We start from the raw sequence: 72089 nt of genomic DNA on the forward strand, positions 1-72089 counted from the left end.
GCCATTAAAGCAAGTAACAGTGAGTACAGCAGTGGTAATGTGTGTGAATAGAGTATTAGCAATGTTAGCGCAGTTAGCTGCAACCACGCCGCTGATGCTAACGGGCTAAAAGCTAATAGCGGACCCGGGAGATCAAAATAAAACTAGTGATAGCGAGGCGCTCTGATTGTTTTTGTTGTAGAATACAATAGAGGATATATTCACACGTTATATAAACGGAAACGATGATGTATACAATTGTTTTTTGAGTTAAAAATAGTCAATGAAAAGAATATAGTGACGGAGCTCAAACGCAGTACAGCCGCCAACAACAAACAAATCACCAATAACTGTTCTGCAAAGTCCTCCGCTGTGGATGCACCCAGGGTCCGTGGTGTCCCGGCGTCGCAGTGAAGGACATCTGGGAAGATCGCGTCCAGTTCAGCTTAACTGTCCAAGTGACTGTCTACTTAAATGCATATGGAAAAGTAGGGCCAGCTCTTCTAATAAGGGTGACAGATCACAGAAATGAGGTACGAGCCTGTGCAATCTGTTCTCCAACTGCTTCCTTCTGTCCCTCTCAAATACATGCCCAGTATTGATCCTAGCTGATGGACACACAGTACAGTTGTCTGTCAGGTGACATCTGTTCCAGACTCAATATCTCTGAGTGCACCATATGCAATCAGTCATTCTCTGTCTACTAAATGAAAAGCCTGCTTTTGTGTGTGTGTTTATTGTGTTTGTATGACATACATCAAACACAGTGTCACTTTAGATATTTCCAATACATATATGGGTCAATGACATCACAGTCATCTTTTTGTCCAGATTGAAAAATACATTTTTAAATATGCAGTCGAACCAAAATTTATTCAGACACCTTCAACATTATATTAGCAATTAAAAATTAAAGGGAAAAAAAAACGCTTAATCAAAACATGGTCAGGTCAAAGTGTCTATAATTTATAGAATATAAATAATTATTAATAAGAATATAATATATTAATAATTAATACATTATATTAATATAATAATGTTATAGAATATACAGTAACATTAGATAATTATTTATAAATAAATAAAACATACATTTTTGGTCCCGACTTTATACATTTTGCTGGTAGTCCACAATTTTTTGGTATATGTCACAGTTTACTTTATTTTGCTATCCTCACTTACATAAATGAACTATAGTATCCTGCACCCACTTTAAAATCTGGTGTCTGAATTATTTTTAGTTTGACTGCATTTAAATAAACTAAAAAGTATACTCTGTATATATATATATATAGTATACTTTATAATTATATACTATATATACAGGTGCATCTCAATAAATTAGAACATTAGAATGTTGTGGAAAAGTTCATTTATTTCAGTAATTCAACTCAAATTGTGAAACTCCTGTATTAAATAAATTAAATGCACACAGACTGAAGTAGTTTAAGTCTTTGGTTCTTTTGATGATTTTGCCTCACATTTAACAAAAACCCACCAATTCACTATCTCAACAAATAAGAATACTTTATAAGACCAAAAAAAAAAAAAAGGTAGGTTAATTTACTGTACATGTACTCAATACTTGGTAGGGGCTCCTTTTGCTTTAATTACTGCCTCAATTCGTTGTGGCGTTGAATTGATCACTTTGTGGGACGGCTGAGCAAGGCTCAGCAAACCTTTGCAGGTGTTTTGAGTTGATTAGCTGATTGGCATGTCACCATGTTCTAATTTGTTAAGATAGTGAATTGGTGGGTTTTTGTTAATTGTGAGCCAAAATAATTACAATTAAAAGAATCAAAAGCCCTATTCGGACGGGATTAGTTTAACATAGGGACGTGGGGTAAAGCAATTTTTATCAGAGCTTCTCTGTGATTTTAGTCCCGTCCGAATGCTCCATGTCAGTAATCATTACGGACAATGTCAGTAAAGATTACGGCGACTTTTACCTTCTGTAAAAAGGTCCGGAGAAATTACCTCAGGTAATAGCCTACTAGTCCCGTGCGAATAGACCATCTGAAAAAATACACGGTAGTATTTCATCATTGCCTGTAATTTTGCGTGTTTTTTTAAATATGGAAGCGCTTGAAGAAGCATTCACTTGCTTTCCAGGCGGTGGAACAAATCAATGGCAAACCTCAAGTTTATCCTGCATACAACGACACAGACCGTTAAAGAAAAGGTCACAAGCAGTTCTCAGAAGCACGGAACTTCTGTTTGTATTAAGTTAATTTCCAATTACCAACATAATCCAATCATCAGAATGTAATGAATTGCATTAATAAATCGTTTAACTGGACCCAAATCTTGGTTTATATATCTTTATTAATATTATATAATATATATATATATTATTATTATTATATAATGTATAAGGTACGTGTGTGTGTTTTTTATATATATATATATATATATATATATATATATATATATATATATATATATATATATATATATATATATATATATATATAGTCAAACTTAAAAAAATCAGACACCACCATCAGGGGCGTCACTAGGCACGTGCAAGTTTAAATTGTAACAATTTACTGTAATTTTTTGTGTATTCATTTACATTGATTGAATGTGTATGCATTGCAGCGTACTATTAACATTAGAAAAACTTTTGCTGAGAACACAAAACTGACGGAGAAATCAATGTCGCACGCGACTGTGTGTTGCCAGGTCCGCGGCCTTCTGGCGGAGTTAATAATTGGGCTACTTTAAAACGACTTTTTGTGACTTGATTTTTTCAGTGGATTAAAGATGGAAGGATTTCGCTCATTATTTGTTGGTATTTGGGCTATGGGTGGCCATTGGGATGGTTTTGGGCTAGTTTTTAATGACCATTGGGCTGGTTTGGTTACGCGGATCTGGCAACCAAAGCAGCGCACACAAGTGTAGGTGCGTGTTTGAGACGAAGGAGGTGACTGCGCTGCGTAATCGTGTTACCCCTCCCACTTCTGACTGTTTTACTGAGACCTTCTAATCCAGTCCGAATAGGACATCAATATTACAGACGTCCTGTGGTAAAGTTATATTAGTAGCCTACTCCATCTACCCCCGTAAAACTAATCCCGTCCGAATAGGGCTAAAGACTTAAACTACTTCAGTCTGTGTGCATTGAAATTATTTAATACACAAGTTTCACAATTTGAGTTGAATTACTGAAATGAACTTTTCCACGACATTCTAATTTATTGAGATGCATCTGTATACCTTTCAATATTTTCAAAAATACAATTCTAATAATTTTCTACTTCTTTCCAGTACACCACTGAATCATACTTTCCACCTTCATGTATACAAACAAAGAAGAATAAATAAAGAAATTAAGAAACTGCCAGAGAATCCAGTGGTGTGACAAATGCGTCTTTCTACCTTTCAACATTACTCAGGGACATGTGGCATTTGTCACCCACTAATCATTAATCAAGGAGGAAAAACAAAAAGCAGCCGTGAGTAATCTTATTACCATTCATTTGTCAAACAGGCCTGGTCTGAACGTCAGGCTGCACTCTGTGCTTAAAAGCTACAGCTTCCATCACTCACCAAGCTCTCAATAATTGATGTCACTTATGGCATCTGACCAGAGCAGCAGTCCAATATAAAGCTAATGCTATGCGCGGTGGAAAGGTGCAACAGAAAGATGTTTTCCATCCTTCAGTCAGTCCGTCCAAAGGAGGATGTGAGGGTGGGGGGTATTGGTTCTACCCCCTGAGGCCAAATGAAAGCAGATCAGACTGAACAGCCCCAGCTGGCACAATGGATGGATGCCACTGGAAGTCAATTAGCTCACATGTCACCGAGACACACCTCCTTCCCCCGTTCTTCACTCTTTCCATTCTTGACAGTGTGGTGCCATGGGTGCCATCACCACTGAGCATGAAGAAATGAAGAGTAACTAATCACCTCACTGAAGGGAAGGGGGTCTAAAATAAATACATATGCTATTAATAATTCATTTAAGGTCCTCAAAGTCAGAGATGCAGAATTAATCTTTCAAATATGCATTTCATTACCTCTGCTGTCTTCTGTTGTTTTCTAAGTCAGCAGATAATTGGGTTAATTTACCGGTATTCTACCTGTTTCACATAAAATTCTTTTAATTATTATCAGCAAATTATTTTTATAGATGGTAACAAAATGTACAAATTGGGTAATCATTCACTTGAACAATTTTAAAAGAGCAATGATGCACGCCCGGTGGGACAAGTTTTATATATATATATATATATATATATATATATATATATATATATATATATATATATATATACACACACACACAGAGGATAAAATAAGTATTAAACACGTCACCATTTTTCTCAGTAAATATATTTCTAAAGGTGCTGTTGACTTAAGTTTTAATAAGAAATATTAACCAGATGTCAGTAACAACCCAAGTAATTAATACATACAAAGAAAACAAAACAAATTCAGAAATTGAGCTATGTGTAATGAAATGGAGTGACACAGGGAAAAAGTATTGGACGCATGAGTTGCAAAAAGGCATGGAAATCCTAGACACCAGCTGAAATCTATTAATAATTACAAAACAATCCTGCCCCTTGTCAGTGGAAATAATATTAGATGGTTCAGTCCCAACTAATGGCCTATAAAAAAGGTTTCTCATTACCAATGTGTCACACAAGAAACATCTCATGATGGGTACAAGCAAAGAGCCCTCTTAAAAGCTTCGCAACCTTATTGTTACAAAACATACTGATGGCATTGGTTACAGAAGGATTTCTAAACATCTGAATGTTCCAGTGAGCACTGTTGTGACCATAATCTGGAATTGGAAACTACATAATTTCACCATAAACGAACCATGACCAGATGCTCGTCGCAAGATTTCTGACAAAGGATTAAAAATATTTAATCAAAGGACCACTTGTGGAGTTCTTCAGAAAAACCTGGAATTAACATGTACAAGTAATGCACTCATCTGCTGTGGCATGTATGCACGCTCTTACCACACAAGACTCCTTTGCTGAAGAAAAAACATGTTGAAGCTCATTTAAAGTTTACTGCACAACATTTAGACAAGCCTGTGAAATAAAGCCTGGGAGAACATAGTCTAGTCAGATGAGACCAAAATTGAACTATTTGGATGCCATTATACACACCATGTTTGGAGGTCAAATGGCATTGCACATTGCCTCAAAAACACCATACCAACAGAAAAGTTTGGAGGTGGGAACATCATGGCATGGGGATGTTTTCCAGCATATGGCACTGGAAAACTTTTATATAATTGACATTCTTGATAAAAATCTGTTTCCATTTACCAGGATGATGAAGAAGACGTGTTCAATACTTATTTTACACGCCGTAATATTCAGACCCCAGATATAATTTTTTATATCTTTTTTATAGTGGGTGCAGGACACAATAGTTAATTTATGTAAGTGAGGATAGTAAAATAAAGTAAACCGTGACTGTTACGTTCTAGCTCCCCAAAGGGAGGGGAGCCTGACAACCCACTGCTCGGGTCCACCGATGCCAACAAAGGAGGTATGGAGTTGCGGTGTGAGAAAAGGACACAAACACCAAATACCGTATAAAAACAAAGCTTTTATTTAACCACGGTAATATTGTAAATAAACCATATATTGTAAATAAACAATATTCTGGGAAAAGGGGAGGACTGGACGGACCAAAGCAAAGAAATAAACAAAAAGGACCCCACCCCTAACCTATACTAGAGCACACATAAATACAATCCCTATCTGGCACACGATCAAGGCACCCTAACCAAACTTACAGCTGGTGGTCCACCCAGGTCTAGCTGGTGTTTCTAGAAAGAAATATACCTACGGGTGATACATGTATACCCCGGGGTTGCTCTAAATCTACTCCCCAACTCCCTATAAACAAAGAAAAGAAAAACAAGTTAATACAAATTATAAGAATCCACAAACACAAGTGCTCTGTCCTGCTACTACAAGTTCCAAAAAAGGAACACAAGTTAGGTTTACTAACTGGACTCACAGAGAGTCCAGGACAGAAATGGGGGAAAGCCCTCCGTCCCATATCTAGCAGCATCCGTAGATGCGGCAATATGACATCACACAGCCGAGGCAAACCCTGACCAATGTGGCAATGCGGGTCTTACGCAATACTGCCCATATAACAGTCGGCAGCGCATAGCGCTCATGAACTCAGAATTCCCCTCAGGGCCCTTATTCAACTATACCGACAGCAGCCTTGCTTGCAAGGCGGGAACCTCCAGGTTATAGAACCTGATAAATGTAGACGGCGAGGCCCAACCTGCCGCCATACATATATCCTGCCAGGAGATCGCAGTAGACCACGCCCACGACGAGGCGACGCCTCTTGTGGAGTGTGCTCTGACGCCCAACGGGCACTGAAGGCCCCTGGAAGCGTAAGCTAACGCTATGGCGTCAACTATCCATCTGGATAGAGTCTGTCTCTAAACAGCCATTCCCTTGGAACGTCCACCGAACGAGACAAACAGCTGCTCCGTCTGCCGAAAGGCAGCAGAGCGAGACACATAAGCTCTTAAAACCCTGACAGGGCAAAGAAGACTCGAGTCTCTATCCTCTCCTGACACCGGCAGGGCAGACAGGGCAATAACCTGAGCCCAAAACGGCGTGTTGAGGGATTTCGGCACATAACCGTGCCTAGGTTTGAGTATGACCCTTGAGTCATTAGGCCCAAACTCCACGCACGACTGGCTCACCGAGGGCGTGTGCAAATCACACACACGCTTCACCGAAGCGAGAGCCAACAAGAATACTGTCTTGAACGACAGATGCTGAAGGCTAACCGATTGGATAGGCTCAAAAGGGGGACCCTTCATGGCCTCCAAAACCGCCGCGAGGTCCCACATAGGGACTGACGGAGGTCTGGGAGGATTCAGCCTCCTAGCTCCTCTGAGGAACCGGATGACCAAATCATTCCTTCCTATTGACTGACCGAGCGCTGTTTCAGAAAATGCTGCGATGGCCGCCACGTAAACTTTGAGCGGGGATGGGGCTCTGCCCTTATCCAACAGCTCCTGTAGGAAGGAGAGAACCTCCGTCACCTCACAACTAAGGGGTGAATATCCTCGAGCTGTGCACCAGCTGGAGAACACCGACCACTTCGAGGCATACAGACATCGTGTCGACGGAGCTCTAGTCTGAGTGATGGTATTCAGCACTCCCACTGCGAGATCAGCGGGTAACCGTTGAGCGCCCACACATGGAGGGACCACAACTCCGGTTGAGGGTGCCAAATCGGGCCCCTGGCCTGCGAGAGGAGGTCCCTCCTCAACGGTACTGGCCACGGGGCGACATCTGCTAACTGCATCAAATCTGGGAACCATGGTTGGTTCTTCCAAAGAGGTGCTACAAGCAGTATTGAACATCTCGTTTCTCAACCGTTCTATCACCTGCGGAAGGAGGGAGCGCGCTTTCGTTCTTGGAAAAGAACGCAGGGCAGTAAGCGTTTTTGTGGGACGCAAAGAGGTCCCCCTCCGCCCTGCCAAATCTCTCCCACAACAGCCGGACTGTTTGCGGGTGTAGAGACCATTCGCCTGTAGGAACATTGCCTCTGGACAGCCTGTCTGGACCCAGATTCTGTAGCCCAGGCACATGCACTGCCCTCAGCGAAGGCACGTTGTGCTGAGCCCAAACCAGGAGGCGTTCCGCTAGCCTGTACAGGTTTCAGGACCCGAGACCATCCTGGCGATTTATGTAGGACACCACAGACATGTTGTCCGAACGGACTAAGACGTGGTGATCCTTGATTTGGGGACAAAAGCGCATCAGCGCGTTCTCCACTGCCAGCATTTCTAGACAGTTGATATGATGGAGCTTTTCCCGTTCTGACCATAGGCCAAAGGACGGTCTGCCCTCGAGCAGCGCTCCCCATCCCGAAGTGGAGGCGTCCGTCGACACCATCTTCACATTCGGGGAAGTCCCCAGGCTTACACCTGATCGGTACCAGCCGTTCGCTGTCCAAGGTGCCAGAGCTGTAACACAGCTCTGATTGACCTTGAGATGCAGCCGGCCAGACGCCCACGCTCTGCGAGGCACCCGCGTCTTCAGCCAGAACTGCAGGGGGCGCATGCGGAGCAGGCCCAGCTGCAGAGCCAGAGATGCTGAGGCCATGAGGCCCAGCATCTTCTGACAGTTTTTGAGCGACACGGTCGCGCCTTAGCGGAAAGAACTCACTGCGCGCTGAATGCCCATCACGCACTGTGGTGACAGCCGCGCCGTCATGGAACACGAGTTCAGAACTATACCCAGAAACAGAATCGTCTGACTGGGGTTCAGCGAACTCTTCGCCCAATTGACACTGAGGCCGAGCTTCTCGAGGTGATCGAGTAAAACGGCCCTGTGGTCCACGAGCTCCCCTCGTGATCGGGCCAGAACCAGCCAGTCGTCCAAATAATTCAGCACTCGCATGCCTCTGAGTCTGAGAGGAGCGAGCGCTGCATCCATGCACCTCGTAAACATACGAGGAGCCACGGACAAGCCGAACGGCAGGACTGTAAACTAGTATGCCTGGCCCTCGAAGGCGAATCTCAAATATCGCCTGTGGTTTGACGCTATCTGTATTTGAAAATACGCGTCCTTCAGATCTATTGACATGAACCAGTCCCCTCTGCGAATCTGCGCGAGGAGCTTCCTGGTCGTAAGCATTTTGAAACTGCGTTTCATCAATGCCTTGTTCAGCTGTCTTAGATCCAGTATGGGCCTGAGACCCCCGTCTCTCTTGGGCACCAGAAAGTATCTGCTGTACAGCCCCCCCTCGCTTTGAGCTTGAGACACAGGCTCTACAGCCCCTTTGCTCAACAGTTTTGATAATTCGGCCCAAAGTATGTGTGCTACTTCTGTTTTGACCGTAGTTTCGACGCGCGCTGAAAAGCGTGGAGGGCGTCGAAAAAAAACTGTAGCGAGTAGCCTCTCTTTATAATGCCTAGCACCCAATCCGAAACCCCTGGAAGCGCTGACCATGCATCTGCATGAATGGCTAAGGGCTGGATGCGAAGCGCGCTCCGTTGACTGGGCAACGGCGGCGCTCGGGTGTGCTGCGCCTTTGAGGCGGGGAGCGCGCTGATCACAGCAGGCAGATCGCTCCTCCTCGACCCCGTCCCGGCGCTTAACCGACTGGGGGAAGGCTGAGCAGGTCCCGTGGGACTCGATATGTCTGCGAGTAACTGTGGGCTGCATATGTGCACATTTACCACTTTCAACTCGCTGTCTGCCTGTGCAGAGCGTACGTGCACGGGCCTCGTTTTTACAGAAGCCACGCGCTGTATGTGACATAGTGTATGTGGGCACTGGGGAGTGGGCACGTTTACTATGCGGCGCGCTCGACCGATCTGTGTCGATCTTATGTGCGCGAGCCCTGTGTGCAGGGCTGTGCTTACATGTGGAGATGGGCACTGAGGAGTGGGCATCGTCACTGCATTTATAGCACCATCGGCCGTGGCCGGACGAGCGTGCACGGGTTTCGTTTTTACAGAAACCACATGACGCGTGTGACATAGTAATTGTGGGCACTGAGGGGTGGGCATGCTTACTATGCAGTGTGTGCGATCGACTTGAGCCGCTTTTATGGGCGCAGGCCCTGTGTGCAGGACTGTGCTTACATGTGGAGATGGGCACTGAGGAGTGGGCATCGTCACTGCATTTATAGCACCATCGGCCGTGGCCAGACGAACGTGCACGGGTTTCGTTTTTACAGAAACCACATGACGCGTGTGACATAGTGATTGTGGGCACTGAGGAGTGGGCACGTTTACTATGTAGTGCGCATGATCGACTTGAGTCGCTTTTATGGGCGCGGGCCCTGCGTGCAGGGTTGTGCTTACATGTGGAGATGGGCACTGAGGAGTGGGCATCGTCACTACATTTATAGCACCATCGGCCGTGGCCGGACGAACGTGCACGGGTTTCGTTTTTACAGAAACCACATGACGCATGTGACATAGTGATTGTGGGCACTGAGGAGTGGGCACGTTTACTATGTAGTGCGCATGATCGACTTGAGTCGCTTTCATGGGCGCGAGCCCTGTGTGAAGGGCTGTGCTTATATGTGGAGATGGGCACTGGGCAGTGGGCATCGTCACTACATTTATAGCACCATCGGCCGTGGCCGGGACACCAGAAATTACACCTTTTTCGGGAAATATCTGGGTAGCCGTGATAACGGTTTTTGTGTGCAGGCAAGCGGGCAACCGTACAGGCTTGCGCATTGCAAAAGACGCTGAAACAGTCACAATCTCTGGAACTGAAACAGCGGCGCGCTTAGGTGAGAGCCCGGCCACAGCGGAACTCGTACACCGGCGCTTCGATGAAGCAGCCATCGTGTGTAGTGCAGACGCAGCGTCATGCAGCATGCATAAATGGCTTTCCTAGGATGGCTTCGGGGCTCCCGGCCTCACCGTAATCCTCTGCCGCGGTCCCCGCGGCGCGGGGCGACAGCTGGTAGAGCGAGAACGGGGGTCTCGAGCTGCGTTGCTGAAGCTGTTGTGATAACGGCTTTTGTGTGCAGGCAAGCGGGCAACTGTGCAGGCTTGCGCGTTGCAGAAAACGTTGAGACAGTCACAATTCCTGGAACTGAAACAGCGGCGCGCATGGGTGAGAGCTCGGCCACAGCGGAACTCGTACACCTGCGCTTCGATGAAGCAGCCATCGCGAGTAGTGCAGCCGCAGCGTCACACAGCAGGCTTTAGATTGCAACACCACTTTTGCCGCCGTCCAGCAGAGGGCGGACAAAGGTGCGTCGCTATCGCCTGTTCCACCGGCGGAAGTGACTGGTAGTTCCTGTTTTTAGCATCATCCAGTGTGGAGAATGCTAGTGAGACAGACGAACAAGTTCGCGCTGAATATGGAGCGTTCCAAGCCTTCGCCACCTCTTCGTGAAGCTCAGGAAGAAATGAGGCGGGCTTTGAGAAGTACGCTCATCCGAAAGGAACATACCATCCAGCCGGGAACGAGTGGGGGGGGCGCTGGTGCAGACCACTCGCGGCCGAGACTCGTCGCGGCCAAAACGAGCACTCGCCCCGGCTCCTTCTCGATGTCAGCTCGTCTGCTGGGCTTCTGAGCAGAAGGCGCGAGATCCTCAGAGCTCGCCCAGCCCTCACTCCTCGAAGCTAACAGAGAGCGCGTGTCCTCTTCCCCCGACGCGGCCCTGAGATCGACTTCCTCGGACGACGCGCCGGCAAACATCGGGCGCTGCCCACCGGGAAGCGATGCAGGGGGGGGCGGTGAAGCAGGGCGAACCGGCGAGCTCGGTTGAGCTGAAGGCGGTTCCGGAATCCGTTGGAATCGACGCTTTTACGGCGCCTCAGCGCAGCGGAGAATGCAGGCTCAGAGAAAAAGGCCAGGCGAGTCCTCAGAGTCACCATGGCAACAGCAGAACAAGCCAATGAGCGAACGAGCCATCTCGCCTATGGCTGTGTACTGCTGCAAATGCGCTTTACAAAAATACAAAATTAAGGATAATTTTTTGCTTCAGTATTTCGTGAAAAGAGACTTTTCCCGTAGCGTCTTAGCTAAGACGCAGTACGAGAGAGCTCTCGTAAGAGAACCAAACACACAAGTGCTCTGTCCTGCTACTACAAGTTCCAGAAAATGGAACACAAGTTAGGTTTACTTGCACACAGAAATAGTTCAAAACTATTCTCTAATATTTCAATCAAAAATCAAGTCAGAAAACCAAAACACACACAGAGTACAAACCAAACCAAAAACAGGAACAAAGAGACCAAATTGATCCAAGACTGAGCTTTTTAAAGAGCCCAGCCAGCTGCAGCCACTGATGAGTAGGCGGAGTTCCAAGTCCCAATCAGCCGTTGAACCACCAATCAGCTGCCGGAACAATCACAGAAGCCATCTTACCTGGTAGAGAAAAACAAAAACAAATACACAAACCACAAAATACCAGAACTCTGGGGACGTAACAGTGACATATTATACCCAGATAATTTGATAATTCTTCATACAGTGGACTACCAGTAAAATTGACAATTTGGAACCAAAAATTATTCAGACACCTTGACCTGACCATGTTTTCCTTAAGTGTTTTTCTTTAATTGCTAAAGCGACCTTTTCACACCACGGACTGAACAATATTAAGCATTGCTTGGTAATTAGTTGACCTAAATTGGTATGATCTAATTGTGTACTTAAATTTAACAGCTGACAGCTACTCAACCTAATTCATTACACACCTTTCTATCAAAGTTATCTGACATTATCAAGATGAATTCGTTCTGACACACAGTTTAACTCTGAGTTCTTGTCGTATTTTATTACCATTTTCGAAACTATAGCAAATAAACTGTGATAATGTGAGAAATGGTATATTATATTAAATATATGAATTTATGCTGATACTCCAGTCTTCGGTGTCAAATGATCCTTCAGAAATAGTTCTTATACGCTGATCTGGTGCTAAAGTAATATTTATCATGATCAATTTTGGTGATTCTTGTCAGGATTCTTTGATAAACACAAAGTTGGAAAGAACAGCATTTACTTGAAATAGAAATCTTTTGTAACGTTATGCATGTCTTTACTGACACTTTTGATCAATTTAATGCATTCTTGCTGAATACAGTATAATTTTTTTTTTCAAAGAATCTTACCTTTTATTACCATACCAAAGTACAATAATAAAATACAAAAATCACAGGCTAACACGTTCTCCATTTTTACTCTTTCTAATGTATAGCTGTCAAGAAAAGTGAATTTAAAGTAATGAGCCTGGAAAGCAAGTGCCTTCTGCGGTTCTGTCAATCTCGCTAATCGTCACGCAGAGGGACTCTTTTATCTCGGCATCTGAGCCACGTCTCTCCGGATACACAGTTCATAGAGCTTGCACATCACTTTCATCTGGAGAGCTTCTTGCATGGCATAATGCTGAAAGGAAGTTCATCTCATTCTACAATTAAAAGTCTTCTCTTTAGTGGTTAAGATAAAAAAAAGGCCGTCTGGCCCGGTTAAGGTCGATGTTCATTTGGGAAATGGTTGATGCGCCGAGGTTTTGGCCAAGCCTGACGTCAGATGGACACAAAGCACTGTCTTATGACAAAGCGGTGTCACCTCCAGACTTCTGAGGACCTCCAAAAATGTCAGCCTCCCCAGGAAGATCAGCCAGCAGACAGGAGATGATAGCCATCTCCCACCCCCCTCCTTTGACAGATCAATTGTCCTGCTCTCTCAAATTCTGTCTATCTAGATAATGGGGTTTAATGGGTCGTGTCCCATGGGATTCATCCACTGTGATAAGAGCCGAGGGGTGTGGTCTGTTTAGGGTCCAGGTGGCTCATCTGTTGTGGGTCCGCTCCTCTTGTGGCCATCATTGAACTGTCGTCCTTTTCATTTCAGAATTTTATTACATTTTCAATACGCACAACAGGACTGAAGAATTAATCGGACTCAAATTACATATGCATCCATCTACACATGCTGCTTCAAAAGGAAAAGATTAATTCTCTTTGCATGGCTAATTTTGTAATCAATTTAGAGCTCAGTATGAACACACATTTCTCTACAATAGATTTGATTATAGCCCATTGTGCTTCCTGGAGACAGTGTTAAAATTGAGAAAGTTAAGTGTTGTCAAGTGACGTGTTTCGACGTGACGTGAAGCAGAGTCGAATATATTCATTTATATATAGCCTAATGGTTCACATTGTGTGTGTGTGTGTGTATATATATTTATATATCTATATCTATTAGATATATATATATATCTTTATCTATTAGTATTAGCGGAAAATCCCCAGCCAATAAAACGAATAAGCAATTATTTTATATCTAACTCTGGTTTCTTAAAACAGTTTATTTGATTTAAATTCAATTTTTGTGATTTTTTTTAATTTCTCAGAAGAAAAAAAAGTTCCACTCCGGGAATATTCAGGAATATTCATCCAAAAACTTTTTAAACCATCTTTACTGTTTTACTGAGAAAAAAAAAAAGTCACCTACAACTTCCATGGTCTGAAGAAATTTTCATTTTTGGGTGAACTATCACTTTAAATGCCCTAAACTTAAAATCCTATTTGTCTTCTTGCAAGACACTCTCTCAAACAATAAGCACTTGTCAATATTAGTGCATTAGAGTAGCAAATGTGCATCTGTTGTGCTAACGCACTCTGATGTGGAGACCAAAAACCCAAACTCCTTCATTATTGTATTGTCTTAATTTTGCTGTATGTCCCAGCTGTTTTAACGCAGGTGTGTGCTGAGTCCGCATCACATCACGTGCTCCACACTGGCAGCGCCCCGGTGAGCCGTCACAATATGCCCCGCAGGCAGATGGCATTACGACTGCCGCCGCACATCCTCAATTCCCTGTCCAGGGATTTGCTGCTCTATAGCAGGCAGCCTGGCCTGACACTTTCTAAAGATAAAGATGCTGAAACTGCTCTGAGCTTTATGTTTTTCGTTTTCCTGTTGTCCCAGGGTGGCAGGGATAAACAGCTCTTCGTTGGCAAGCTTTACCACTCCCCTCGGATGTGTCCTGTGACTGTGAGAATGATGTTGTGTTGAAGAAATAGAGCGTGGCATACAACTCAAGAGCAAGAGTTACAAAAACCAACTGGTGATCACTGGTGGATTCATGTCAGACATATTTATGTTTAATTCTTAAGCCTAAATATCTCAACAGCACAGTTAAACAGTTGTGCCACTTTTGCGTGCCATATTTCAATACAGAAACCTATGCTATAAATCTTTAAAGACAGACTTACAATGACCTCCTAAGTTATTATTAATCGATTGTGTATGGTTCTTCTGTTTAAGCCATCAGTCATCATAATTTAAAATAAAATAAAACATATTTAATAGTCAAATTCCAGGAGAGCACCTATAAACAAGAATTCTGCAGTCAAAGATCCATCAATCAGTGGATCTAAATGCATATGACGTCGTGTCGATCTTTATATTTTTACTAAATCATTATTAGCCAAAATAAAATAATATATATATATGTATACCTATATCCAGTGACCAGAGCGCAAAATTAAGAATTTTATATTGTACTATTGTAGGTTTATATTGTACATTTATTTTTCTTTTTTTATTATTATTATCATTGCATTTTTGCAGACATATAAAAAGGTATCACACCTATTAGAAAATGAGACAAGGTGTTTAATCAGAAGAAAATCAAGAAACAAAACTTAACAAAACAAAGAACCCCTCCACCCACAACCCACCCCAAGGGCCACCAAAATATTGTACATTTATTAACGTATAATGAACTAATGAACCTTTTTTGTGTGTGTGTAAATGTCTAGTTGCTCTGGGAATGTGTTTACAGACTGTTGCAGGCTGACAGGCAGAGCCCAGCAGGACCTCTGATCAACTCAGTCTGTCTCTGCTCAAGTCACGCACACACGCACACACACACACACACACACACATACACACACACACATACATGTACATACAGTATACAGCTGGGAGCCGTGAAGCCCATTTAAAAGATGTGACAGACAGCCCCTAGAGGATGTGTCCAGGTGCCATCCTTCAGGTAAGAGTGGCAGTGCTGCTTTAGGCTTTTGCCTCTGATTCTGTGTCTCCAGGGTATGAAGAGTTTTCGAGAAAGGACCATCCAATGTCTGGGTTATATGAGAGTACTTCCTATCTAAATGCTAATTGTCCCTTTTGCCCAGAGATAAGGAAAGGGAAACAAAATGAAAAGGGCTCCATCGATTTGACATAGGAATAACAGAGGATGGAACACTTTGTTATCAAGTTTTTTGTTGTTTTTTTACATGCATGCATGCATCTGTGTATGTCTGGCAATACATGCTTAGTATAGGCAATGGGATGTGATCTCCTTTATTTGTTTCAATATTTATTGTATTCATGAATTTGAATTGACAAAGGAAAAGGCAGATCTGGTAATTTCCATTTTGTGTGTTGAATTATGGTTTTTCCTGGCTATAGATCTGAGCCATTCAAACATTCAGACTCTCAGACAATGCCATATGCAGAATATTTTCTCTGCAACTTGTACAAATTGAACATGCAATGAAATGTGAGGATTATTTTATATTTACATTTTTATTTTCAATATATTTGAATTTTGTATATATTTTAAATTGTCAATTTGTAACACTTGGGGAAATTATATATACATTTTTTTTTTACAATATTGTGATACTGAAATAATGTAACAAATATGCATTTAATAACTTATTAAGACATACAACACATGATATGGATGTGAATATGTACTATAGGAATTACTCTACTCTAATCTCCCATATTAGCAATACACAATCTGAACTGAGCATTTAATCAGTCTGGGTGACCTCAGCATGGGCACAAGGGTTGTTCTTCAGTGGCGGTTGAAGGCAAGCAGTGGGGCCTTGGGCAGAATGCTCAAGTTACCCAGAGCTTTTAGGCATCATTAGAAATCACAACTATTGATCCTTCTGAAAGCAACAGATGGAGCTCAGCTCGTCTATCGAGGGTTTGGAGCCAGCTGATACAGTAAGTCTGGAATGACCAGACAGAAACACTATCAGCATCGAGTTTTTTGTTGTTTTGTTATTTTTTTTACATGCATGCATGCATCTGTGTATGTCTGGCAATACATGCTTAGTATAAGAAATGGGATGTGATCTCCTTTATTTGTTTCAATATTTATTGTATTCATGAATTTGAATTGACAAAGGAAAAGGCAGATCTGGTAATTTCCATTTTGTGTGTTGAATTATGGTTTTTCCTGTCTCTCTGTCTCTGTCTCTGTCTCTCTCTCTCTCTCTCTCTCTCTCTCTCTCTCTCTCTATATATATATATATATATATATAATTTTTGTGATTTAAATTAAATTAAATAAAAAAAATTATTTAGCAGACGCTTTTATCCAAAGCGACTTACAGTGAATTCAGGATATTAATTTTTACCTATCATGTGTTCCCGGGGAATCGAATCCCTAACCTTGCTCTACCAATTAAGCTACAGGAACACTTAATTTTATTTAATAATAGAATAATAGATTTAATAATTGAATGCAGTTATATCCATATTGGTCAAAAGTAAACATATTTATTTATTTATTGTTCATCTTTAAGACCAAATTTAGTCTTTGTGTTTTGCATGTAAGTTTTACTTTGGCAAAGGGCCATAAAGATTTCTGCATTTTCTGTTCTTTCACCAACACGTAAACATACATTGAGTGACAGGTTTTCTTCTGACATCAATAGCTATTCATTACATGGCCTGAACAAAGAGAATCAGAGTATGTATCACATCAGGCAGGCGGACGCACACACAGGGTGAGTGCCTGAATCACATGCGCGCCTCCACAGTCCGTGACAGCATTGATGAGATTTGTAGAGGCTCCAGCAGTCGAAATGAAAATTAATACGACAGCAGGGACTGGCGCACACAGTCAATCAGGGTCCAGGCTCTTAGTATCGGCCTGGTGAGGTCCAGCTTAGATGGGCAGGGTGAGTCTCTGGGGACAAGGGCACTGAAAAATGATCACATCCTCTAGTCTGTGTACAAGAGAGCCAGGGGAGAATGAGGAGACTGGAACTTCCTGGAATCTTGTAGAATAAATTCATTTAAAACCATCGTGTTCCAGCATCATTTACCATGGCCTGACAGATATTTAATCTCTCCTTTCATGACTTCATGCTGAGACAACACAATCAATTAACAAATCTCTTTGTCTTCATCTGTGCCAAGCATCTCGCATTGCATTTTGTGTTTTCCCTCTCCTTCGCATGGGCATACAAACTTCAATTTCAAGATTAGTTTATTACTGGATTAGGCCCTTGAGCAACTTTTGACTGAAACTAGTTTTGTTAATCATATTATGTCTGTATATTTGTGTTCCAGTGTCCAATTTGTCAAAACCAATTATTAAAAAGGCAGAAACTGGATGGCATATCTTTATGCTGTGTTTCATCTTTCACTATTCTAAAGAAATCATCCTTGAGCATTTAATAAAATGAATTATAGTCGAAGTTTGGCTTTTCAGTCTTTTTTTTTAAAGCTGTTTTATTAGCCAAAACAGTGTTCTTCAAAACATGTTGTTAACATTTCCCACCTATGTATATTTTCCTAAATAGAACTCACTTACAAGTATTACTAATAAAAAGGTTAAGAAAAATCCAAGGGAAATTTGTATTGCTTGCTCTTTTATTGCTCATGATGCTTAATTGAGTTGTGTTTCAACAAAGTATCCAATTCATTTCAAATATTTCTCCTTTAATTCCTAGATCAGTGGTTCTCAGCTTTTTATAATGAGTGCACCTCACTCAGAAAACATTTGGCTCTCCCAAGTACCACCATAATGACCTATATTAAAATACAGTAGCATGGTAGGCCTACCTATACAGCTGCAGGTCTGTACAGTTCAAAAGCAAGACAGTTTTATTCCTAATAGGAATATTTATTGTTGTCAGCCAGTTTAACATTGTAAATACACAACTTGAACATAAACACTGCACAGTGCTTACAAACAGGTAAATAAAAAAACAAAACAAACAAAAAATGTAATTAAAATGCGTTGTACCTAAAAGTTAAATAAAAAACTGTCATGCATAATTGTACAGGCTTCCGAACTAGGGCTGCGCCAGTCTATCATCGATAGCTGATAGACTTCACTACTTTGAGTCGGCATTGTGATCCTTCAGTATCCCAGTATGCATAGGAAAGCAAAAAATATATAGATTACTGCATTCAGTTTTTGAAAAAAAAAATATATTACCATTCTGAAACATCCTGTAGTAAGCGCATTTGATGCTGTGGTGGTTGTCGCCTTTCATTGCTGATTCGGGGTCTGAGTCCAGCTCAAACTTGTAAGCCGGAAAACATTTCCCTCAGCAGTGGCCATCATTACAGTTGTTTCTATTTACAGGTGTTTCTATTTTTCTATATGCCGAAGCAGGCAACAGCACATGACCCTAGTTACCTGTGGTTGGCCTGGCCGTGCGTCACTCAGAAAGCAACAGGCCAATCAGAAGAGAGGCTCATGAATATTAATTAGACAGGCCAAAATCGATTTGTTCTAAGCAGAGCTCCTGAGAAAGTATATTTAGATGTTTTTTGGTACTTATACCTCAAATATATATTCTTAAGGAAATCAAAACCTAAAATAAAAAAAGCCTACACCCCACTGACAGGTAGATTTAGGGGTGGACTTTAATGCTTACATTGTTATCTAAAAACCCTACAGGTAGAAAGCAATTTGATTACAGTCTTTTAGAATAAAATGAGTAGGCCCTGCCTTTTCTACTTTCTACTTTCAGACGTATTTGTATGCAGCAGTGTTGAGTTATATTATTCAGACATTATTCGTAGTCTGTATGAATCAGTAGTGGCAGGAATAACAATCTGAACACAGATGGTGTGGTTTCCTCGAGATGTGAGGTTGTGCATATTGTGCCATTGGGGTTTCATTAGAGAGGTGTGAAGGGGTGTGTTAGTGTATTTGTGTGTGTGTTCCAGTGGGGGAGGGGGAAGGGTACACACTTTACATCCTTTGTGGAAAACTTCTACCTTCTTTGTGTACATTCACTGTATTAAAGAAAAAAAGAGGTTCATTTACTTGAGTTGCATTAATCGTATTCCCTCATTTGAATCAAATGTAGAATGAGAGGGAGGGGAGAGGAAGGATGAGAGAGAGAGAGAAAGAGAGAGAGAGAGGGAGAGGGAGAGGGGGGGGCGGGAGGAGGGAGAAGGGTAATGATTTAGGCTATTATGAAAGGAAGATAGAGACAGAGTGAGGAACAGAGATCGCGTCGTGCAGACGACAACATCCTTATTGCGACGGGGGCTGCAGCTGCTTAAAGAGAGAAAAATCTCATAATATTAGAAAAGGCCAGTGGCCGTTATTGACGCAGCGCGCGGCACCAGCAGCGTCACTGGAGGAGGCAGAGAGACGCGAGCACGTCCTCATTCAAAGCTTCTTACAAAGGTAAGAAAGCGCTTTCAAACCTTTATCATCAAATACGCAATAATCCACTTAACAATTCCATTCAAATTTCCTTTAATTCGTTATTTGGCTATTTTGTTGCAGTATGTAGGACGACACCCGCTGTGTTTATATTCTGCTTTGAGAACTGAAGCGTCCCATAATAATCTGTCAGGAAAGAGATTGCGCAATACAGTGTAGCGGAATAATAATTCGGGAATATTTCGGTTAACTGTGGCATACTGTAGTTATCAGGAGGCCTAACGTTATATAAAATAAACACGTCTATTATGAAATAATGGGGTGGGCTTGTGTGAACGGCGAGTAACGGCGTTTTGTTTACACGGGAGCAACGAACCTTCTTGAAATCATAGCGGCTGATAGATAAGCATGAGTCTTACCTTAAACACATGTGCAAACTACTGGCCAAAGACACACATACATTAAATTGAGAAGTCTGTTATATACCAGAAGTGCTGTCATAGGAGAGACCCGGGGCAGTTAACGCTGCATAACATTGTAACGTTTTATATTGCATTAAAGAGTATGATCTACTACTCATATGTAAAAGAGACCGGGGCTAGTTGTCACACTAGGAAGTTTAGTCAAAGGTCCAGTTAGACAATGTGTTTTCTCTAGTAGTTGTTTTGTTTGTTGGTTTCAAAGACCTCTTGCAAGCTGTCATACTTGTGCCAAGTGCTCCATTTATTTATTACAATATTTGTTGGCTAAAACATTTATATTAATATTTATTTATATTAATTATTAAATGTAAAATTTGGATAAAAATGTTTAATGGCAGGTTCCAAAGTGCCAGCTAAGCCCATATTAATTGTTTTTCTTTTTGTAACCAAAAGTTTAAAAGACTCTGTTTACTTTAAAAATAACCCTTTAAATAAACAATACCTGTTTAAAATAGAGATATTCTCCATAGAGACGTACATGTTCTAGCCTTGAAATATTATTCAGTAAGTTGCAATATTAAATTAAAGCATAACAATAAAGACATTTTCCATTAAGGCATCTTCAGCAACATGATATAAAGAATGCAGACCCGAGTCTGAACAAACTGCACCAGTTCATAAATTCTGATCATACACAAAAAGTACACCAAGGTCAGTATGCCCCAATACTAATCGCCTTGTTCTGTGACTCAGCCCTGTGGCACGAAATTCTCGCCTCATTTGATGGGGTTTTATTCTGTTCTTATCAGTTAAATCTGTATGACTAAAGCTGTCTTGTACTGACGACCGACTGAAGCATTTTAGGCATTTCTCTAATAATAACGTGACTGAAGGTTTTGCATCATGCATTTCAGTGTTGCCCTTTGAATTCTGTGATCAGTCTCCACTCAGTTTTCTTTGTAGCCACACTGAGATCTTTAATCTCTTCCTGCCTTTGAATCTGAATTACCAGAAGTATTGTTTAGAAGTTAGATCTAATGACCATGGCCAGAAACTGAACCTGTCCATTTTTAAACATTAAAAACTATTTTTTGATTTTATCCCAACCGCATTTTGAAAACTTTTTAAAGGTAATTTTTGCAAAGTAATAAAGGTAGTACATAAATGGTCACTGACTCAGGTTTATTGGTGACAGTTGTAGTGAGAGAGATAATTTCAGAAGTATTTTGGAGGCTGGGGACAGCCATGGCCAAGGGTTAAAACTGATAGTGACAGACCGAGCAGCAGCAGCAAATTAAAGCTCAGTGAAGCACTGTGGAAAAGTACACCACGGACTGCTAATGCTGGCCTGCAGCAGCCCCATCAGTGTGCTCAGGTGTGTGGCTAGAACCAAAAATGTGAAACGGTGAGAGACTGAGAAAGAAAAAAACAGTACTACGCAAGCAGCTCTTGGACATGATGCTGCTGATTCTGGCAGATTCTGATTTTGGCAGACTTATGACCTAGAATTTTTTATAAAATACTTAATGTAAATATAGCTTCACAATCTACTGGAATGAGGGCGTGTGCTATATCCACCACCCTCATAAAACATTCACAAGATCCCCGTGCTTTCAGAAGCAGATGAGGGTGAGCGATTGGGTGGGACTAGCGCTCCAGATCTTTTTTGTTGGGTGTTGTCCATGTGGGGGATATATTCCTTCATATTGACACAAAAATAGCCCAATTTCCCAAATTTGTATGTGCTTTTCTTAAACCAAACATGTAGTTACCAAACAGGTAATCATGATAAGCAATATATTCACTATCCTTCGAATGTTCAAACGTTTAGTTGTTGTTGTTGTTGTTTTTAAAAAGTCTCTGCTCAGCCAAGCTGCATTTATGTGATCAAAGATTTCAAAGATGAAATATTATTGCAATTTATAATAATTCCTATTTTAATATATTTTAATACATCTTGATTATTATTATTATTATGTTGTTTACTAATTCATCAGTCATCCTCCAAACTCTTTGTATTTAATTTTTAAGGTAAGACGTGGTAAAAAAATAAAAATAAATAATATATATATATATACTTCACATTTTAAATGGACATCAAAATCCTAGCTATTATATAAATGCAGAACACTGAATTTATGGTGGTTTGGGCATTTTGACACACTCTTTTAGCTAAGTAATTGGTCCCTAAATCGACCACTTTACACTTTAATAGACCGGCTCTACTTGTAGACTTTAAACAGTGGTCTCCATATCTGTTGCTATACGGCATGTTGTTTACTCCCAAGAGCTTGAAGGAAATGAGATAGATTCTGTGCCTCAAAACGTAATGGTTTTGCTGTTTTGTTACTGGAATGTCAAGGTTAGGTCCTGTGTTTCAGCTCCGATCAATAAACTTATTTCTGCATCTGTGCAGTGGACAAACTTGTAGCTAATCCACATGATTAATTTGTTCACATTGTGAAGTGAGAATAAGATTGTTTGAATGACTAATATGACATGCATATATATATATATATATATATATATATATATATATATATATATATATATATATATATATATATATATATATATATATTTAGTTACACCAATGAAAGTAATCTTAAGCTTGTAAAATTAGTAGAAAATTGCTCAGGTAACAAACAGTTTTTCAGTTTCAGTTTATAACAGTTTATACAGCATTTACAGCATAACAGTTTATACAGCATTTCAGTATAAATGGTTGCTAAAATCTACTTCTAGAAAAAGCTAAAATGACCCAGTCCTCTCACAGATCATGGACAAAGTGAGAATGAGATGCATCCACGGCGCTGTGTGAATCTATGTAAATGTGAGATGAAATTAGATTAGTATGAGAGCTGGAAGTAGATTCCTGTCCAGCTGCTGAAAAATGATCATGTAGAGAGCATTGAAGCCATGACCTCTGGCAGTCAGGATGATGTGCTTACAGAAGGGAAGTTTTAACTGAAGCCAAGTGTATCTGAACTGAAGCGTCACATATATTTGAAAGAGTCATTCATCCATAAGAGCATGTACTTACTTAACCCTGATCTGCACACATCCAGGTCATGAGTGCCTTCAGCAGTTCAACCATTCACTGGGAGTGCTAATAAAAATGTCTGATCAAACAGAGAGGAGTAGGTCACTAGGAAGGTCGGAGACCACAAGATCAGATGTCTTTGTCAGAGGGTGATAAAGGTCAAGGACCTCCACATCTGTTGGGTTATGGGGGTCTCGTTGAGATATGGCCATTAGAGAGAATGGATGGGCCTGTGTTTGAGGGAGGAGGTGGTAAATGAGGAAGAGTGGGGCCTCTGATCTCTGTGAAGTGCTCAAGTACAGATGAGCTTCTGTTTTGTGTTCTGCAATGAGCACTTCTGGGACACAGAGCGGTCATTGTTCTCCTCAGGCATTGCTGCTGCAGATGCTGTATCTGTCAGTGAGAACATGCCATGCTTCAATTGAAGTCACTGGGCATTGTAATTGCAGTCTCTCCCTTGGTACGACCACAGCCCCCTGTTATGTTTTAATGGGCCTTATCACAGCAAATGTGTAACAGAGAGAGTTCTATATGCAGCCTCTTCACTATGCGCTCAGTTTCGGACAACAGAATTGTAGAACAGTCAGCTAGATTATTAAAATGATATTATGGTTAAAATTAAGAGCTGTGAATTTATTGAAAATGTATTACAAAATATTATATGCCATTCAAAAGTTGGGTTTCAGTTATTTTTTAATTTTATTTTTTGATAATAATAAACTAATACTCCAGCACAGGGAGGACAAATTTGATCTAAAGTGACAGTGGAGGCATCTATAATGTTACAAAAATCCATCAAAGAAAAATGTATCAAGGTTTTTACAAAAACTTTTATCAAGATTGATAATAAGAAATGTTTGTTATAGGATCATGTGACTCTTAATGCGAATTTGTAGGAGTAATGGATCCTAAAAATTCAGCTTTATATATAAATGACAAAAAAACTAAATAAATTTCATTTTAAAATATATAAAATAAAAATGTTTAGGAAATGTAAAATAGGAAACATTAAAATATTACAGTTTTTTTTTCTCAAAATTACTGTGCATGAGATTTGTTTTAAAAACATCTTACCAAACCCAAAGTTTTGAAGTATAATAATTTCCATATGACCAAATAAGATGATAATTTATTTACCTGTGATAGCCCATAAAAGGCTAATATTATATTATATCTAAATAAACAAAAACAAAAAAATCTGAAATCAGCCATTTTAAATGCTACAATAAATTTAGGCATCACAAAATTATAATGTACAGTATTATTTTAATATTTACTCAAGGTTACATTTAGATTAACTTTAATTGAGCATTAGATTAGGCAAATATAAGTGTTCACAATCACAATTAAATGTAATTTTTGTAATTAATCTGTAAGGTCAGCCGTTAATTAATATTGTAACAATATACTGTGTTTATCAAAATCAGGATTGATATATCAGTGTTTAGAATTTTATTCCCTGAGTTAAAATGTTCAAAGAATGCTTCTTTTGTGAGCCCTTTGAAGGTCACCAAATTTCAGTCTGTTTCCTCTTCAAAAAGGACAAGCATATAATCGTCCTCTGTGAAGTGAGGCAAGCTATTACAGGACATTTCATCTTGGCGGGCTGTCAACACTCACAGACTATCATGTTGATATTTCAGTTACAGGAGGGCTAGTGGGTCCACATGAGGCTGTTTGTCTTCTCAGGTCTCTCGCTCTCACACACTTTCTCTTGTGAGTTTGATACATGGCCGTGGCCTTCAGGGCCCAAACTGGCACCACTTTACGTACCATCTGCAGGGCACGGGGAGGCAATGAGGTTTCGTTAAATGTGTGGATGCATATAAGGACAATTGAAACAGGTGGTGCACAAGCTGGTGCTTTAGTTTTATGTACTGAATGTGTGCATCCTGCATATTTAATGTTTATGGGTGATTCATCATTTAGAGCCATATTTACTTGAATTCTTGACCACTTACTTTTAGATCATCCATGTGATTTCAACCATCAATGTGACCTTTTTCATTTATTGTATGTATATATCTTAAGAATACAATGGATATAGTAGTAAAAGACAGAAATATGTGTGATGAGTCAGCTGCCTCCTCCCTGATTATCATCGGCACCCCGTCCTAAATCGCCGCATTTCACCAGGCTCCCGACAGGAGTGATTGTGTGAGAGAGGAGGGGCGCTGGACGAGCCAGGGCTGGCGGCGTGTGATGGGGCACATCTGAAGGAAATGGAGCCTCATCAGCGCCGCTGTTTAAAAGTCCAACACGCCTCTCCTCGAGAGACCGGTCTCTTCCCCGTGCATGCACACTGGTGTCCTCGTGGGTCCAGGAAGGGTGCGTTGAGGGTTTCCCGTGCCACCAGAGACGTGAGCTGTCGAACCCATGGTCAGGATGCCAGGCTGTCCATCCCCTGCAAGTGCCGTGGCATATGACCTCCGGACTCCGAACTCCACCCCTTTCCTCCATGAACACTGCCCGACCCACATGAACCCCACAGCACAACAAGGACACCAGATCCCCTGTTTGTTTTGGACACTCTCCCCCTTTGGCCACTTTTTTTCCCTGTTTTGTTTTATTTTCTGTTAATAAAAGCCTCTCCGAGGCCTGACGCTATGCACACTGTGTCTGTCGTTTGCTTCTCCCGCCACATATGATTAATTATAATACATAATTATAATCTGAATTAAATATTTACAGATAATATAAAATATCCTTTAAAACTGGAATTTTTTTTTTTTGAAGTCAATCAATTGAACTTGGTCAGTCACCCAGTCTTGAATATGTGTCCTGTCTTTTAGCATTGCATTGCATTTGCAGTTAACATTATAATGACTTTTCACAATGTATTTAGATTGAGAGCCAACACAAGTGTAGCTTAAACCCAATTTGGAGGACTCAAGCTTTGTTTGACCTAAATGAAAATATCATTGTTTAGACTAAGCAATTTTACCACAGGTCTTTGGGTCTGTGAAATCTGAGCCATTCCAGTTTGAACAGAGATCTGGTTTCAGATATCCACACAAGCCAAAGCAAAGACAGCATTTTAAGCTGATGATTTTTATCACCACTGGCTGCCACGCTGCTGTCTAAGGCCATGCTGTACTCAGCCTCAGCACTTTTCCCAGCGCCTTTTTTTTTTCCTGTCTGTTGCGGTGGCACCAATTAGAGCTACTGTGACAGTTGTCCTCAGGTACATTATACTAGCATGTATTTGACTGCTCAATATATGGGCCATGCACAACCACACAATGTTCTATACAAGCAAAATGATATTGCTGATATAGTTTTCTGAATAAAAGGTACCACACTCATATTAGTCACATCTTACACTTATTAATTAACATCATTCATTGCTTTAGTTATAATAAAGCCCCATGCTTTTTCTTTTTGGATAGCAGCCTTTAAACCTCATTCAACAGTTCATTAGATTATTGCTGCTTTAGTAACTGACAGCTAGGTGAAATATCAAGAAAGGCAAGACTAATAATGCATGGTACAACCCTATGAGGCAGTACGTCAGCAGAGCCAATGAGTTTGGATTTGTAGATCCCTGAGTCGCAAAGTTATCACCGTTGGGAACCGCTGTGTAAAATAACAAACATAAAGCTTTATTAAAAGTGCTTAAGTTCTTATGGTTTAAAATTTGTGAATTTTACATTCAAATGTTTAAAGACGATAGTAAAGACAAAATTAACTTTCATGTATCCCATTGAAAGCTTTTAGTAGTATCTCTTAATTAATGAAACAATGGGGTTAACACTTTAATCATGCTCTCTGCTTTATTGTCATGTTTTATAAATTCTAAGCTTAATGGCATAGTCATTATAATGATTGGGTTTAATGTACCCAAGACTCAAGTTTCTAAATAAGTTCCAGCTTTGTGTTACTGTTCAGACATTGGGGAGATGACTCACTGCTCTGAGCAAACATGTTGAACAGCAAACAATCACAACAAACAGCTAATCATGGCATGAAGAATCATTAAAGGATGCACTTAGTGTTGAATCCACAGACCTGTAGTTTTAGATTTGCTGTGGAGTGACTCATTACACAATTCTGGCATCTGCAAATGAAGTAGTAAACCAGAAACTTATTTTTAGTTTTTAAAATAGATCAGTATTTTTTTGCCTTTTTTTGCATGGATCATCATTATAATTCCTCCCCACTGCTGCTGTTTTAGCTCTGGCTATCAAGTGCTAACTTTATCGTCAAACTCACATTGCAAATACTGAATATTTATTCTGTGACAAGGCTATGACTTGGGGACACTAAGCCATACATTTTAGATCAGGCTTGGACTGGTTCAGTGAATACCAATTTGATTTACTTTAGGAATATTCAGACTGGCAAGATGTTTCTTGCTGTATCAGCTGTAATGTATAGCAGTTTGGCTGTTTGTAGACCAAAGTATTTTTTTTGAGGATGCAGTTAGTGTCCAACAGAACCTGAAGATATGTAGATGAAGGTAGACTGATAAAAAAATTCCTTAGATATGTTTATTTTGTTGTGTCTCTACATAGACACCTGACTTCAATAGGCCACCTGCTGGAAATATCCATTTTGGGTGGCTAAGTCCCATTAGCAGATGTCAGGGCAGCAGTAAAAGCGTCATTGCCCTAGGCAGTCCTTCAGTCCTACAAGAAACCTGACTTTTGAGAAAAGAAAGTACTCAGATGAATGTATGATGCTAGGCACTAGGCGGGAATGAAATGGCTATAGGGAACACTATGACTTTTTCAGGTGGCCTCTTGTTAGCTGAATGTCCAAAAAATGTTACATGTACAAAGGGAGGTTGTTGCTGTTTATTCACTCCCCCCACTGACAATTCCTGCCAAACCTGAGACTCAAACCCACAACCTTAAGGTTACAAGTCTGACTCTCTATCCATTAGGCCATGCCTGCCCCATTTAAGCTACAATGATGGCAGCATCTCCCTGCACAAATTAATAGAAATGTTTAGCGGCGTTGATGTAGTATACATGTTCATGCTCACTCTGTTTCTATGTGTAGAATTTGTCACCCTCAGGAAGCAGTCAGCCTCAAGCACTGTTATGAATGTCCTTAGCTCTGACGTTTGAAATGGACACAGAAAAACAAGGGGTTTTAACAGAAAAGTGTTGGAGCAAAATGCATGATTCACTGTAGGAGGGTGTGAACCTGAGAAATACACAAAGATCTTGTCAAAATGAAAATGTGTAATTTTGTTTATTAAAGGGTTGCTTTTGCAATATTAAAATATCAGTTAAAAAGACAACATTTTATTTTAAATGTGCTGCATGAATATTTTATTTGAAATAATACAGTTAAAATCAGTAGGCCCATTTTAAAGTGTTGCTTTTGCAATACTATAATAATAAATATAAAATGTATAAGTAATTTTAAAAAAATTAAGCAATATTTTTTTATTTTAAATATACTTTTTTATATATAAGTCTCTCTGATGATAGGGTATGGTAGATGGACTACAAAGAAATGTGTTTGAGTCCTTAAATGGTAAATCAAAGCATAACAGAGAGCTTGCTGTAAATGTGTGCATTGATGCATTGATTGATTTTTGTGTTCCTTGACAAACAGCCCTTTCATATTCATGCATATAGTACATCTACTGCAGCATGAGGAAAGTCTTGTCAGCTACATCCTGACAGCCAGCACATTATGCCGTGCTAAGTAGAGTGCGGTTGAAAAGACTGTGAAAACACACCGAAGCAGTGCTGATAAAACAAGCATTTGAGTGCAGTCAGGTGGCAATCAGAGTCTTGTTTGGTGTAATTAAGACATTTCTCTGATGAAAGCCCATTCTCTCTTTTTTAAACCTCTACAAACGACTGCTGGATTGCTTCCAGGGGGGCATTCTCATCACAAACAGCACATCTGTGCTGGCGCTTCGCTCAGCTTCACCTGCAGACATACCGGGAACTTCAGAGCAGCGGCTCTTGCTGCGATTGCCATTACTTGGGCCAGGAAAAAGATGTGCAGTTGCCAATTACTGGGCTGCACAGTGAAGGAAACAATCCTGCACACTCAAAGCAGATGTGAGGGCCGGATGGCGAATGGTGCAAAACAGATGCTCCCCAGCGCACTCTTGTCAATTTAGCCACTAGACAATTTGATGTCCCTGTTTTATAAGCCCCGAATCTGAGGCGTGCATCGGCAGGTGACACATCAGGGCGAGGGAGCGGTGAATATGACGGTGTAGAGTAGATTTTCAGGCTGTCAGAGGAATATAGTGTCAGAATAAATCAGAATTTGTTGCCAATTGAAAACACACAGCCATGCATCCTCACATTGGTTGAACAGGGCTGTTATGATTCTTCTCAGTTGTAAAACGGGCACAGAAAAACAAAATATATCCATATGTGCACCTAAACTCATCCTCATGTCTTTTTAAAATTGAATGAGCTTCTTTTTTCTGTGGAACATAAATTGTTTTCAATAGAATTGTTCCACAAACTTTCATTTTTGAGTGACATGTTACCTTCATTTAAAAATAAGGTTGATGCTCATCTCAGAATCAGCCTATTTTCTGTGAGTCATCTAGGTTTTTGTTTGTCCCCAGGAGCTGAAAGGCCTCTGTCTTTTGTCTGAGTGTGGAGTAGGAGGATGAGGATTCTGTTGTGTCTGCTGTCTCTCAGCTCTCTGGCTCTGAGCTACGCATTGGGTAAGTATGATCTGTTCTGATGTCTCCCATCATCTCAACTCAGTCAAGATCCCATTTGCAAATATACTTAGGAGGTCTTCCTCAGCCCTTCCCCCATTAGTGAAACTTCGTTACCACTCACCCTTTGTTCTTATTTTTTCTATATTCCCTCTGCTCCAGCATTTCCTTGTTGAAACATCATTGAAATGTACATTGTCACTTTGATGGTTTTAGTTTAGTTTATTAAGATTCCCATTAGCTGCTGCAAAAGCAGTAGCTATTCTTCCTGGGGTCTATAGACTTCAACAAAAAAAAATATTCTTATAACATAAAACAATTATTCTAATGTAAATAAATAAAGTCTTAATCTTTTACGAAAAGTCATTGCATTCAATGGTGTCTGGGATGTGTGGTTTTAGGCTTGTGCATCAGAGGGGGGCCACAAATTCAGATTAATTATTCATTGTGTTATCTTAGATCAGTGGGCAGAAGGGATTTGATTAACTTGAGAGGTGTTTTTGACGGCTGAAGTAATCCAGGGTCCATTAAACATTGATCAGAATGTGCTTTTGACCATAATGCTATTAACTTGGCAAACAGCACTCTAGTCAAAGTTGTACTAGTTTCACATGCATAAAATCTGGTCCACTTTGCAGCAAATTCTAGCCAGGAGCCATCTACTGACCAACATAAGAGACAGAGCATAATTTGTTTTATTTTCACCTGCCATTTAATGGAAGATTTATCTAAAATTGTTGATTCCACAAAAATTAGACTGTGAAAAGTGAAAAATTTAAATAACACTTCAGCAGTGTACCTGCTTGCAAAAAAAAAAAAAAAAGGGAAAAAAAATCTGCTCACTTCTTCAACTTTCTACCTACTTTTAAATCAGACTTTGTTTCCTGGGGCATCCAGCCAATCAGAGTATAGTTTCTGCTCACTGTTTCTTAGACCTACATCATTGTTTGCTCATTTATTTGATCAAAAATACAGCAATATTGTGAATATTATGACAATTTAACTTTACTATTTTATTATACTTTAAAATGTAATTTAGTGCTGTCATGGCAAAGCTGAATTTTCAGCAGCCATTACTCCGGTCTTTTAGGGTCACATGATCCTTCAGAAATCAATATGCTGATTTGGTGCTTAAGAAACATTTTTTTTTATTATTAGCAATGTTGAAACCAATTGTGCTGCTTAATATTTTTGTGGAAACTGTGCTACATTTTTTTCAGGAATCTTTCAGTTAATGGAAGTTCAAAAGAACAGAATTTTTAATCTTTTGTTACATTTATATATGTCTTTGCTCACTTATTCAATTTAATGCATCCTTACTGAATTAGAGTTTTAATTTCTTTCAAAAATCTGTAATGTGTAAACACCAAAACATGGGCAAGGAAAGGAACAAATGGTTAGAGAATATACCTAATTGTCATATTCACTGTACTGAGGAAAATGTCTAGGTTCTGATGTATCATCACAGGCATTTAGATTGAACAAAACAATTACAGTTTCTAGTCTAGTACACAGAAGTAACTACACATAGAGACTGTGAAGAGCTGTTGAGAGACTTGAGTGGAAAAGAACTTAAGTGGCAGTTTTGAGCTGTTTGTCCCCATTACTGGAAGCAGCCATCACACCTCTGAATTTGACTGTAATCTCAGAGCAGAAACCCTCTCTTGGAGCCGGCTCCCCTTCTCAACTCATCTCTCCTCCCCTGCCTCTCTGATATTTCCCTAGATTCCTGTGAGTCTTACCAGAACTTGTCTTTTTTAAATGAAAACACCACAATTTTTCCATATTCCACTATGTTCTTCATTCATCTTAGAAGAGTTGATATGTACCTCTCCCGTCTCAGTGCATGCACTCAATCGCTGTAGCGTGCGGCGCCACTATGCTAGCTTTTAGCTCAGCACCATTCAATCCTTATGATCCAAACAGGGATGAATTTAGAAGCTACCAAACACTTCCATGACATGGATGCATTTAACCTGCACTTACAGATGCATAAATAGGTCTAATGTTTTGTTTTAAACATAAAATGTTGAATATTGATATCTGAAAGAATTTAAAACATGAAAAAAATTATCAAAACGTGAAATTAAAACCACCAGTAGGTGGCAGCAAGTGACTGTTAATGAGTGAGTCATTGAGCTTCAACCGAGCGGCAACCTCCCGCTCTCTCTCTCGTGAAGCCCATACGGAAGTGACTAAAACAGTAATTCATCGACCAGCCGCTTGAGGCTGGCTGCGAAAGGGAGTCAATCCCATAGACTCCCCATGTTAAAATGCCCAACTTTACAGCAGAAAAAAACGTTTACAGCCTGGTGCAAAAAATTATTTTGGTCTTTTGGTCTGTGTTCTTTTGACTTCTGACTATTTTGTAGTAAGTAACGAATATTCCTCGGGGAAATGTATCGGAGTAAATGTATAAATTTTAATTAGGAAATGTAGTGGAGTAAAAGTAAAAGTTGGCAAAAAAAAAAACTCAAGTAAAGTACAGATAGTCCCAAAAAATACTTAAGTAATGTAATAAAGTATTATTACTTCATAACATTAGATTACACCACTGCTAAATACCAATAAGGAAGAAAGAAATTACTTAATTCAGTACATTATATTCTCTGAAAACTATATCAATATCTGCAATTTATTAATAAATGAATGTATCTCGTTTTAGGAATGTGTTACTGGAAAATACGAGAAAAAAAGAACAAAGAAAAAAATGTAATCTGATTCTTTTTTCATAGTACTCTAATCCATCACAAATTGCATTATAATACACAGTCTCAATTCCAAAAGAAGCACCAATTTATTTAAAAATAGAAAGGCAAAATCCTAGTCATAGTTGCAAACACTGACACAAATGCACACACAGTCCTATATAATCCAAACTCAATCTTGACCCAGTTCACAATACATCATATGCATTTACGGCTACCTGGAGACAAACTCCCATTCCCCTCTGTTCTGTCAAAATATCTCAGTGCGTGCAATTCTTTCTGACAGCTTGTATTCCCTGCTGACTTTCCCCGGGTGGAGTACACTCCCACTCTGAGTGCAAATGCGCTGGAATGGTTAGGCACGCATGCCCCCCTGTATCTGTCTGTTTGGCACAGTACACTAGCTCTCAAAGGAGGCAGTACAAAAAACCTGAGCATGACAAGAATACTTGAGCTAGATTACTCTCATAGATATTTTACTATACACTTGACTTTCATTTAGTGTGCTGTTGCCTGTTTAATCATCTGGTAACAGGAAAGCTGTTGGTTAAAATCCAAGGGGTCACCATGCTAAAGGCCATGAATGCTGTTTTTGATTTAAAAGCATTTTGTGACAGTCTTTGTTGAAATGTTTCTAACAGACAGTAATGGTGGGCACATTTTTGTAGGTGGGGATGTGTGTGTGTCGGGTCACGACAGTGGGCCTGTGTTTGAGGAGCAGCCGTCTAGTCTGATTTACCCAGAGGGGATGCCAGAAGGCAAGGTGACCCTGAGCTGCCAGGCTCGCGCCAGCCCTGCTGCTATTTACCGGTATTCACATCAGCTTTTTGGCACTTACACTTTATCGAACAAAACAGGACCTATACTATATATTTGAAATTGAAGTCTTTTGTAATATTATACATGTCTTTATTGTAATTTTGATGAGTTTGATGCATCCTTGCTGGCTAAAAGTGTTACTGAACTTCTCAAAATCTTGTTGTATATTTATGCTTAGAAAAAACACTATTTGTCACTGTGGTAAGAAAATAAACAATAATATATATTCTCTGAAACTATGTTTTAATATGCAATTTTGCTTCTTAAGCCTTAAAAATCTCCTTATTTAAAAGACGGTAAAAATATTTTTTCAGGAAAACCAAGCAAAAATATATATTTTAATACAATATTCATGCTGTCCCCACAAAGGGTGTACTACATGTTTGCCTGAATAAATCATTGATTATGCACTTTTTTAAGCTAGAATCTATTGAAGTTAGATCTTGTATGTGATTTTTCACAGGTGGCGTGTGAATGGCACTGAAATAGCATTTGTCGAGGATTCGCACTACACGCAGGTCGCAGGAAACCTTGTGATCAATAACCCTCAGAATGGGCGAGATGGTGGGTCATACCAGTGTCTCGCCATCAACCGCTGTGGCACCATCATTAGCCGAGTGGCTAACCTCAAATTTGGCTGTGAGTTCAAACCAAATGATTTTGTTTTCCCAGTGTGAAAACTATTCCTTTCTGAATAAATGTAGCAGTAGGTGAAATTGTACTCTACCTGTCCTGATTAATGTTGTGTGCATTCTAGACCTCCATGACTTCCCCCCTGAGAGTAGAAGCCCTCAGACGGTCCATGAAGGTGCAGGAACCTTTCTTGCCTGTCAGCCACCAGCTCATTACCCAGGTATGATTGCACACTATCAGTTAGTGTAACATTTCACTCTGTATTCAGTTTATTTATTTCCTCAAATGTTTATATTACATCTTCCATTCATTTTGTTCCACCTAGCATTGTCCTACCGCTGGTTCATAAACGAGTTCCCCAACTTCATCCAACCAGAGGGGGGCAGATGGTTTGTTTCTCAGGTGACGGGTAACTTGTATCTTGCTAATGCAAGGGCCAATGACACAGGCAACTATTTCTGCTTCACCACCATCAACATGGACATCAGCACCAAGAGCATCTTCAGCAAAGCTGTCCAGCTCACTGTTTACCCTAATGGTTAGTTAAAATAAGAAACAAGCTCAAGTACATGCTGCTATCAAAATAACATTTTATATTAAAAAATACGTCTTACGTTTTGATTTTCCAAAGCAAATCCAAGGAAAGCCGCTCCAAATGTCCGAGTGCGTTTTCCCGCTGAGACGTATGCATTATCGGGACAAACTGTACAGCTGGAATGCTTTGCCTATGGCAAGTAAGTCCCCCTTAGCTCCTCACTTCCCTTCAGAGATCACTGCGACATCTGTTCAACATAACCCATAACTCAGTCAGCTATAAAAATGAAAAAAAAAAAAAATTTCTCTAAAATCCTTTGCTCACTCTTTACTTCCCTCCCTAAGTCCCATTCCTAAAATCCGCTGGAGGAAGGTCGATGGGATTTTACCACCTAAGGTCGGAGCAAGTGCAGAGGGACCCACCCTGATTATTCCTGAACTGAATTTTGATGACGAGGGCATGTATGAGTGTGAGGTTTACACCTCAGACGGCCGTGAGACACATCAGGGACGTGTCTCTGTGCAAGGTAGGCACAACGTCAGCACTAGAATGATATTTTCTACTAGATTTTCCTCTTGTTACCTTTGGTAGAGGTTTGATGCAGCATAAAACCTTGTGTTGTTATTGTTAACTAAAATTATTATAAATTGTTAATTAGAAGAAGCTAAAATAAAATAAAATATACAATATAAATTCTATAAATATAAATATTACAAATATACTAAAAACCAAAAAATGTAAATGAAAATGAAATAAGTTTAAATTCTAAAACAAAATAGAAATGAAAATGAATTAAAGTTATGTACTGTGTGTGTGTGTTTGTATACACACACACACTAATAAAAACTACAAAAACATAACAAAATCAATAAAAATTTACATTCAAAACTAATAAAATCAAAATAAAAGCTGATTCATTATATTAATAAATAAATACACATCAATCCAATTATTAGGGAGAGAAATAAAATCTGCTGGTTTGTATATGTTCTCTCTTCCCAGCCCAGCCTGAGTGGCTTCATGTCATGAGTGACTCTGAGGTGGAAATCAGTTCGGAGCTGCAGTGGAGCTGTGTTGCTGCGGGCAAACCGAGACCCACCATTCGATGGCTCCGTAACGGACAGCCCCTCACCACACAGGTCAGCCATATATGCGCGCACACACACTAAACTGTAGCTGGATTGTCATCGGACAATGTGTGTGTTATCAGAAATGAACAGGACCTCTGGCTGTCAAGACTCAGACTGATATATGCTAACTCATTTTTAGAAAACTCTTCATGTCTTTGAGGCAGGGAGATGTGACAGTGAATAACCTGCTCATTATTTTTTCAGCTGCAGGTATATTGATAAGAGCAATGTCGTGTGGCCCTCTGCTGGCATTAATGTGAATGTGCATCATGTCTCTTACAATTACCTGTCCGCAGGACCGTGTGGAAGTGAATAACGGGCGACTGAGGATCAGTAACCTCGCCTTGGAGGATTCAGGGATGTATCAGTGTGTGGCCGAAAACAAACACGGCACCGTTTACTCAAACGCTGAGCTCAGAGTTCAAGGTGAGCATAAATGAATCTCAAAATTAAAGCAAAAAAGAATGCAACTGCGAAAAAACATTGACACATTTCTCTTGTTATCTACCTTAATGCTCTTCAAACCCCTTCTGCCCACCCAATCATACCTGAACCCCAATTATAGTATGATCTGTGTTTAAATCCTCTCTGTATGGTTCCCCATCTCCCTTCCTCCCTGTCCTGTCACCCTATTTTAGTCCAGGCTCCAGACTTCAGGTTAAATCCAGTGCGTAAGCTTGTTCCTGCTGCCCGTGGTGGACAGGTGAAAATGGAGTGTAAACCTCGGGCGGCTCCTAAACCCACTCTCTTCTGGAGCCGTGGCACAGAGCTACTGACCAATAGTACCAGGTAATCCAGTAATGTTTCAAAGTGTTTCAAAGACCTCCTAAATGCTTTAAAACATTTGTAGATGCTTTGAGTACAGTGATCTCAAATAGAGGATTTTTCTCCAGGATAACATTCACTCCAGATGGAGTTCTGTGGATCTACAATATCAGTCGCTCCGATGAGGGAAAGTACACCTGCTTTGCAGAAAACTACCTTGGCAAAGCCAACAGCACGGGACACCTGTCTGTCAGAGGTAACAAAACCAATTTTTTTGTATTTTATCTACTTTAAAAGGTCTCAGGTTATCTGTTTTGCACTAAATATTGTTGCAGAAGTGGGAGTTTATATGCATAGTTTTTTTTAACACAGATTATACTTGAAAAGTGTAAGATCCCGTAAAACCCATAAACAATGTTTCTTTATCGGGACTTTATAGACTTTATAGGCTTTATAGCCTAGCTTGCTTTGGATGTAAACACCTTTCTATCTGCATGTTCATTTTGCACATATCTTATGATTTTAAGCCTGAGTGTGTTTTTGTCTTATTGATCTGCTCATAAACCTTTAAAATACTAATGTGGGTGCAGATTCTTTCAGTTTATAAAGTTATGTTTTTCACCGTTTTCTCAAACAGATGCCACAAAAATCACATTAGCACCCTCTAATGCTGACATCAATCAGGGTGAAAATGCCACTCTGCAGTGCCATGCGTCACATGACCCTACTATGGATCTCACCTTCACCTGGTTCCTCAATGGAGTTCTGCTGGACCTAGAGGAACCAAATGGACACTATCGGCGTTGGGAGGGGGTGAGCACTTGACGTGAATGGGTGTTTAAAAAAACTGTACACTTCAGTACATTAACTCTTAAAGATTTACAAAAAAAAAATTTAAGTATCTTATGCTGACCAAGGCTGTGTTAATTTGATCAAATATACAGTATAAACAGTAATATTGTGAAGTATTGTTACAATTTAAAATAATTGTTTTATATTTTAATACATTTTAAAATGTATTTTTTTATTATTGTCATGGATTTTTTTTTTTACATTTTTAATAAAGAGAAAGTTCGAAAGAACAGCATTTCTTTTTAGTCAAACATTTTTATAAAAACTTTTTGACTGTAGTGTATTTTAGTTAGATGTTATACTGCAAGGCACTGATTTATTCCAAACAGAGCTTGTAAAGAGATGCTGTCAGGACTTTTCTAAGCAATTAGACTCATTTTGTTTTTGCCTGGCGGATGATAAAACAACAAAAAATCCCATAAACCTGCATTGCAAGGACCCAAGCTATATTTAGGGAAGGTCATAGCGATTTGACACTTTGCTGTGCCATTTCAACAGCATAGCAACATGCTAAAAACAACTTAGAGCATAGAGGATCTCTGACAACCACCCACAACACCCTAGCAAATACCACTTACACGTTCTTTAATAAAATGTGAAAATCTAGTTATGTTCTTAATATTAAAAATTAAAAAGATTAGTAAAACCATTTGAATTTGTATTCCAATAGCAGCAGGCTCTTCACACACTCTGAGATTAGCTTTAATAGGATTCACTTCAAAGTAAATGCCTTTTAGACATATTATATTCTGTATAGTCAATTTTAAAATTCCAAATTTGAAACCTCTCCAGATTAAGCATGTAATAAAAACCATGATAATGCTCCTATGAAGTTGAAGTGGGCTTCTGGGTTTTAGGTTACTTCTTTCTAACAAAGTTTACTTTTCTTTTCTCTGTCATTTTATATAGAAAGAGACGATTGGTGACCTGTTGATAGTGAACGGACAGCTCAGTCACGCTGGCACATACACCTGCACGGCCCAGACGGTGGTGGACAGTGCTGTGGCCTCAGCCAAGCTGGTTGTGAGGGGTGAGGGCTTCCAGCTGGCCAAGCACTGATAGAGACCTTATTAAAGCTCAGTTCACCAGTCTGCAGCCTGTGGCTGTTCCACAGCCCTGCTCTTATGTTTTACCTTAGCTTGAACATTTTTGCCCAGACAACTCTCAGCTCTCAGCCCTGTGAGAATGCATGAAATGTAGAGTCATGAAATATAAATTTAGCAGATCTATTTCCTTGGGGTTTAGTTCCCATATGCCCATTTGGGACAGATTTTGTTTAAGAAAGCAGACCCAACTAGCCGTGTGCATGAATATAAATATGAAAAAAAAAAAAAAAGTTTATTTTCTGGTAAAGCTAAATGTTTCTTTCTTTACAGGCCCACCAGGACCTCCTGGAGGTTTATTGGTGACTAGTGTCAATGACACCTCAGTTGAGGTGAGATGGAGTCGTGGATATGATAACCACAGTCCCATTGGCAAGTATGTCATCCTGGGCCGATCCTCACAGACTTACGACTGGAAGAGGATGAGGACAGGTGAGGTCATGGGCCATTTTGATGCAATACAAGCACAACTTACTGCATAATAAAGAATTTATATTTTTGCATAAATATTATTACAAATAGGCTTATAATGAAAAGTGTTTTTTTTCTCTAAAGTTTTAGAACTTTTTTTCATAACCCTGAATTCTAAACAGTCCCCAATTTTTTATTTATTTTTTTGCTCTCAATTGCTCTTTTTGCTGTGGAGTCAAAACATTTCCAAACATGATCAAAAGATGAATATAACACGAAACTACAGAATTTCACATTTTATTATTGGGTGTTTCAACACATACATGTTTTACCAAATAAAAAAGACAGCATTTTATAGTTCATCCCACTACCTTATGTGAGCATAAGTATTGGAACAGCTGAACATAAGACGGATGTAAAAGATTAAAAGCTTTCCATGCAATCAGAGCACCCGACTCTTGGTCTCATCCTTTGAAAAGCTTTTCCCAGCCTTTAATGCAGCCAGTTCCATCTGCTGCTTGTTTTGAGGAGTTTTTGCCTTTAGTCTCCTCTTCAGATGGGGAAATTCCTGTTCAATCAAATTTAAATCTGGAGATTTATTTGGGCAATCTAAGACTTTACATTTCTTTGCCCTGATAAACGCCTTGACAGAACTGGTAAAGTGTTTTGGGCCATTGTCCTGATGCAATATGAAGCGCTTTCTGATGAGTTTGGTGGCATTTTTTCTTGAATATTGTTAGCCAAGATGGTTTTGTACCCTTCCAAATTCATTCTGCTATACTGCCATCATACATTAAGTCATTATTAAAATTGAGAGGGCCTGTTCCAGAGACAGTCATGCATGCAAAACTCTACTGGCTTTTGCCACCTCTAATCTTGCCTTTCTGTTTTTGGTGCTTGTCAGAGGTTTGCATCTTGCTGTGGAGCCTCTTTAATTCTGTCTCCTACGGATAGTAGGTTGTCAGAGCATCACCCCAGGTTTCTAGAGGTTGTTGGTGGTTTTACAGACGTGTGTTTTAAGGTTCTTTTTCACAGCTCTTATGATTTGTCAACTCCTCTGTTTTTCTCAGCCGATCAGGTCATTGTTGTTTGCTGATGTCGCCAGTGGTTTCCAAACTCTTGATTTCTCCATGCCCTTTGTTTTTAATTGACTTCCTCTTTTATTTATTAGAATACAAATTGCTTGTTTTTCTCTCTAAGTCAGCTCCCTCGTCTTCATCCTGGTTTGCATGTGTCGTCATCGAATGCAAGACTTAGAATGCAGAAGCAAAGGATAAAACTGATACGACACATTCCCTGCTTTTAATATCTGAAGAATTAATGCAACAGCACACAGCTGAACACTTAGAACACTACATTGATTCAATTTGCAAAATTAAAACAAATTCAACAGTTCTCAAAAACTAGGGGGAGGAATCTGATCTTCTTTGTTGGTAAAACATCTATGTGTTGAAACACCAAATTAAAAAATGTTTGTAGTTTTGTTTCACATTCATCTTGTAATCATATTTACAGATTTCTTGACTCTACAGCTAACAAAGCAATTTGGTTTTTACTGTACCAATACTTATGGAGGCTACTGTGTGTGTACACACACACACACACACACACACACACATATATATATATATATATATTTAATATTTTAATATTTAATATTAGTAATTTTTTTTTGTGTGTGCTTTAGTCATGGTTGTACACATATTGCTTAAAAATGTAAATATTTAATTTATTTGTTTTGAAGTAAGAAAACTGTCAAACTCACAACACCCTTTGCTATTTTGAAAATGTATTTGTGTTAGTGCATCATACATCATGTTGATTGTTTGCTTATGTTATGGTTGTTTGCTTATGGTTCCTCTAGACCCTGCAAACATAGAAGGAAATGCTGAGTCTGCACGTGTGATAGATCTTCGACCCTGGATGGATTATGAATTCCAGGTTATAGCCAGCAACATTTTGGGTAGTGGAGAACCAAGCATGCCCTCCCAGCCTGTCCGAACCAAACAAGCAGGTCAGAACAATTACAAATTTGGTAGTATTGAACAAAAATTTCAATATTGAATATTATTATAACTATAATACACATTAAAAACATAAAATAGTAATGTTTGGAAGACGGTAATGTTTTTTTCCATTATATAATTGGGTTATTATTTTGTTATTTATCTTACAGCACCCACTGTGGCTCCCAGTGGACTTGGTGGAGGTGGAGGAAACAGTAATGAACTTATCATTACATGGACTGTAAGTGCCATGGACCTCTATTGCTCTAATTTCATATTAGATTGCTTTATTCTTTTTAATCAGTATGTAGAGTTGCAAACAGATGGTCAATCAATGTCTTTATTACTCAACCCTCACCTTCTGTTCCATAATGAGACAAAAAAAAACATTTTCTACTGGTATGAATTGCAGCCCATGGCTAGGGAGTATCAGAATGGAGATGGCTTTGGTTATATCCTGGCATTCAGAAAGCAAGGCATGCCAACATGGATGGTGGTGAGAGTGCCACACGTGGAGTCATCACGATATGTCTACAGTAATGAGAGTCTGTCAGCCTACTGCCCTTTTGAGGTCAGAATCAAGGCCTACAACAAGAAAGGAGAAGGTCCCTTCAGCCAGATTGCTGTGGTACATTCTGCAGAAGAGGGTGAGAAACATTGTGAAGGATAATCATTCTCATTGTGTTCTAATTAGACTTTGCTTAAACACTAGAGAGCAGACAGTGGAGAAACTCCTAATTGAAAAGAAACTGATGTACCTCTATCATTTAAGACAAGAGAGCTTATTATACTATGAGTTTGTTGTTCTGTGGAAGCATATTGTAACTTTCAGAAGTCAAAATTTCCTCCCAAAATCAATATTAAAACAAAGCTGCAATAATGTCTCATCCTAGTTATATTTACACACAAAACCACCAACATTTACATATCAAAGATTCCCATTAAGTGATCAGTTAGTAGTTATAAAAGTAACAACACAAAGACCAATAATAACAGTGAAATGAGAAAATAAACTAAACTGCTCTGTAAATCCTTTATGAGGATCCCAAGTTTATTTTAACAAGGTCTTTCATCACATCTCACTTCGGGACAGATAATTTTGTTGCACGTGTCAGAGTATAATGTTGGCTTTAAAAAGAGGCTGTTAATGAATGAAGAGACATTGTAAACGGTATTATAACAGACATCAAACGTTTACATCAAACTGTAATCGCAGCAATGTGCACGTAAGGGGTGTATTTACAGAATTCGAAGAGTCAGAGATTAAAATGTGTCCAGCTTTATAAAATGAAATAAAAATATTTAATGGTAAACAAATGCATGATAACTGATAGATGTGTAACATGATGTTTTCCGGCCTTTCTTAGAGCCTACCATATCCCCAAGAAGGATTAATGCCACGGCTCTGACAGCTTTTGAGATTCAGGTGTCCTGGGACCCCATTCAACATCTGAACATTAATGGAGTTCTTCGGGGTTATGAGGTCAGGCCCATTCTTCTTTTAATATCTGTAACATCTCTTTTTATATTTGTATGTGGATTGTTAAACATAAATGGCATGACAGAGTTGATAGTAATTTTGTTGACCATTGCGGGTCAATGTTGGCTATTGAGGTATATGAGCTTTGAACCACAGAGTGATCGACTAATAGAGCTACTGTTATCTCATTAGCTCCTTTTTTATATACAGCACGTCTAGATCAGATTAAGGAACATGAAACGCAATAATAGATAAGGTGCCTCCCTTTAGATAAAACCATGCTTTGAAATCCACTGGTATCAAAGGGTATTTTTTGCAGATTGTATTTAATTAAATAGGGTAATATAACTGTCTTTCAAAAGCAAAATAAGATTTGTCATGTTAATTTTTCATACAGAATTCACATTCAGGTTGTTTTCAGTATGATCAAGCTTGTCAGGTTTGAGACCGTCCTCTTGTTGAAGTCATAGTTTTGCTCTGGTTACAGATTCGTTATTGGCGACAACATGAACGTGAGGCAGCTGCGGACCGAGTGAGAACAGCAGGGCTGGAGAGCACGGCACGAGTCACGGGTCTGAGGCCCAACACTCTTTATCATGTCACTGTATTGGCCTACAACAGTGCAGGCACTGGCCCACCCTCCCCAAGAACCACTGTCGTCACCAAGAAACCTCGTAAGACCTCATTTTTGGGCTCAGTGTGCACTGGTAACTTAGCTAAAATGTGATTTACATTAGTAGAACAAGCTTCCAGATATTCTAAAATAATTTTTTCTGCAAATCTTAACCCAAGCTCCTACCCTTAACTACATAGCCGACACATGACCAAATTTTAAAGGTGACATATCATGAAAATCTGACTTTTTTCATTGTTTAAGTGCTACAACTGGGTCTCTGGTGCATCTACTAACCCATAAAAGATGAAAAAGATCAACCTAGTAATTTTCTTTTTGGTAAACCTTTCTCTGCAAGCTTGTGAAAAAACTCACTATGCACAATCAGCTTGTAACACTCCAAAGAGAAAGGAAAACTTGAAATCGCATCACATGAGCACTTTAAAACATGATTTCATTGTGAGACATGCACAAAAACAGCATGTTTCTGCTTCCACTCAAGTAGAAATTTTCATAATGATCATTATAAATGGTCTGTGGGTTGTTTTGAGCTGAAACCTTTACAGACTCACAACTTATATTGTAGACTCACAAATATTACTTATAGTGTAAAAAGAGGCATAATAGGTCTCCTTTCATTTAAAAAGATGTCTGAAAGAATTTCAGTTGAATTCATTTTGAAAGAATGTTTAATGTAAAAAGGATATATATATATATATATATATATATATATATATAAATGCATGCCCTACAATAAATATCTACATTGATTTAATTTGCAAAATTAAAACAAATTCAACAGTGATTCAACCTTGATACACCAATTAAAAATGTTGAAATGTCAGCTGGGTATTCTTTATATCAGAGGGCAGTGTTTGGTTTGATAAGAATGTTGTTCTAAGAAATAACAAAGGCTGATTAATGTCCAACTTGCGTAAGCTGGTAGCCTAAGGGAGGAAGAGTTTAGAGAAATAAAAGATCTCATTGAATCACATCACGTTGTCGTGGTATTTGGAGTTCTCCTTACAGAACCTTTCTTTCATACTTTGGGTAAAGAGCTTTGCTGTTAACTTAAAACCACCTATATTTATTTTCATTCTCCTTTGTGGAGAAAATGAACTGTCACTTGTAGAAATAGGTTAACCCACTTATGTAGATTACCTTTACAATAACAGAAATATAATAAGTTTGATTTTGCCACTAAAGATTACTACAACAATCTGTAACTTCCATGGCAGTTCAAAAGAACAGTCCTTCATATACTTTAAAACTTGAAATCTGCACTTCCTGTCTTTGTCACAGAGAATGGTGTGAAAGCTTTGTGGACTTACTTTTGCTTATATCTTCAATTCTAGCCCCCAGCCGTCCTCCAGGTAATGTCTCATGGAAGATTGCTGGTTCTTGGGTTACTGTGAGGTGGGATCATGTTAAATCCATGGACAATGAGTCTGCGGTTCTGGGTTACAAAGTGAGTGACACGCTGCCACCCAAAACTATGGATATCTCTTAGGATGTGTGTTTGTGCTGGGTCATCTGTCTCCATCTGAATGTCATCAGAATATTTGCTCAGATTCAGTAATTTCAGTCAAAGGCCTCTGTCGTATGATTTCATAGCTCTGAGGTAAGAATTGAATAAATAAGCAGCCTAATGTCACGTAAGAGGAGAACGTGTTGTCCCTTATGGAAAATCAGACCAATGATCCTATTGAGCCCGTTAGCAGTGAATAAACATTTTAACCAGCTGCTATAGGATTAAGGTCATTTTTGACAAGATGTTGTGTACAATATAACAAGTCTTAAATCTTGATTACTTGTATTGTTAAAAAATGTGAAGTATATTTTCGTACAGAGAACTGCTTATTGTGAAAATATGCCATGAAGATTTTTAAGATTTTATAAACATCACCATCATGATTTTCTGTAAAGCTGCTTTGAAACTTTGTATTGTGAAAGGTGCAATAGAAAGAGAATTGACTTGAAATGCTTGAGAATTCACAGAACATCTTTTTTAACATGAAACTGATTCTCTATTATTTGTGTAGGTCCTCTACAAGCATGAAGGGCATTCTTCCTTGAAGATACTGGAGAAAAGCAAGAACTCCATCACTCTGCCGTTACCCAAGGACAATGGTTATGTGGTTCTGGAAATCCGCTCGTGGGGAGATGGAGGAGACGGAGCAGCCCATGAGGCAATAGTGTCTCAAGATTCAGGTGTGTGATACTAAAAGTAACTAGGAGTACTGGTTTTAGTTAAGACCTAGTGTTTAAGTTCTAAATTATGTCTCTGAAAGTCTGTGTGTTTGATCCACAGGCACTGGAATGATGGTCCAGAACAGTTCTGGCACTTCTGGGTCCGTCTGCACATCTGTTCTGTTGTTCACGGCACTCGTTCTCATTGGCTCGTCTGGACTGTGATGATAGCCAGTGATGAGGCATTTCTTAATGATATCAAAGAAAATTGAGAAGGTTTTCCTCAGAAGGGACAGGGCTGTAGGTTGGGGTGTGTGTGTGTGGGGGGGGGGGGGGGGGTATGGGGCTGGGGGGTGGTGTTGATGAGCAATGTTGGAATTGATGTGTGGGGTGTAAAGTTTTAGAAGTGTGAGGAGTGGAAGGTTATTTTGTATAAAAAGGCTTTTTTACAAGGATGTTTGGACAGACAGTCATTGTGGGAGACTTTTTTGATTGTTATCATTTTAGACGCTTGCCTTAGAAGCTTGGAAACTCAAAATTGAGCACTGATCATGTCAGCATTTGGTTGTAGTTTCTAAAATTCAACAACAGCTCTATCTTGTTGATTTCGTCATAGGTGTAAATACACATGGATGTATTGGTGACATTTCCATAATGGATGAAACAAACACTTTTTTTAACTTTGTTGCTGCTTCATAGCAGCATATGGACTGCAAAATGATCCAAATGAATGTTTACCTTTTTTATTTTATCTTTTTTTGTGTGTGTGTCAATGTAATTACAAGCAAGAGTGGATCAGGATTTTTATTAACAGGGTTTTGTATCTGTTTAGGAATGATTGTAGCATTCTGCCTCCCTCAGTTTTCCAGTTTTTAAAGATGAAAGGTCCCACAAAAGTAATGGTACAACAGAACCCGATTCGTGTAGTTGTTAAAGTGGGCTTGGTTTGCCAAAGTCATCACACTGTTATCTCATTGATATTGCTTTGCCTTTTTCCTCAAAGATTACATAAAATTGACGTCCATGGGCTGTTAATTGCTTTCTTGGCACACTGCAAGAGCGAGACACTGAACATTGAACAATGCTGAAGATAACATTCATGGACAAACAAGTTAATTATTATATAAAGGTATTGTTTTCTTACAGGAACTGGCTCAATCTTTGGATGCTGTCCTTAATAGCGGACACCTTAAGTGACAAGGTCCTGTTGACTAAAAGAATTAGGAGACGTGTTTTGCTAGGCTAACATTAGATTGTGAGCAGGGTTGCCAGGTTTTCATAACAAAACCCACCCAATTGCTACTCATAATTAGCTCAGTAGCATTTTGAGGTGTGTCCCCTGTTAAAAATTACATTCCAGTGGGTAAAATAAAAATTTTGGGGGAGGTTTCCCTGGTAAGAATCGCATTGCAGGGGCTAAATGTCACGTTATTGGGGTTGCTTTAACCCGCTGACATGAAAAACAATCTGCGGCAACACTGTTAAAGTAGCCCAATTCCGTGGGAAGACCGCATACTTGGCAACAGCGATTGTGATGGTCTTAGTGACAATTCTGGGGATCTCGGGTCACTCTAACTTGTCTGCTACAAAATCCAGCTCAACCTAAACCTGCCATGTGTTGTTTAAAAACCTATATAGATTTTTTTTTAATTGTCATGTTTTCCTTTTTCTTTTCTTTTTATTTATTAATGAACAAAACTAAAGATTTCAGAGATCCTCTGCTGTGCTTTTTAGATTTGTATTTCAAAACTATGACGTCAGCTACTGAAGTACAAACTTAAAACTGTAATGAAATTATTTGATGTGCACATTGCGTCAAATTTCAGTCTGAAGCTTGTACTTTCAGTACAATGAAACTGTTTGAATGTTGTATATATTCTTTCCTTCACCCTGCATTGATTTTCATTAGTGCCTGTTCAGTGGGATGATTTCTTTAGAATTATTCACTTTTTTTCTATTCAGTGTTTCTATTAAATGTATTTAATTTTCTATTTAACACTGTTTTTATCAAGTTCTTACTGTAAATGTAGTATTTTCTTCGTGCGGGGGGTGCTTGATTGTTTGAGCTCCTTCATTTTGTCTTTTTCATCTCTAACACCTTGTATGATCATTTATATCAAACAATTTTGTATTTTGCCTGTTAACTGTAAATTACAAAGCACGATCACTCGGTGGCATTTAAAACAATTTTAGCCAAAAACACATAACAGCATCATCAGTAGCTCTAGTCCCACACCCTGGTAGCAGTCGAGTAAATGTTACACTTTTCAAATGTAGAAGCACTCAAGTCATGTTAGGACTACAAAACCAAAACTATAGTGTCCTCTTGTCCTTGCTTTGTACTTCTATTTCAAGTGATTTTAAGTGCATTATGAGTGCACTATGTACAATTTCACAGCTTTCATTCTTGTATCATTTAATTCGAAAATCATTCTGTTGTGTTTCACGGTATGTGGTTTGCCCCCTTTCGTGTTCAATCAGGGCTTCGTCAGTCACAACTAAACATTCATAGCCGCTAACAACTTTCCAAACTGTCTGTATTTACGCTTGCAGGAGTCGAATGGCACGCTTGTAGTTTCACTCTGAATGTCACTCAGGTTGTGATGTCAAGTGGTCTCTTCAAACTACCAATGAACCACAGTTGTTGTAAAGTCGAGCCTGTCCACTGTGGACTGAATGTGAATAATGCAGCACTTGTAAATATTCTTCAATAAAAAACATTTTGACTGTATTTGAAGAAGCAGTGTTCAGTTTTTTTTTAGGGATTGGCATAATGCACACTCATAAAGATGTGTGGAATATAAAAGGTGGCGCAATGCCACTAGATATTAAAAACATATGTATTTATAGTAACATGCAGAGATTGATGCAGGTCTGTGCATATACTATCATGCCTGCATGCCTAATATTAGAAATAAGAAGAAACAAAACTGTTCACGTGAATATTTGACATGTTAAAGTTGATTGGTTACACTTTATGATACTAATTATGACTATTAGATCATAGTGTTATAACAATCTAAAAGATAATACCACCCTCCCGTAACTTGCTGGTTATATGACTTCTTATTAATTCTATTGCCCAATTCTTGTTAAGGTAGCACTTATCACCTGTACTTTGGAACTATTAATAATGTATAAATATACATGATCATGAACAGCTATTCACCAAACTGGCCATTCTGAGTGCAGCTGACAGGTAAAAGAGAGCAGCTTCTCAGCTTCTGTTTCATTAATTTCTTTGTTACTAATGTTTCTATGCACACATTCATTTTCATTTTTCAACCATTTCTATTATAGAAAGGGTTTGACTATGGCAAAACTGGCAAAGACGTGCTGGTGAAATGGCTAATGCATTAGTTGTATTGTTTTCCAGCTCTGTTTCTGAAGAATACTAGTTTGGACCAAGACTAAAATGACCAAATTAACACTTTTAGCAGGTATTTTTTCACATACATTTAATTGAATTTTTTAATATATTTATCTACTATAAATTATATTTGAATATTTATGCATAATCATGTTGTATTTTCTGTAGCACTGGGCATCTTGCTTACAGTGCAGATGGGTAAGTACCTTCAATAGCTTTGCATTACCATAAATAAATGTCAAATGTATAGTCTATATAATAAATTCACCAACATTCATAATAAATTATATACATGCAATATATTTGAATTTCTGATGTAGTGGCTTCTACAAAGCTGGTGTGCTACATGACCAACTGGGCCCAGTACAGACCCAGCAATGGAAAGTTCCTGCCAGAAGACGTTGATCCGTTCCTCTGCACACATGTGATTTATGCTCTCGCATCCATCAGCCGTGATAATCAAATCACTACTGTTGAAGCGAATGACGATGTGCTGTACAAGTCACTGAATGACCTGAAAAAAGTGTAAGTGAATGCTGTAGCTATTGCAATACAATCATCACAGTGTGATAAACCATGATTTATTACACAATTTAAGTCAGACCTTTTTTTTTTACAATGATTTAAAAAATTTTACTCATTGATTTTTCTTATTACTTCGTTTATTTTATTTATTTATTTTATAGAAATCCTGCATTGAAGACCTTGCTGTCTGTTGGAGGAACAGTCAATGGCGTCAGTCCGTAAGTGAAACACAGTGTCTGTAAAAGTCATAAATACATGACATATGACTTCACTATAAGTGAAAAACATACACAAAATATTTTTTTAGTAAACACTCAAGTTAAATTATCTCGCTACAAACACATTAAACATGATATACAGAATAATTTAACTTATGTACTGTATCTTTCTTTGCAACTTTGCAGATACATCAAAATGGTGTCGACTCCAGAGAACCGCAAGACTTTCATCAGTTCTGCCTTGCAGTTTCTGCGTCTCCATGAATTTGATGGTATGGACATTGACTGGCAGTACCCAGGTAAAAATGGAAGCCCACCCGAGGACAAGCAGAGGTTTACTACATTCCTGAAGGTGAGCAGACTAGAGGGTTAAAATCAAGCAGGTTTATTTCCATTAAACCATGACTTTAAGTCTGATTATGTTTCTATTGTATGAAAATTCTCTCTTAGGAACTGAGAGAAGCTGTTGAACAGGAGGCCATAGACACAAAGAAAACTCCTCTGATTGTCTCCTGCAAAGTTTCCGGCATCAAGTCTACTATTGAGCTTGCTTATGAGGTTGCTGAAATTTCAGGGTAAGTTTGCTATATTTTAATTAAGCTGCATTTACATGTACCAATGAAAGTTTTTCACTTTCTCCTTTCTGTCATTATAGTCTTTTGGATTTCTTGACCCTTTTGTCTTTTGACTACCATGGACACTGGGACCCCGTGACAGGGCACAACAGCCCCCTTTTCCCTAGCTCCTTGGACACTGGAAACCTCATTCACCACAATATCGTAAGATGCAAACCCTTAAATTCAAAATGGATCATTTCGAAGTGTCATTTGTAAGATCTTTTAGCACGTTATTGGCTCTCTTCTTCAGAAATCATCTGTGGATATCTGGTTGGGCAGTGGAGCCCACGCTGACCAGCTGCTTCTTGGCTTCCCCACATACGGACGCACATTCTTGCTCTCCACTTCGCAAACAGGTCTCGGGGCCCCAGCCAATGGCCCTGCTGACGCCGGCCCCTACACACGTGAAGCAGGCTTCTGGTCCTATTATGAGGTTTTAACACATTATTTTTACATGTTCTAAAACGTGTTCTCAACTGGTTTTGCTCTAAAAACTAGGTCATACATTAGACATCAAAGCATAGAATTTGTATATACTTTATGAGTGAATCATCAAATCATTCATTTAAATAATTATTTTTAAAATACTGATTCATTCTGGCACAAATCAAGCAACTCACTGAATCATTTGCTCAACCGATTCATTCAGGAATACCATTACATTGTTGGTCAATGATTGCAGTTTGTTTTTTGGAACTACTTTTATTCGAATGAAAAATTTTACAATATGATGAGTGTTTGGATTCTAAATGTGTCTTGAAAAATGTTATGTTCTCAAAAGCTAGTTATTTACCATGCAAAACACACATAATCTATGTAAACTTTGGGTGGTGAAATTTGGTTATTGTTTTTGGTTTTCAGATTTGCCCCATGGAATCAAGTTTTAGTGTTGAATGGATCGAAGAGCAGAAGGTGCCCTATGCAGTGCAAGGAAGGTCTTGGGTTGGATTTGACAACCGTGAAAGTTTTACTGCTAAGGTAAATCATCTGCTGATTTCCCAGAATGCAATAAGATGTTTGACGAGCTTCCCACAAACCTTTCCTAATATTTGCTTTAACAGGTCCAGTGGCTTAACTCCTTAAACATGGGAGGAGCATCAGTGTGGACCTTAGATTTAGACGATTTTGCTGGCCGTTTTTGTAACAGTGGAGCTTATCCTCTTGTCAACCATTTGCGAAACGCACTAGGTAAACGTGATTATAATGCAGAAAAAGACTACAGAAAAATGTATTCTGTCTTCTATTATATGTATTGTAATGCTGAATCTCTATCCACAGGTTTCCCACCCAAGCCCACCACTACACCACGTCCCACCACGACTGCTGACCCCACCACCACTTTCTGTGTTGGCAAACCAGATGGGTTGTACCCTAACCTTGCTGACGAAACCACTTACTTCCAGTGCTTCCGTGGAAACACATACCTGCATAAATGCCAGCCTGGTCTGGTCTTTATTGATGATTGCAAATGTTGTGATTGGCCTTGAGTACAAGTTCAAATCCATTCCTCCTGTTCAATACAGCTGTCCAGTCTCTTAATGTTGTGATTTATTACCCCTGCTTCCAAATATCCAAGCTCATCATTTAAAAATAAATAAATAAAGAAGTCATGGAAATTTGTACTTTACGCATAACTTAGTAAAGTGCTGTTCATATTTTCCCTCAGGTTTTGTTAATCAAATATTATAATGTCCGGTTCAGTACAGTCTAGTTTTCTGTTGTTGTGCAGCAAAACTTTAAATTTTAACCACCTGGGGTCATCAAATGAGCCGACAGGAGCACTTTGATATTTTCCAGATGACAGAGAAAAGAAGGTAAAATGCTCTGTCACGTTTTGTTGGACATGTAAAAATAATAGATCACTTAAATCTGTAAAGGGTCTACCTTTATTTGTGTATCCTCACCATAACAACAAAACTTTGTGCTTTGGAAAATGAAAACTAATGGTGCGCTTTCAGTCTTCACTGTCTCGGCGAACTGCTTTTAGAAATGCGTCACTAAAATGAACTGAAACTCAGTGAATACTTTACATATAGACATAAAAAAATATATATTTGTAGAAAGCTTGATATGCATAATCCTAATTGAAGTAAATTTCATCGAAAACAAATATTCTGTGATAAAATAATCCATATGAAATCAACGACATGTCCAGTTTTTCCATCTAAAATGTATCTGTGATCCCGCCCATTTGCTGCATGCATTATTGATATAACAAATCTCCAAGTGAGACACGTGACATGTAAACACCCTCATCACCGCAAACAAAGCAGCAATGTGTTCACCTTGGATACTCTCCATGTTTGGATGATGCTGAGAGGAATAAGACTGTATTTACCTCAGATGACGTACTGAGAGTTTGCTAAACTTTGTTTACCTCATAAACAGAAAGCGAGCACATTCCACTTAAACATCCCACTAGTGCCACCCACAGTACAGTTGGCGACACCACAAAACTTGTTTGACTTTTCCCAAACCATAATTTCAGACTAAAATGTGTGAAATCGAGTGTAACATTTAAAAATTGTAGGTGTTAAAATATATTCAGTTCCTGAAATATTTGGTTCCACTGGGTGGCCCTTGAATATTCATCAGGATACCCTATCATGGGTGGGGCCTTGATACAAGCAAGTGGAACATAAATTATTAGCGCTAGCACCTCAGATTGCATTTTGTTTTATGGGTTATTTCAAGCAGGTAAGAAAGTGGAACAAAGTTAAGCTTAAACTACTCCTATGACTGTTCACATTTTTTGTGAATAATTAATCATTTATGTTACCTGTGTTTCTCAGTACTCTGTTTACCTGAACGATTACAGAACTGGGCACCATTCACAAAACATCTTAAGGCTAAAGGTAGCTCATAAATCGCCAATTTAGGAGAAAATATTAAAGGGGTCATATGATGTGATATCAATTTTTCCTTTCTTTTTGGAGTGTTCTTGGTGCATGAAGAAGTTCTTGGTGCATGAAGAAGATCTGTAAAGTTGCAAAGACTAAATTCTCAAATCCAAAGAGATATTCTTGATCAAAGTTAAGACTCTGCCACACCCCCCTAAACGATTCGTTCAAACACGCCCCCTACATCAATATGTGTAAATATTTGGTAATGCCGCCAAAATGTTCACACAAAGAGGTTTCAGTAACCGCAGTTAGTGTTGAAGCAGCCTTGTCACGGAGATGCTGTGTGTATCTATGCAAAAGCACTTTATTTGGCCTTCCAAAAGTAGATGCATTTAGAAATCTTTAAGATTACTTACAACAGAACAGCAACACATTTTATGGATGACAGTTTTGTGAACCTAAGAGAGGAGGTCATTCTGACTTTGCTATGATAATCTGGCGCTTCTGAATCAGCTACTGTAAGTATGTTTTGTTATTAGTTTATTAGTTTAAGTATTTGCTATTGACTGTTCTAATGGAGTTTTGAGCGTTGTGTGTGCGCCAATCAGAGCAGACTGCACTTGTCAGAAGGAGGGACTTTGTAGAAAACGACGCGTTTGAGAGAGGCGGGGCTTAGAGGACCTACAATAATGTACAGTATTTGAAAAATAATGTGTTTTTTGATAATTAAAGCATGTCAAAATATTCTGTTACTCCAAATACACAAAATAATGATCTTTAAAAAAAGCATCATATGACCCCTTTAAAAATAATGGATGTGACAGTCCTAAATTTAGGACTCCTAAATTTTTTCTCTAAGAGTGTTTGACAAAGCGTTTTAACAGTAAATCTAGCTCCTAAATCTGTGAAACATTAGGAGTAGTGAAGAGGGCTCCCAAGTCCCTAAGACCAAGCCACAATTATCCTAAAATGTCTGTTGTCGGAAATCTGCTTCAGAATATAAACACATTAAAACATTTGATGACAATGAGTTTTTAAAAAGGTATCACCTTTGGTTTTAGAGGTCATCCTAACTCCAGATTTTCCTTTGATTATATACTTGTTTTTATTAACCAGCTGGGCAAGAAGTAACAGCAGTGCTTGTGTCCAATTTGGTTTTTCTTTTTCGTTTGCATGCCTTAATATCAGCCATGATTATTCTACTCTATTAATTAAAAGGCTGTTCACATGCATGTTCACTAATTATGAGAAGCACACATGTATAAGGCTGACAATTAGATTAACATAATTGTTTAATTAGTGACACGTAGCCTGCATTATAGAATGTGGCAATTAGCAGTTTTATTTTTAAACCTTTATTTGAATATGGCAACATAATAATATTTCTATGAATAAATCTCTGACAGAGGTTCTCAGTCAATCACTGTGGACATAAATAGTAAGCAAACGGACATCATCCATAGCAACATGTTAAACCTTGCCCTTTCTCTTAGCTTAAGACTTATCTCTATTCCTCAGTAAAGTTTGTCTCAGTAGCTTTGTGAATAGGTTTTAAGAGAAAACTCTTAGCTAAAAACTTTTACTGCTATTTATGAGAACTTATGTTCTTATGTTGGAAGACAATAAACCATGAACGCATATTTCTCTGAATTTCTCCAAGATTTCTTGTTGACATTCTATGACTGTAATTTTCTCATGAATGACTGAGATATGGCTTTTTAAATGTGTATGATTTCACGTTTAAATAAATATTTAAAAATATATTCTTGTGTTTTTATTCTGTATCTCCCAATGTTATCTGTATATATTATAAAAATATAGCCTTGTAATTATGGACTGCTAGCTCAAGACCACACAAGAACATGGAATTGCATGTTTGTGTGCTTGAATGTTGCTCTACACTACACTGAACATCATTTTGATACACAACCCTCATACTTTCTTTATCGAAGTTTATCATAAATGTTAAGCTTCAGTTGCAATAACTGTTGTATTCAGTGCTTTAGGATGTTGGTCAAATTAAGTGATAATCATTTATCATTAAAAAGCCCTACCTCTTGTTAGATTTTGTAAGAATGTAATCGTGTCTTAATTATTATAGAGATGTCGAAAGCCAACAGTTTTGTTGACTATTTGGGATGATCACATCCTAAGTAAATGGTGATCAACTGTAGAATGGAATGGTTGTGGGTCACCAAGAATTTACAGAATTTACAGAATTTAATAACATACAGATCACAGCTGTAATGATAAGAGCTACTTCATTAACATTAATGATAGTAAACTGGAAATGTATATAAAAGGTTTGAGCTTAGGATGCTCTGGGTTCATTCCGACTCTGTTGAACCCAGGGTGTAACGTGTACTTTGTCACTGCTATGCTGCAATAAACATCTTCATCAAGATCTTCGGTGTCCTCATCACTTTTTCTTACAACAAAAAAACAACACTGGTTTACAAGGTAAGCCTACAGGAAAATGTATAATTCACAAAAATGAAGAAAGGTATACTTATAAATACATATTTGAATAAATATTTTATTAGTCTTGCTTTAGTCATTTGGTTATTGATCCCATGATTTCTCTTGACCAACATTCTCATTTTTACAGATAAATATGAATAAAAAGTGTACCTTTAAGACACTTTTGTCTTACTATAAAATAAATTTCCACTTAATGAATGCATTGATAAACCTCAATACATTTTACACAGAAATTTGTGGCGGGAGATGTTTTTGGTTATCAAATATACAGTCTAAATAGTATTTATAATAATTTGATAACTTTAGGTATATGACATTATATTATAACCACGGCTTTATGCTCTTCTTTTAAATAACACAATGTTTTATTTATGATCTTGACCCACCACACCTGGCGATCTGCATTTGCTGTAGTACTAAATAATTGGTTCATTGCATAAGTATGTGAAACATTCAATTTGTGAAGCATTCAACATCCAATAAGCTGTGGTGATATGTTAAAATATTATTTCTCTTATTTTTGTTCAATGCACCGAGTATGCCATCAAGGAACATCACTCACAGACTTCTGGAAAACATTTTCAACCAGTTTCATATATGGGATATGTACAACTTGTTTGTTTGAAAAATTGTTTGAAATTAGAACTACATTCATGGAGCAAATCCTAACCCATAATTTTAGTAAACATTTTGGCACAAAATTGTCTATAAACTAATGAGGTTAGAAAAGGGAAATATTACTACAGCAGAAAATGCAAATAATTACTAATATTAATACTACTTTCTGGACTAATATAAATATATAAATCAGAATATTAGAAAGCTTTCTAAATGATCATATGACACTGAAGACAAAGTAATGATGCTAAAAAAAATAAGCTTTGAAATCACAGGAATTAATTAGATTATATTTTATAATACATTTAAATAGAAAACCGTTATTTTAAATAGTAAAAATATTTTACAATTATAATGTTTTTGCTGTACTTTGGATCAAATAAATGCATGCTTGGTGAGAAGAAGATACTTCTTTATAAATTACAAATCTTACTGTTTAAAAGCTTTTGACTGGTTATTTAGTGTGATAGCTGAATATATTCAAAAATAAACTACAAACAAACAAAAAAATCTCTCAGTCAATAGTATGTTCCTGCACAACCGGAGGCTGCAGATTCAGGACCGCAGATCTAGGACCCTAGTTTTTCGTGACAGCGCCACCTACCGTACTGGACGATATAGCGATGGCTGCAGTTTCAGGACCTTAGTTCTAGTACCCTGTTGGTTTAGTTTGCAGTCACGTTACTTTGTATATAGCATCAATATATTAATCTCAGTAGTATTTGTTTTTAAATGTGATTTTTTTTTTATTCAAAATGCAGCAGAGGTTAATTACTGATTGTGCTTTGAGTCACAATTTTAAATTTAAACATGAATTTACAAAAAATATAAATGAAATATCAATTTTGTAAAATTGATGTATATCAATTTTAAAACAATTGTAAAAAATGAAGAACCTTAAAAGTCTCAGTCTCTTGAATTATACAGTAAATTGATTAACCTCCTTAAGGTGAATTAGCTCATTATCAGGTAAGTTAAAGTTGGAATCAGCGTATGGAGTCACTAAATTACAGCCAATATTTTAAAAGTTGTTGAGAGGCAAGACAAGACACAAGAATGATTCAAGAATGTTTATTTATATTTATATATATATATATATATATATATATATAATTTTTGTGACAACATCACAACAGCACCAAAGTGAACCCCTACTCCATCAGTTGCTGCATGGATAGAATGGCTGTAGGCTTCAACTCTAGAAAAAGAGAGAGTGAGAGACAGAGAGAGATAAATAAGAAACATTTGTTTAACATAATCAACTGGTTTATATATATATATATATATATATATATATATATATATATATATATCTCCTTGCAGCATGTGGTGCATCTCTTCAATTCGGGCAGGGATCTCCCTTTTTGGATTGTTATATGTATCTTGAAAAAGAGAAAGCCTACTTGTTAGAATATTTTGAGATCATGAAAATATCCCTAGTGCCTTTTTTAATCATCTGTCCTAGAATGAGCCTAACCAAATCCATAAAATCACTTCATATTGGCCATGCAGAACATGACAGAAACTAACACATGATATCAATGGACTGTATGTGGAGTAGACCTGCAGATTAGGCCAAATTGTAACAAGCTATTAAAATTGCCAAACGCCTCATTCATCATTGCAAAACAATGCCAAAACAACAGGCTAACACTTACTGCAACTAGACAGTCAGTGCAGTTTAATTATGAAATATATTTTATACATAAATATAGTAAAACAATGACTATTAAGCCAGTATTCACACTAATACATTAAGCTGAAGGTAAATCTTAAAAATCTTACATCAACCATGCTCTTGTCATCTGATAAGTTTAATTAATGTGCAGGCTAAATTCACTTATAATACTTCGTCATTAAAACTCAACAAGGATTTATGAATTCATGGCCATGAATTAACGTCGTAGTAATTAATAAAACTAGCTCACAAATTCTTAATTTAGTGGGAATTAATTATTAATTCATAGTTAGCAGTTCTCACTATGTAAACTTCGCACCGTTTTAACATTATAAAATAAAACTTAATTAAATTCCGGTACTCACCGTCTGATTGCTGTCCACGTCATCCATCTTTAATTAGTGTTGATCCAGTACGGTACACTTTTAGAAGAGATTGAACCTTTAGAGTTCAAAAAAGAACGTTTAAGTGCAAAAATGAACTTCAAGCTATCAAAAAGGTTCAAAGTTGAACTTAAAGGTTCTATAATGATCCATTTGGCAGTTATTTTAAGAACCTTTGTTTTGGTAAAAGGTTCATATTAGAACCTAGCATATTTTAGGTTCTTTCATGAACCTTTTCTAAGATGTACTGTAAAGACTAGACAGAGTACAGTTAGAACACGATTTGCTTAACTGTTACATTAGTAAATTATTAATTTACACACTCAGTGTCATTTACTCTTATTCATTTACTAATTGTGATGTCAGATGCAGTTGTGGCAACATTGTTGATACAATGTGTTTTCTCTGTACTCATGACCACTAGAGATGTTCCGATACCCTTTTTCTCTTCCCGATACCGATTCCGATACCTGGGCTCAGGGTATCGGCCGATACAGAGTACTGATCCGATACCTGGGTGTGTATCTGTATATACAGCTGTATATACTACTAGCCCTGTGTAAATTTCTAGAATTATTTTATGGTGTGCTCCAGACTTATCCCTTGATAAAACATGAACAAATACATGGTTAACTACTGTATTTATTACAGTATTTTTATTATCTGACATGAATTTGACAGTAATATTATTTAATTTCTTAAGCGAAAAAGAACTTCAAATGCAGCCAAAAATCTAACACCGCAAACTAAAAAAGGTATTTTAGTATTTTAGTTTTACAATATTAGTGTATAAAAAACTGCAACAAATAAGTCTAGGAATATAAAAAATTCTATATTAATCAGATAATCTCTTTACAACAAAACAAGTAAAAAACAAGCAACCGTCTAGGCATAATTATTATTATTAATAGAGACGTATTATTACTACATAGAGACGTAGCTAAATCTGCTGTAGGCTACAACAGTAGCTTAATATATTGTCAATTTACTCGCCATGAAGATCTTTGAGTGTCTGTGTTTATGATATGACAGTTTTCTCAAATGAAACGTTAAATTCTCATGAAGTGACGGTTTATGCGTTCATGTCCTCATATAGTGACACACGGCAGAGGCCACAAAACAGCGAGCTCCCGTGCATCTGCGCATGTCTCCCACAGAGATGTAGACTTTGCAGGAGTAATATTTAAATAGTATTTTGCAGTTTAATATTCACAGACACTAGTATATATATTCGGCTACAGTCTGGAGCCCTGCGCTTAGACTAACACGGAAGCGACTGAACGCAGCTGCGGGTAACGAATATACTCAAACTTACTACCGGTTCTACAGAGACGCTGGTATCATCACATTTTAAAATTTTCAGCACCGTCTTGGTAGTGAAGTGCCAGTACTTGTGGCATCCCTAGTCGCCGTTTTACTGTCTGGTTGGTCCAGTCTGAAATACTGCTAAACAGCGGACATACTGCTAACCACTGATCTATAATATAGAAGCGGCTTCACTGTCTGTTGGCAGTTTAGAACGCGATGAGCGATCCAGTCATATATAGATCAGTGCTGCTAACGCGTTTTCATTTCTTCTTCGCTGCTCTAAACAGGGGTTGCTTGTGGTATTACAGCACATCGTCCTGTGTTTGCAATGCATTCTGAGCAGCGAAGAAGAACGGTGCAGCGGTAAGGCAAAGCTAGCGTTCATAACTAGGTCTTGAAAATGGTATCGGATCGGTATATGGGTTCATGTACTCGCCGATGCCGATGCCAGAATTTGTTGTGGTATCGGAGATATTTCCGATACTAGTATCGGAATCGGAACAACTCTAATGACCACCTCACATATCTCTAAATTGCACAATAATCTTTAGTGCACCATGTTGTTGTCAATTTTTAGAACACAAATTAACAATCACAAAATAAAAACTAAGTTCAGTTGTATGTTCATAAATGAACCAGAAGCTATTCTGTGCTAAATGGAGAGAGTGACGTGAAATTCTAACCCCTAAAAATAAACTTATTATCTATCTACTATTTTCATATTTTACAGCCGTACATCCTTTATATTTTCCCATTCCACATTCAACCTTCAAATCTCAGATAGCCTACTAATTCAGCTCAGAACATGACAAGTGGCAAAAGCTAATTATTTTAAATGAATCTGGTAGCAAAACACCTTTTTAGACATGTTTATATTATTGAGGAACACCGATATGTCATTTTGTAACACGCCTTCAAATGTGAAGCATATCTATATTTGTTGTGTAAGGTTTCATCAGCAAGATTATTTTTCTTTCTTTCTTTCTTTCTTTCTTTCTTATTAGTAATTGTTTTATTATTATCATCATCATCATCATTATTACTTTTATTATTACGATATTGCTTCGATTTTGAGAATAAAAACAATCAAAACATATATGCATTCAGTGTTGGGGAGTAACTAGTTACATGTAACGGCGTTACGTAATTTAATTACAAAATTATTGTAACTGTAATTAGATACAGTTACTAAGAAAAAATGAGTAATTAAATTACAGTTACTTATGAATTTTTTTACGATTACAAAGGGGATTACATTTGAATATTTACACACATCCACATACAGATTTAACTGATTTCTTTCCCAAATTGCACTGACTATTCTGATACATACGCCCTAATAATTTCCGGGATGCGGAAATACAGTCTGGTTCGTAGAATCCAGTCATAAAAACGGAATGCCTAACGCGGACGGAATATATGGAATGATATTGCGGACTTTATTCAAAAGGCATTGCAAATTGTATTTGCAATTGCGTTTTCAATTTGTGGACGCATAGTGTCTGCCAAATTTAAAATGGAAATGCAAAGTCTGTTTGCAATTGTGTTTCCCATATCTTAGGAGCTATGAGCCTGTCATATTTAAATAGCAATATTAATTACCACATTTGCCTTTTCACTAGAGTTGTTCCGATTCCGATACTAGTATCGGAAATATCTCCGATACCACAACAAATTCTGGCATCGGCATCGGCGAGTACATGAACCCATATACCGATCCGATACCATTTTCAAGACCTAGTTATGAACGCTAGCTTTGCCTTACCGCTGCACCGTTCTTCTTCGCTGCTCAGAATGCATTGCAAACACAGGACGATGTGCTGTAATACCACAAGCAACCCCTGTTTAGAGCAGCGAAGAAGAAATGAAAACGCGTTAGCAGCACTGATCTATATATGACTTGTTACGTTCCCCCTTTTTTTTTGGTCTAAGGGGTTTCAAGGGGAGTAACAAGTGTTGTAACAAATATATAAATGTGAGAAAACTCCTTTCCATCTATCCCAGTTCTAAATACCTCTCACGGAGTTAGATCCAGAAGGCTACACAACACCCTTTTGATTCACACAAACAAAAGAAAACTGAAGAAAAATACGCTTACTAAACGTTTCTTTTATTTAAATAAAAAGTATCCAAATATTTATAAAGCAAACAAATGATCAACAAACAAACAAAACAAGTTTAAATAACCAAATCGTCAGGAGAGGGCCAGGCCAAAATAACAAACAAAACAAGGGATTTCTAAAGTTTAAACCCAGATAAATTACCTAACAAAAGAAAAGAAAAATAAAGACAGTCATCTTACCTCTCTCCCTGACTAACAATACATAAACAGGAGAAAAGTTTAGGGATGGATAATCCAAATAAATTGGCGCCCGTCTCCCTACACGGTTTAAACATTCAAACTCACACAGTCTAAATGCTTGTACTCAGACAACAGGTTTCACCACATAAGTTCTCTTTTCAACAACAGTTCACACAACTCTGTCTGGGATAGATGGAGAGGGATTCCTCTCGATCACAGTCTCTTTGCTGCTTTATAAACGCTGCCAGCAGAAAAGCCACGCTCCTGCTAATTAAGATCAGCTGCAGATGATTTGGAGTGCTGCATGAAAGAGAGAGAGAGAGATAAAAGAAAAAGTGAACACATTCACCAGCACAATACAACGGCAAGTCTACGTCACAGGACGTAACAGACTGGATCGCTCATCGCGTTCTAAACTGCCAACAGACAGTGAAGCCGCTTCTATATTACAGGTCAGTGGTTAGCAGTATGTCCGCTGTTTAGCAGTATTTCAGACTGGACCAACCAGACAGTAAAACGGCGACTAGGGATGCCACAAGTACTGGCACTTCACTACCAAGACGGTGCTGAAAATTTTAAAATGTGATGATACCAGCGTCTCTGTAGAACCGGTAGTAAGTTTGAGTATATTCGTTACCCGCAGCTGCGTTCAGTCGCTTCCGTGTTAGTCTAAGCGCAGGGCTCCAGACTGTAGCCGAATATATATACTAGTGTCTGTGAATATTAAACTGCAAAATACTATTTAAATATTACTCCTGCAAAGTCTACATCTCTGTGGGAGACATGCGCAGATGCACGGGAGCTCGCTGTTTTGTGGCCTCTGCCGTGTGTCACTATATGAGGACATGAACGCATAAACCGTCACTTCATGAAAATTTAACGTTTCATTTGAGAAAACTGTCATATCATAAACACAGACACTCAAAGATCTTCATGGCGAGTAAATTGACAATATATTAAGCTACTGTTGTAGCCTACAGTAGATTTAGCTACGTCTCTATGTAGTAATAATACGTCTCTATTAATAATAATAATTATGCCTAGACGGTTGCTTGTTTTTTACTTGTTTTGTTGTAAAGAGATTATCTGATTAATATAGAATTTTTTATATTCCTAGACTTATTTGTTGCAGTTTTTATACACTAATATTGTAAAACTAAAATACTAAAATACCTTTTTTAGTTTGCGGTGTTAGATTTTTGGCTGCATTTGAAGTTCTTTTTCGCTTAAGAAATTAAATAATATTACTGTCAAATTCATGTCAGATAATAAAAATACTGTAATAAATACAGTAGTTAACCATGTATTTGTTCATGTTTTATCAAGGGATAAGTCTGGAGCACACCATAAAATAATTCTAGAAATTTACACAGGGCTAGTAGTATATACAGCTGTATATACAGATACACACCCAGGTATCGGATCAGTACTCTGTATCGGCCGATACCCTGAGCCCAGGTATCGGAATCGGTATCGGGAAGAGAAAAAGGGTATCGGAACATCTCTACTTTTCACTCTCTCTGCACTGTGCATGTAAACTGCCAAAACTCAAATGGAATCGCAATACCTGTTGCATTTGAATTTCCAACGTCTACACGGAAACCTGTCAATCAAGTGACAGGGGTGGGGCCGTTTTATTGGGCGTGTTTGCATTGGGAAGTGACGATCGTACTAAAATGTAATATGTTTTTACTAGGGTAAATATGAGTTAACGATAGTGTTTATAATTAAGCCACAGCAGCCACAAATGTACAGTTGTCTTAGACGAATTCTCCTTGATTCAGCAGCTGCACGATGTACAGCAGAGAGTCCTGTCTTGAATCTAGAGATCTGGTGCTCTTGCAGTGTAGCTTGGTAGCTCAGTGGTTAGCGACTGTCATCTGTCGCGGTATACAGTCTTTTAGCGCGTGTTCGAAACCCGGGCCGACACATACGTTCTTTATTTTTTTGTTTATCCTACTAACTTCAGCCGCCAAACGGGCGATCATACAGTGAGGAAAATTGCAGTAGTCAAGGCGAGCTGACATGTTATCAAGTACGCTGCTGTTTGCAGAATTACCGGACCTGCGTCCTCGCAGACATCACACTCCCGAGTCGAATGCACAAAGTCTGAACTACTGAGGATGCAAGTCCGAAATCAGCGGCTGAAGTTAGTAGGATAAAAAATAAAAATAAAGAACGTCTGTGTCTGCCCGGGTTTCGAACACGCGCTAAAAGACGGTATACCGCGACAGATGACAGTCACTAACCACTGAGCTACCAAGCTAAACTGAAATAGTACCAGATCTCTAGATTCAAGACAGGACTCTCGTAATACTTTCGGCTGTACATCGTGCAACTGCTGAATCAAGGAGAATTCGTCTAAGACAACTGTACATTTGTGGCTACTGTGGCTTAATTATAAACACTATCTTTAACTCATATTTACCCTAGTAAAAACATATTACATTTTAGTACGATCGTCACTTCCCAATGCAAACACGCCCAATAAAACGGCCCCACCCCTGTCACTTGATTGACAGGTTTCCGTGTAGACGTTGGAAATTCAAATGCAAAAGGTATTGCGATTCCATTTGAGTTTTGGCAGTTTACATGCACAGTGCAGAGAGAGTGAAAAGGCAAATGTGGTAATTAATATTGCTATTTAAATATGACAGGCTCATAGCTCCTAAGATATGGGAAACACAATTGCAAACGGACTTTGCATTTCCATTTTAAATTTGGCAGACACTGTGCGTTCACTTAAATACAATTTGCAATGCCTTTTGAATAAAGTCCGCAATATCATTCCATAGGAATAGGCTATGCCACATTTTGGATGACTAAATCAAAAGTAGGTCAGTACACTTGAATCAAAACATGACATCGACTAGTGTCTGTGAATATAAAGCCCCAAAAATGCAATATATGACTTTATGAATATATGACATTCTGCGTGTCTGTGGAAATCAGGCGCGGACTGGACACCGGGAGAACCGGGACAATTCCCGGTGGCCTGGCAGCCGATTTTGCCCCACTATTTAATATCATTATTGTATAATTGCCTGCCGAATGTACTAAAGCGATCATTTGCGAATCCGCCATTTGATAATTAAATCTCTAATAAGTCATGAATTGTTAGTCGTGACTCGCGCGCTCTCCGCGCCTCAGCCAAACGGTTTGGATCAGACTCAGAGTAATCAATGCGAGAGAGAGAGTGGACTGTGGAAGCGCACAGCTGGAGCAGAGAAGCAGAACTACTGTTCAGGGTTTCAGGTCAGTTTCATCTGTAAAGATGCTTTTTTGTCTGTGTTTTTTTTATTTTTTTTTAATCAAGCAGCAGCACGTTGCTCATCAGTCATCACTCAAAATACTATATAAAGGACATCATTATCTGTTGTAATGTTACAGTAGTAATTTATCTGGAAAAAAAAATCCGATTTTTTTTAATAGGTTTAGGGGGAGCTACGACAGCTACGTACATTACTTTAATAAAGTAATTGAAAAACTACTATTACATTTTAAACAGGGTAACTTGTAATCTGTAACCTATTACATTTCCAAAGTAACCTTCCCAAGTTACACTGTATGCATTTAAACCAGGGCAAAAGTTTCTGGGCTTAATACGCAAGTTGCGTAACGCAGCGCAAAGCACTGACTCTGTTACGCGCAAGATCAGAGATCGCGCGGGAAAACCGTTACAAAAACATTCAAGCGCAAACAGCGGCACTGAGTGGAGCAGCACGAATATCTGAAGTAAGACAGCAAAACCTTTTAAAAAAACTATGTCCTTTTTGAAAACCTATGAAAATAACACCTACCTAATGTCATAACTGTGTGTTACATAATGAATAAATGACGACGTGCCACAGAATTGAGACCACAAGATGTTAATTTGGCCCCAATATTAAGTCACTTTACCCGTCCAGAGTTAATTATTCTGCGTATATCGTGGTTACTAAAACACCTCAAGACCTTTTCTCAGATGTTTTATTTCAAGATATTTGTACAGATTTTACCAGAGCACCCGTGTATTGATTATTTGGAATATTTAAAATAACAAGTAATTCTAATGTTGTTAACAATGGTTCTTTAAAAGAGTGACATATAGAATACGACTCTTTGACGAATTGACTAAATGAAAATTATACACATCAGAATTATTTTAACTTCTGTCTCCTAAATGTATGCTTATTTTCACCAACAGAGGGCGCTGTGAGCTACATTGATTGCTTTGTCGTGCACTGCTACTTCATTCCTGAAGAACTGAACCTGGACGACAGCAGGACGCTATTATCATCAGTCCTCAGAAGAGACGCCGTTGTCCCTATATAAAGGTAGTATGTCAAATTAAAATAACACTGTTTGTATGTACTTTATAACTAAAATTGAAGGATGACGTTAAATTTATAAGATTACAAGAAAACCTAAATACTGAGATGCCTGCAAGACCACAAACACCACGAGTAAGTTACTATTCTACATGTGTTTAAAAATATGTGGACACCTTTACTAATTATTATTTACTATTGTAATTATTTAATGGGATGTACAGAAGAACTTAGTGACTTTGACATTTTCTTATATTTATGCATTTGGTTGTTACAAAGCATCTTTATTGCATTCCCATTTTTAATGGGATGCTCAGTTAGGAGTGATGGTCAGGTCAGGTGTCCACATATGGTCCATAAAAAATAATCGCAATCATTGTAGAGGTAGGTTTGCTAAAAATTAAGTGACACTTCAATACTTACATTTCTATTATCCTGTGAGAATGTTTCATGTATATGTTTATTTATTTATTTTGCAGATGGAGGATCTGTCTGGTCAAGATTTGTATTAAAAGAGGTCAAGGTCAGTTGGGGTAAGAGTCAAAGACAGAGTCTGGAGGCACAAACCGAGATCAGTGAGAGCCAAAGAAGATCAGCTGGGGAGATATTGTTACTGAGCTGGATGAAGAAAAACAAATCTGTATTGATTTGGCACACAAAGGTAATAAATCACTGATTTGCATGAACAGTAAAGCTAAGAATCACAATGATCAGAAACATATTGTGCCATATTAAATTCAACAAATCTTCAATTAAAGGTGTCAGTGGTTGCTGCTGTCCTGCTGTTTCCACTTCTATTAAAGGAGAGTCTGAGATCTCTTAAGCCCCTTTCACACTGCACGTCGGACCCGGCATATTGCCGGAACACTGCCGGGTCGCCTTCTGTGTGAAAGCAACCATATTCCGGGATTGATTCCGGCATTGATCCCGGGTCGGGGACCTAGTAACATTGCCGGGTTCAACCCGGGATGAGCGCTGTGTGAACAAAAGCCAGGTCTAATGCCGTGTCGTAGTGATGACGCACGTTATCGCACAACTCTTTTACCAGCTATTTTGAAGGAAGATCAACATTCGCGACGAAAAAATATGTGCAAACCGTAATGAAGCAGAGATCAGTTTGTTCCTCACTTTCCGCGCTGACGCCGAGATCGTTCGCTTGCTTCAGTGAAAGTATAACGTGCCTAAGGTTTTCGACTCGTACATCACACGTCACGCCCTGATGTCACGTGTCGTTACGGGATCTTTACGGGTTGTGTGTGAAAGCACGCACATATCCCGGGTAATCACTGGCAGTGTGAAAGTACAAAATCTAGCAACCCGGGAACAATTGCCGGAACACTTTACCCGTGTATTTGCCGGAATGGCAGTGTGAAAGGGGCTTAAGTCATCAGTGAGGTGAGTTTATTTGAATCCATAATATCTAAATCTATAATTTGTACTTTTTCAACCCCTTCTCTTGGTTATGATTTCTTCGAAACATTTTTTTTAGAATGGAATTATTCTATGGAGCTATATATATACATATAATACATTTCACGTTAACTACTAAATATTGTTATAGTATAACATTATTTTCTCCTTGTTTAGGAACCAGATACACCCAAGCCTGTGCTGTTTATAAAGGGACAGGTCTTGGATGTGGAGTCTCTTTAAGAAATAATGATGGAAGTGGAGGAGGAGGTCTGTGAAGCAGACGATGTGAACACAGCTCTATACTTCAACTTCAACACTGAATATGCTTCAAAGTTGAGAGACACCCTGACTTTTACTGAAAACTGTTTAATGTATCATAATGCAAAAACCAATATGCCACCCACAATGGCCAATTATTAATATTTGTTTTATTAAATTAATGTGTATGTATATAAATGCATGATATTTATTGTTGTTTATGTATGTGTTTGTTAGTTTGTTTGTAATACATATTTATGGATGATTGTTTATTTATTTGTGTTTGTTGGTTTGTTTGTAATACATATTTATGTATTAAACAGTTTATGGACAATCATGGTGTTCTGTGTTTATAGTGAAATTGGATTAGTAATGTATAATAATAATAACAACAACAATGTTATTGCTCTCTAGAAAAGGGTTCATAAAGGAACTGATGAGGGTCATTAATGCACCTTTAAGTGAAGGTTCCAATTTGAACCTTTTCTTCTAAGAGTGGTGGCGCTTTCACAAAAAAACTAGGGTCCTAAAGCTGCGGTCCAAGAGTTGCGGTCCTGAAACTGCAGCCTCCGGTTGTGCAGGAATACCCTTCTCCTCTCAGTCACACAACTTACTGAAAGGCTCATTATGCAGCTCATTATGCGGGCCTTTGTCTTCTCAGGTGTTAAATCACACTATCATTCATGATCATTGACGTCTCCTCGCATACTGGCTTTCTAGGCAAAAACTGACTTAAAATTTAAATCAATATATTGTTTTTTTGTTTTTTTTTTTAATGAGTGAACAGGATAATTTTCACATTTTCACATCCAGTTCTCAAAAGTCTTGTGAACAAATATTCTGTACGTGTTTCATGGCCTTATTCGAGTGATTAAAAAATGGTAGTTTTTCACTAACCATGCATAAACATTGTTTTCTCAAAAACACAATCATGTACATACATGCTGCTCATTGTAGCCCAGTTTGTGCTGATTACAGTGTTATCTTTAATCCTTTACATGTTTAAGCAACTGAAAAAAAGCACAAATGTCAGGTTATGTCATTACTTCTCCAGGGGGTGTATTACAAAAAGATCCTAGTCTTCTCACAACTATAGTTTCACCATGCAGTCATGACACAAATCCAGAAAACAAAAATATGCAGTTAATGCAGACAAACACCAGTGGAGGTGTTTAAGACGAAAAGTGAAGGCCTATCAGTGGGAAGTTCATGCATTAAATAAAGAATTATATCCCATAAAACAAGTCAAATGACAAAACGTGATTCTTACTCATCACCACAAAGAATTAGGTTGGTGGGCTTTCCAATGCTGAATCAGTTTCCAGAACTAGTAGTTTCTGTGATGGAAGTGATTTCTTTAGGTGTGGTTGAGGTGCTGATGGTGAAAGTGATGGTGGCGGGAGGATAAGCATTTTTAATCATCAAAGGATCCATCCTTATCATCCATATCAAGTGTGCCAACAAACGTTTTATTAGTCATCCTTTGCAGCTTGGAACCAGTAAATTAGGCTCATTAAATCTTGCCTAAGTTCCAAGTTATTTGTCATCACACTGATAAAGTCACATTGATAATTGCCTGGAGACACCTAATGCGTTTTGTTATTGCACAGTAAGCATTATGTAGATGTGGTAGGGAAGCCTTTGAACATGCATTCTTCTTACTGTATTTACAATCCTAAAAAAAAAAATTCATATAGAGCACAAATGTTTTGTTTTCTCATGATTTTACCAACAAATTAACATTTCTAGTATTATTTACTCACCCTCATGTCTTTCCATGTATTTTACCACATGGGAGCGTTTTCCCCCAAACTACCTTATAGTTAGAATCTATTAACATATTTACTGACAAATAACTCAAGACTTACTGATATATAAAATATAATTAAACTTTATTTGGTGTAATACTTTTGCTCAATGCAAATGTAATAATATTAAGTCTAAAAAGTGTTTTAATGTCATTTTTGATGGGAATTATATCTTTGAGTAATATTATTTACATGCAAAATATTCAAAGTGTTCCTAAAGTGTACTTGCAATTGTTCCACTTAAGCACAATCAAATATACTAAGCATATCTTTAATTGTACTCCAGAACTACTTCCAGTTTAGCAGACTTTAAGTATACCAGTTGAGTATACTAAAAGTGCAAAGACAGGGCATTTTATTGAGTACATAAATATGAAAATGTATTTGTAGTATACTCAGCATGAAAGAAATGCATTTCAGATACATTTCAATATATTTATTTTTCACTAGGGGAATCATGCATGTCTATGCCATTTTCCTTCAACAGCCAATTTGTGAGTAAAAATAAGTGTCACTTTGTTCGTCTGCTTTGTCTCAAAAATCTAAAAAACTATGAAGTTGATTTTTGAATATTTATTTAATTATTTGTTATTTATTTGCACTCTCTCAAAGATAATATTTTGTCATTTGTTTTGTCATTTTTTTATCTGTGTAGCTTTGGAAGTGAAATTCCAGGATATAGAACTTTATCATGAATTTATTAATTTGAATGATAACCATGGTCATCACCATGCAATATTTTACAGTTTTTCTTCATTGCTTAAACACATTTATTGAAACTATGCCTCATACATTTAAAACAGTAAACACAAATCCATAACTTCTCACCCAGTTCCCCTAACATTCTATTTTCAGGTCAAAATGAAGCTCTACACTCAAAACTACCCACTCTTGCTGAAAAACCAAACTTTGCCCTCAGACATCACACACACAAGCCCTCAAACACACACACACACACACACACACACACACACACAGTACAACATAGTCTTACACACTGGTGAGTTAAATTCAAAAACAATAATACAAAAACCGTAACCAAAAACCAGTAATAAGTTGTGTTGCTTGTGGTTCTCCCCCTCAAGGAATTTTTCACATGATGAACATGTGCATACATTTGCACATTTTCTATTCCTTACAGTTTTTACCAACTGCTTACACACAAAAAATTTTCATGTCACACAATTTTTGAAACCTCTCACTCAAAGTGCAAAACTACATGCCAAATCTTCAAAACCATAAGCTATTTCTCAGCCTTGACTCAGTTTTCAATTGAATAAAACACTTTTTTCAAAACACTACACACAATTCTCTACCTAAAACACAAAGATCTATCAGGAAGTGACTTGCTTTCCTTTTCCAAACACAACCAATCAAAATGCTACACTTATTCATCAGGTCACACAGACACACTCCTCACATGTGCAAACACTAATTGCTTAACTGATCACTAACCAATCACTGCTTTACTTTACAGTAGATAGGCCTATAAATAGGTCAAAGGTCAGATTACCTGTTTTGAACAATGGATGCTAACAATGAACAGAGAGCAAGAGGAGTAGGAGGAAGAGGCAGGGGACAACAAGGACAAATACCAGGAGGAGAAAGAGGAAGAAGAGGACGAGGGCAAATAAGAGAAGGAAGGAGAGCCATCTCTGATGAGATTAGGACAACACTTGTTGATCATGTAATCAACCACGGTTTGACCATGAGAGAGGCTGGACTGAGAGTCCAGCCCAACTTGAGTCGATTTACAGTGGCGTCCATAATGTGAACCTTCAGAAATGAGAACAGGTATGCAACTAATGACTATTTTAGCATTATAGTAATGTACTGTAAAATATGTTTGACTGCATAGTATTGCATAAACATTTTGAATCTGAATCTGAATATCATATCCAACTTGTCTTATAGAAGAGCGTGACGTCACGGACAGGGTGACGTAAGCGACCAGGAAGCTATAAAGGCACGAGCCACGCAGCTGGATTCAGCTTCGAGTACCAGCGAGCGCCAGCAGGGGTACCGGGGGTATGGCTTCGAGATGCAGTGTCTCGTTCCCTCGAGGAACTAGGGATACATACGTAACCTAGAGACGTTCCTCTTCAGGAACTTGAGCTGCGTTGTACAATGCTTTGGGGAACGAGTACCAACGCTGCCAGACTACCAAACCCCTGCCTAGTGTGTATCCGAAGAGCACAGCTTAGGACGAGAGGACTGAAGTGCCTGGAGTTACTGGCATGTCTAAGCCATAGAATCTTGCAAAAGTAGGAGGCGTGGCACCCCGCAGCATTGCAGATGTCCAGCATGGACACACCTGCTAGAAAGGCCTTGGAGGCCGCCATACCCCGTGTAGAGTGAGCCTTGGCTCCTGACAGCGGGGGATGACCAGAGGACTCAAAGTGGCGTTGATAGTCTTAACTATCCAACGACTAAAGGTCTGCTTAGAAGCAAGAAACCCCTCTTTGGGGGACCGCAGCATACAAGCAATTGGTCCGTTTTTCTCCACAGGGCAGCTCTGTGGACGTATGCATCCAGCGCTCGAGCTGGACACACACAATTTAGCTTCTCTTGGTCGGGCTCCCGAAAGGGAGGAGGACAGAAGGCCTGCAGCACTACAGGTTGTGGTGTGATAGAGGGCACCTTAGGAACATATCCCGCTCGAGGGTATATGAACACTTTGGTCATGCCAGGTGCAAAATCAAGATAGGTAGGGGCCACTGAGAGGG

The 72089-nt window shown here is 38.5% G+C and overlaps 2 protein-coding genes across 2 annotated transcripts; both read left to right on the forward strand.

The window, feature by feature from the left end:
- Nucleotides 1-19657: 19657 nt before the first annotated feature.
- LOC132126079 (contactin-2-like) lies at nucleotides 19658-45522 on the forward strand. Its single transcript, XM_059537096.1, has 23 exons — nucleotides 19658-19893; nucleotides 29888-29989; nucleotides 33363-33504; nucleotides 33977-34152; nucleotides 34271-34366; nucleotides 34472-34684; nucleotides 34778-34880; nucleotides 35026-35207; nucleotides 35684-35820; nucleotides 36108-36237; nucleotides 36450-36600; nucleotides 36705-36832; nucleotides 37214-37389; nucleotides 38338-38458; nucleotides 38805-38963; nucleotides 40807-40956; nucleotides 41119-41189; nucleotides 41361-41595; nucleotides 42316-42431; nucleotides 42916-43102; nucleotides 44397-44509; nucleotides 45084-45252; nucleotides 45353-45522. Exons 2-23 carry the CDS (start codon nucleotides 29932-29934, stop codon nucleotides 45454-45456), a joined length of 3117 nt encoding a protein of 1038 aa, XP_059393079.1. The 5' UTR covers nucleotides 19658-19893; nucleotides 29888-29931; the 3' UTR covers nucleotides 45457-45522.
- A 2857-nt stretch (nucleotides 45523-48379) lies between these two features.
- LOC132126080 (acidic mammalian chitinase-like) lies at nucleotides 48380-51581 on the forward strand. Its single transcript, XM_059537097.1, has 12 exons — nucleotides 48380-48430; nucleotides 48608-48671; nucleotides 48770-48799; nucleotides 48922-49126; nucleotides 49288-49344; nucleotides 49531-49696; nucleotides 49795-49919; nucleotides 50000-50123; nucleotides 50212-50394; nucleotides 50823-50939; nucleotides 51023-51149; nucleotides 51240-51581. Exons 2-12 carry the CDS (start codon nucleotides 48647-48649, stop codon nucleotides 51446-51448), a joined length of 1368 nt encoding a protein of 455 aa, XP_059393080.1. The 5' UTR covers nucleotides 48380-48430; nucleotides 48608-48646; the 3' UTR covers nucleotides 51449-51581.
- The last annotated feature ends 20508 nt before the right edge of the window (nucleotides 51582-72089 follow it).

This window comes from Carassius carassius, chromosome 44 (genome assembly GCF_963082965.1).
Source record: "Carassius carassius chromosome 44, fCarCar2.1, whole genome shotgun sequence".
NCBI lineage: Eukaryota > Metazoa > Chordata > Actinopteri > Cypriniformes > Cyprinidae > Carassius > Carassius carassius.

Bases quoted from the DNA above. Each gene is read 5' to 3' on its own strand.
- LOC132126079 (XM_059537096.1), top strand. From the start codon at position 29,932: ATGAGGATTCTGTTGTGTCTGCTGTCTCTCAGCTCTCTGGCTCTGAGC. The intron at 34,881-35,025 runs GTAAGTCCCCCT...TCCCTCCCTAAG, and splicing joins GAATGCTTTGCCTATGGCAA to TCCCATTCCTAAAATCCGCT. The intron at 38,459-38,804 runs GTGAGGGCTTCC...CTTTCTTTACAG, and splicing joins AGCCAAGCTGGTTGTGAGGG to GCCCACCAGGACCTCCTGGA.
- LOC132126080 (XM_059537097.1), top strand. From the start codon at position 48,647: ATGACCAAATTAACACTTTTAGCAG. The intron at 50,124-50,211 runs GTAAGATGCAAA...TCTCTTCTTCAG, and splicing joins ACCTCATTCACCACAATATC to AAATCATCTGTGGATATCTG. The intron at 50,395-50,822 runs GTTTTAACACAT...TTTGGTTTTCAG, and splicing joins GCTTCTGGTCCTATTATGAG to ATTTGCCCCATGGAATCAAG.